Source organism: Notamacropus eugenii, chromosome 1, assembly GCF_028372415.1.
Source record: "Notamacropus eugenii isolate mMacEug1 chromosome 1, mMacEug1.pri_v2, whole genome shotgun sequence".
NCBI lineage: Eukaryota > Metazoa > Chordata > Mammalia > Diprotodontia > Macropodidae > Notamacropus > Notamacropus eugenii.
In genome coordinates this window covers 204,941,346-205,013,434 of record NC_092872.1, presented here as the reverse complement: position 1 = coordinate 205,013,434, position 72,089 = coordinate 204,941,346, and the positions used below count along the sequence as shown (strand labels likewise).

The following is a 72,089-nucleotide window of genomic DNA, read 5'->3' as shown; positions in this document are numbered from 1 at the left end:
AATACCTGCCTTGCCTACATGACATCTCTTGAAGAAAGTAGTTAACGAAGCATTATATAAATATGGCTAATTATTATTGGTCAAAGGAGAAAAAAATGGAAGAAGGGCAGGATTTAGAAGGTCCCTGCTCATTGTTGGTACTCGGGAAACCTGAACAAAGATAATAAGTTTCTTTGGAACCCGGGCTGGGGATTAGCTGGATATTTGCTAAAGTGATCAAAGAGGAGGAACAGAAATGTTGAGATCTAATTTTCAGGTAAAATTGCTATTTGCATCTTCTTGAAAACAGAATGCCTAACTAGAGGTTAGTCCAAAACATAAGCATGGTTTCCTTTGATTACAAATTGTCTGAGTTCAGTTTCATTTAAAATTTTCTTTAGGCTTAGACACCATCTGCTCCACTGTTTTCTTTTTCTTACTGTCAGAGTCACAAGCATGTAATTATCCTACTCCTACTCATTTTTTCTTGTTCTCTTTCTCTTTGGGTTTTATTTCTATGAGGGTTACTGTCTTTAGTTTGCTTTCAAACCAACAATTATGAGGAGACACCTAATGAGACCAGAGTGATGTTCTGCGCCATGCCTCCATTTGGGGTTTGGGGAAATGGAATAAACAAGGACATATGTCAAACAATGTAACCTTTACATTACTCGGGAGGAAAAGTTGCTACAAGTAGACATTCAACATCCAGGCAATTAATATCTGACTGGTAACTTAAATTTTGGACACTTTTTCTTCATTTTGTTGTCCTATATGTGAGAGTGGATAGTGTTAGGATATAAAACCATCTCATCTTGACATGCTCAACAGTCTATGAAATTCTTTCATGTTTGTCTCAAGTTTTTAGTTATAAATGTACAGGTCCATGATATTAATGAAGATGATAACTCATATTTAAAGAGCACTTTATAATTCCAAAAGTGATTTCCTCAAAATAACTCAAAAAAGATGGTAATGCAAGTAATATGCTGCCCATTTTATTTCATCACTTTTAAAAGATCTGATTTCACTCATGTGAATAATCTCTCCATTGAAGTGTATTGAAATTCATCCACAGATAAGTAGATTATTTAACAATTTTTAAGCCTTACCCCGCCAAAAAAATATCACTACCTTCTGAAAATTACTCTGCACAGTCTTAGCCAGGTCAGTTCTTAGGTGATAGTCCCTCAATGGACAGATTCTCAAGATACCAACTTGGTAGGACTTAATATAGTCTCTGACAACGCATGGTAACTGACAACTCAGGATAACTCTTGTGACAATGAAACACTGGAGGAGGAATCTCCATTTTACAGTAAAGGAAAGTGAGGCTTCAGAAGACGGTAACTTACCTAAAACCACTTATTCATTAAGTGAAACTGAAACAGCGGCTTCTGACTCCAATGCCAGTGCTGTTTCTATCCTATGGGACTTCCCCAAAACCTTAGTGCAGATACACTGAGGTTTGTAGAAAACTATCACCCTGGCCTTCATGCTAAAGAGATCCAGAGATACTATGCAGAGCTCCCCAGAAAAGTGGTATTTTTCTCTCTCATAGGAGTTACAGAAAATTATTTTGTGCTTCTCTCCCCAAGTGTCTCATATGTAATCATTGTAATTTTGAAAATTATAAATGACATGGTTGGTAATGAATATTATGAATATGTATCCTCCTGGAACTGTGTAATGTCTAGAAGTGCAGGGGAGAGGGGTTTTCACATAAAAATCTAATCTAAAGGAGTGTAGAAATTTAGGAGAATGTCATTAAACAGAGATTCTAATTCCATATCCCCTTCTTATCCTTAAATATCTTTGATTAGTGTTACCATTCCCTCAAAGTATTATGCTGTCTTTTACCTTCCTTTCACAGTCCATTGCTTAATCAATAAACCAGCATTCAGTTAGCACCCACTAAGTGTTTGGCACTGTGCTAGGCACTAAGATATGAAGACAGAAAAGAAACAGTTCTGGTCTTCAAAGAATTTCTATGTTCTCTGGGGAACCAATATGCACATATGTAAATGTAACCTTAGTTTAAAAAGCAATGACTGCACTGGCCTCTGTCTCTCAGAACACAGATAGCTACATCTCCACCTTCAGGGAGGGAGTTCAAGATTCAACAGTTTCTATATGGATTGGTCTCACCAAATTCATCAACTTCAGCACTGGGAGTTTCCTTAACTAATGGAATGCTAAGTTCAGTCCAAGTAGTGCTTCTCTAACATGAGTGCCTCCAGTTCAATGTAAATCCCAAATATAAACCACTAGCTAGGAAATTGAAATGTCAACAAAAATACAATCTTTTGAGTATCTCATGGGCATAGGTTTTATACATATAATGACGGTGACCATAAAAACAAACTATAGGACATTGAAGAGTTTAAAGAGTCTATGAGGCAGTGGTGTATAAGAGAATGAATACTGGACTAGGGGGTAGGAAACTTGGGAAAGAATCCCGACTCTGACACTTATTCTCTATCAGGCTTACACAAGTTAGTTAACCTAGTTGAACTTCAATAGTCTTCTATTTCAAGCTGGGCTAAGATATTATGTACCTCAGAGGGTGGTTATGAGAAGAGCAATTGATAGTTAAAATTTGTGTGTGTGTATGTAGTTACACTTAATATGACTATGTATTTTATAACTTCATATAGATATATTATAAAATATATCACTATATATACATATATATAAAATATATATGTATATATATATAAAACTTAGTCTCAAATCCCACAAAGAGAGGAAAGAGTGAGAGGACTATAATAATAATAATAATAATAATTCATACAATTTTGTGTGTTAATACATAAAATTATGAACTTATCTACATACAAAGAAATACACATGCAATTACATAAACTATCATTATAATATTTCTTTCATTCTTTCATCATTTTTATGGGGTTTAAGTCAAAATCTTCTTAGGATAAGTCTCTATTCTGCCAAATTCCTTTATATTGAGAGTTTACACACTATTCCAAAGATGAATAAAATAGCTACTTTTGTGGTCGAATAACAGTAGTAAGATATGAGCTTATCCTCTCTAAGCATCCTTAATACAAAGACAGGACAACAGGGATGATATATAACTCATCCTATTACCATATGATTTTTTGCACTTAATATTATTGCATTTTTACCAATGTAAAGGTAGTTTTAAACATTCATTTAAGATTTTGAGTTCCAAGTTTTTTCTCCCTCTCTCTCCTCCCTTCCCCCTTCCCAAGAACTAAGCAATCTGATATAGGCTTTATGTGTGCAATCATGTTAAACATATTTCCACATTATAAAAGAAGAATCAAAACAAAAGGGAAAAACCATGAGAAAGAAAAAAGAGGGAAAATACTGTGCTTCAATCTGCATTCAGATTCCATAGTTCTTTCTCTGGACATGGATTGCATTTTCCATCACGAATCTTTTCAGATGGTCTTGGATCATTGTATTGTGGAGAAGAGCTAAGTCTATCATGGTTGATCATCATGCAATATTGCTGTTACTCTGTATAATGTCCTCCTGGTTCTGTTCACTTCACTCAGCATCAGTTCATATAAGTCTTCCTAGGTTTTTTCTGAAATCATCCTGCTTATCATTTCTTCTAGGACAATAATATTCCATTACAATCGTATACCACAACTTGTTTACCCTTTCCTAAATTGAAGGGTATCCCTTTGATTTCCAAAACTTAGTCACCACTAAAAAGAGCTGTTATAAATATTTTTGTATAAATAGGTCTTTTTCCCCCTTTTTTTGGATGTCTTTGGGATATAGACCTAGCAGTGGTATTGCTGGATTAAAGAGTATGCAGTTTATAGCCCTTTGGGCATAGTTCTGAATTGTTCTCCAGAATGGTTGAATCACTTCACAACTTCCCCAACAATGTGTTAGTCTTCCAATTTTCCCACATCTTCTCAGTATTTATCATTTTCCCTTTCTTCTATATTAGCCAATCTGATAGTTGTGAGGTAGTACCTCAGAGTTGTTTTAATTTGCATTTCTCTAATCAATAGTGATTTAGAGCATTTTTTATATAACTATAGACATTTAATTTCTTCATCTAAAAACTGTCTGTTCATATCTTTGACCATTTATCAACTGGGAAATGACTTATATTCTTATAAATTTGACTCAGTTCTCTATATATTTAAAAATGAGGTCTTTATCAGAAACACCAGCAGTAAAAATTGTTTCCCAGCTTTGTACTTTACTTCTCATCTTAATTGTATCGATTTATTGGTGCAAAACCTTTTTAATTTAATATAATCAAAATTATTTATTTTGTATTTCATAATGTTCTCTATCTCTTGTTTGGTCAGAAAATCTTCCCTTTTCCACAAATGTGAACAGATTTCTTGCTCTCCTAATTTGCTTATAGTTTCACTTTTTACATCTAAATCATGTTCCCATTTCAATTTTATTTTGCTGTAGGGTGTGACATGTTGGTCTATGTCTAGTATCTGCCATACTATTTTCCAATTGTTCTTAGCAATTTTTATCAGTGTATCATTATACACTGATAAAAGATGGAGACTTTAGGTTTATCAAATAATAGATTGCTATAGTCACTGATTACTGTGTCTTGTGTACTTGACCTATTCCACTGATCCACCACTCTATTTCTTAGTCAGTACCAAATAGTTTTCATGATTGCCACTTAACAATATAGTTTCTGATCTTGTACAGCTAGGCCACCTGCCTTTGAATTTTTTTCATTAATTTCCTTGATATTCTCTTGACCTTTGGTTCTTCCAGATGAATTTGGTTCTTATTTTTTCTAGCTCTATAAAATAGTTTTTGGTAGTTTGATTGGTATTACATTTTCATTTTTATTATATTACCTTGACCCTACCCATGGGAAATTGGTATTTTTCCAACTATTTAGATCCGACTTTATTTGTGTGAAAAGTGTTTGGTAATTGTGTTCACATAATACCTGGAATTTACTTGGCAAATAGGCTCCCTAATATCTTATATAGTTTATAGTTATTTCAAATGGAATTTCTCTGTCTATCTCTTGTTGCTGTGCTTTTTTGGTAATATATGGAAATACCAATTATTATGTAGTTTTATTTTATATTTTGCAACTTTACCAAGGTTGTTAATTGGTTCAAGCAGGTTTTTTAGTTGATTCTCTAAGTATGCCATCATATTATATGAAAAGAATGATAGTTTTGTTTTCTTGTTGGTGAATTCCTTCTATTTTTTTCTTCTCTCATTGCTAACGCTAACATTTCTAGTATAATAATAAATAATAGTGGTGATAATAAGCATCCTTATTTCACCTCTGATCTTATTGGGAAAGCTTCTAGCTTATGTCGATTACATATAATGCTTGTTGATGGTTTTAGATAAATATTGCTTGACATTTTAAGAAAAACTCTGTTTATTCTTATCCCCTTCAGTGTTTTTAATAGGAATGGGTGCTGTATTTTATCAAAAGCTTTTTTTGCATCTTTTGAGATAACAGTATGATTTCTGTTAATTTTGTTTTTGATATGGTCAATTATGCTGATAGTTTTCCTAATATTGAACCAGCCCTGCATTCCTGGTACAAATTCCAGCTGGCCACAGTGTGTTATTCCACTGATAAACTGCTATAATCTCTTTGCTAATTTTTTGTTCAAAAATTTTTCCATCAGTATTCATTAGGGAAATTGGTCTATAACGTCCTCTGTTTTGGCACTTTCTGGATTGATATCAGCTCATATTTGTGTCATAAAAGGAACTTGATAGAACTCTTTTCTCACCTATTTTTCTAAATTGTTTATATAACATTAGAATTATTTTTTTTAATGTTTGCTAGAATTCACTTATAAATCCATCCACCCCTGGAGATTTTTTCTTAAGGAGTTCATTGATGGCTTGTTCAATATTTTTTTCCTGAAATTGTATTATTTGATTATTTTATTTCCTATTCTATTAATCTGGGCTGTTTACATTTTTGTAAATATTCATCCATTTTGCTTAGACTGTCAGATTTATTGGCATGGAATTGTGAAAAAATAGCTCCTAATCATTTCTTTAATTTCTTCTTCATTGGTGGTGAATTCACCCATTTCATTTTTGATACTGGTAATTTGGTTTTCTTTTTTTAAAAAAAATCAAATTACCAAAGGTTTATCTGGTTATTTTTTTTTTCAGAAAACCAACTCTTAGTTTTATTTATTAGTTCAGTAGTTTTCTTACTTTAAATTTTATTTATCTCTCCTTTGGTTTTCAGAATTTCTAATTTGGTGTTTAATTGGGGATTTTAAATTTATTCTTTTTCCAGCTTCTTTAGTTGCAAGCCCAATGCATTGATTTCCTCTTTATTTTATTCATGTACACATTTAGAGATATAAAATTTCCCCTAAGAACTGGTTTGACTGCATGCCATAAATTTTGATGTGTTTTCTAATTATGGCCATTCTCTTTGAAGGAATTATTGATTGTTTCTATGATTTGTCATTTGACCCACTCATTCCTTCAAATCAGATTATTTGGTTTCCAATAAATTTTTAGTCTATCTTTCCCTTGGCCCTTTATTACATGCAATTTTTATTTCATCATGATCTGAAAAGGATGTGTTTAATGTTTCTTCCTTTCTGCATTTGATTGTAGGCTTTTATTCCCTAACACATCATCAGTTTTTGAGTAGGTACCATGTACTGCTGAGAAAAAAAAAAATATTTCTTTCTGTCCCCATTCAAATTTCTCCAGGGTTCTAGCATATCTAACTTTTCTAAACTTCCATTCACCTCCTTAACTTCTTTCTTATTTATTTTGTAGTTAGATTTATCTAGTTTTGATAGGGGGAGGTTGAGGTCCCCTGCTAGTATAGTTTTGCTGTCTATTTCTTCCTGTAACTCACTTAACTTATCTAAGAATTTGAATGCTATATCACTTGGTGCATATATATGTTTAGTATTGGTATTACTTCATTGTCTATGGTACCTTTTAATGAAATGTAGTTTCCTTCTTTATCTCTTTTAATTAGATCTATTTTTTTCTTTTGCTTTGTCTGAGATCAGGATTGCTACCCATGCCTTTTTTTTTTTTACTTCAGCTGAAGCATAATAAATTCTGGCCCACTTTTGCCCTTTACTCTGTGTGTATCTCATTGCTTCAAATGTGTTCCTTGTAAGCAACATATTGTAGGATTCTGGTTTTTAATCCACTCTGCTATGTATTTCTGTTTTATAGGAGAGTTCATCCCATTTACATTCATAATTATGAGTACTGTGTATTTCCCTGCATCCTATTTTCCCCTGTTTATACTTTTCCTTCTCCTTTTACCCTGTCCCTTCTCACTAGTGTTTTACTTCTGATCATCACCTCCCCCAATATGATCTCCCTTCTATCCATGCCCCCCCTCCTTGTTTTTCTTTCCTCTTTCCCCTCCTACTTCCCTGTAAGGTAACATAAAGTTCTATACCTAACTGAATGTACATGTTATTTTCCTCTTTGAGCCAAATCTGATGTGAGTAAGGTTCATATAATGCTTACCATCTCCCTTCTTTCCCTCCGCTGTAATAGATCTTTTGTGCCTCACCATGTGATGTAATTTACCCCATTGTGCCTGCCACTTTCTTCTCTCAGTACAATCTTTTTTTATCTCTTAATTTTTTTATATCATCACATCTAAGTCAATTTATGCCCATACCCTCTTTCTATGTATATCACTTCTAAACGTCATAATAAAGATACAGTCCTTAAGAGTTACAAGTATCATCTTTTTGTGTAAGGATGTAAACAGTTTAATATTATTGAATAGCTTGTTTTGTTTTATTTTCCCTTCCTGTTTACCTTTTTATGCTTGTCTTGAGTCTTGCATTTGAAGATCAAATTTTCTGTTCAGTTCTGGTCTTTTCATTAGGAAAATTTGAAAGTCCCCTACTACATTGAATATCCATTTTTTACCCAGAAAGATCATGTTCAATTTCATTGGGCAGTTGATTCATGGTTGTAATCCAGGTCCCTTTGCCTTCTAGAATATCATATTCTATAGACCATGAATTATTATCAGTACTTAATGTACATAGGTACATCTGCACACATGCATATGCACACACATATCTAAAATGGCATAACATCTAAATAAGCTAAATGTACTACAAGGGAAATAGGTGTTTAAAACTATAATAGTGGAATAGCTCAATGTATTCCTTTCAGAATAGGAGAAATCTAACCAAGAAATAAATAAGAAAGAATGTAAGTACATGAAGAGCATTTTAGAAAATTTAGGTATGATAGAACTGTAACATATTGAATGGTAATGGAAAGGAACATACACATTCTGTTATGGATTATGCTTTTATAAAAAAAAATTGGCTATTAGGACATAAAAGCCTCATAAATACATGAAGAAAAGCAAAATTAATTATATAATTCATTGATCACAATACAATTTAAAAAAGCCATTGAGAAAAGTATTAAAAAATCAACTGGACACTGAATAAATTAATCTTAAAGAAAAAAAGTAGTTAAATACATTAAAAATTATGACAACAATGAGATAACATATAAAAAAGTGGAGTAGGCAGCCAAAGTAGTCTTTAGGAAAATTTATGTTTTTAAACATAAACATCAACAAAAAAGATTAAATCAATGAATTGGTATGGAACTAGAAAACACTCTAGAATAGTAAGAAATTAAATTCCACAATTAAAATCAAGTTAAAAATCCTGAAAATCAAGGACAATATTAATAAAATGTAAAATAAAAATCTATTCATTTAAAAATAGAAATTGAAGCTGTTTTTTAATTGATAATCCATTAGCTATTTTTTTAAAAGGGCAAAACCCTATTACTAGCAAGAAAATGAAAAAGAAAATTTCTTAACAAATGAAAAAAAGATATTATTAGAAATTATTTTGCCAAATTGTAGGCCAATTAAACCAACAACTAAAATGAAATTGATGAATATTGACAAAACACATTACATTCCCGGATTAACAAAAGAAGAAACCAAAAATTTAAATAGCATCTCATAAAAATTAAACAAGCTATAAATGAAATGCCAGAGAAAAAGCCCCAGTACTAGATGGATTTACAAGCAAATTTTATCAGTCAAAAATTAATTAATTCCAATGTTACATAAACTTTAAAAATAGGAATAAGAATCCTACCAAATTCCTTCTATAATATAAATATAGACTTGATTCTTAAGCCATATCAAGTCAAAACCTAAAGAGAATCCATAATTTCCCTATTTGACATTTCTGCAAAAAAATTAAATAAAATATTAGAAAAGAAAGTATATAAACATCTAAAAATACACTATGACCAGTTTGGATTTATACCAATAAGTAAGATTGGTTCAACATTAGAAAAACTATTAATGTAATTGACCCTTTTAATAAAAAGGACAAAATTCTTGTAACTAAATTACACACAGGGGAATAATTTTTTGACAGATATAACACTTATTTTATTAAAAAACATTAGAATGCATAGTTATAAATGGATCTTTCACTAACATGATGAGTAATATATATATATTTTTTAAAAGTTTGCACTATATGTAATCGTGATAAACTAAAGTTCTTACAATAAAATCTAAGATAAAGCAAGTTCACTATCACCACTATTATTTGCTGTTCTCCAAATGATAGCTATTATATGACAAGAAAAAGAAATTGAGGGAATAAACATAAACAAAGTAGAAACCAAATTGTCACTATTTGCAGATGATATGATATACTTAGAGAACCTTAGAGTTAACTAAAAAATAAATAAATAAACGAAATATAACTCTAGCAAAGTTGCACAAGACAAAATAAATCCATGGGAATTATCCACACATCTGCAAATTGAGATACAGTAGGAAAAAATGAAAGAGAAATCATATTTAAAATAAAAAATATTTGGGAATCTATCTACTGAGATATGTACAAAAGCTTTATGAATACTATTACAAAATTCCATTTATAATAACAAAAGTGGAGCTAAACAATTGGAAAAATATAGTCGAAACCAAAATAATTAAAATGACAATATCACCTAAATTAATTTATGTATTCAGTGCTATAGAACTAGTTGAATATTAATAAAATTCATCTGAATGGACAAAAAAATCAACAAATTCAAGGGAAATAATGGGAAAAAGTGGAGAAAAATGATTTGGAATATGATCAGATCTTAAACTATACACCAAAGCAGTAAACATTAAAATGATTTGGTACTGGTTTAAAAATAAATGATCAATGGAAGAAATTATGTACGCAACTTACCAAAGCAAATGAATCCAAATACTTCAGCTACTGGAGTAAGGACTCACTATTTGACAAAGATTCCTGGAAAAACTGAAAAGCTCCTTTGCAAAAATTAGGGACAGACCAGCATATCGTACTATACACTGAGATAAGCTTCCAATGGACACATGACCTAGGTATAGAAGATGACTTCACAGGCAAATTAGATAAGAGGAAGAAATTACCTTTGGGATCTACAGACAGGGGAAGAGTTTGTGGCCAAAAAAAAGAAGGGGGGGATTATGAGGATCACAGAAGATAAAATAAATAATTTTGATTACATGGAGTGTCACTTGCTCTGCTGTCTCTTTGTCAAGCTGATCATCATGGAAGATGGGAATGGAACAGCCGATGTAACCTAAGGACACTAGATGATATGCCTGGGAAGAACTAAGCCACCCAACTCTAAACTCCTCATGAATATATGCCCTCTTCTGCACCCTGGGCATTTTCCTCCCTGTCAACACCTGGATACCTATTGCTTTGAAAACTACAATCAATATACTTATTGTTCTATCCACCATCTTTGTCATTATGATTCCCTAGACCAAAACTCCCTTCTCTGGCCACCATTTCCTTATATAAGTTTTCTGAGCGATTAAGATTGAAGAGACTGCCTCTATTCTGTATTTGTATCCCAGGCCTTAGCACTGTGGTTGGCATACAGTAGGCACTTAAATGTTTTTTTCATTCATTAATTCGTAAAAAGGTTTTGCATACTTGTTAGCTGTAAATTTTATATCAACAGTTACATATCATGGATGTTGTTTCAGAAAACTGTTCAAAAGTGTTAAATCAAGAAGAAAAGGCAGAATTTAAAAACCATAAAACATATTCTGTGAATAGTTTTTTTGTATAACGCCCCTCAGAGAGAGACAGAGAAAGAGAAAAAAGAATGAAATACAGAGAGACGGAGGCAAGGACAAAGGCAAAGGCAGAGACAGAGAGTGAGCTTCAATATTTTCCCTGTTGTATCATTCACAATGCTAGGTTCCCATGTTAAAACTACTGCTTTTTTCCTGGAGAGCACTGTGTATAGTAATGTAAACTCATTTTCTTGGGAAGCTTCCCTCTTTTCTATTAGCAGAACATGAAGAAAGACTTGTTTGTTATGAGATAATTGAATTTGATTCCTTTCCCTTAATTCTGGCTGTTATTGGCATCTCAACCAAGGCAAGTTGACTATGACATAAACAACCTAAGAATAAACAGCCAGAAACCTTGTGTTCTAAAAGAAGCTCTTTTGCCAGCTATGGTGAACCGTGCCTTTAAGAATGATTCACTGGTTTAAGGAAAATCACATGTCTTTCTCCTAATCCTAATTTCTTCTCTCCACCATCCAATCTTTACTTAGTTAAGATTGATACACTGCCCACTTCCTACAGGACTGAGGAAACTCTTTGGTACAAAATGTAGCCTTAAAAGCAAAACAGGGCAGAGATTATCTGAAAGAAACAGAAAGAGTAGATATTACCAGGCACCTGAGAGAAGTCATTACCATTACAGGGTAATTTGTCTATGAGCTCTCTGTCAGAAGAAGCAAAAATAAAATATTTAGTGTCACCTGGGATTTATTTTATGATAGGAGAAATTTATTTTGCAAGAGAGATAATGTTTTACTTTTTTTTCTGGGACTAACCTAAAAGGTAAATTTATCTATGTAGAAGGGACAGTAAGTAGTGAGTTAACATAACAGGCAATATTTTTAACCACACTTTTCCAGGGCATAAAGTGACACTATATAAATGGAAAATTCTCAAAATAACTCTGTATAAAGGCAGAGGGCATAATGCCAAATGGTAACTTTAGGAGGCTTTGAAAATTGTTCGCATTTCTAAAGCAAGGCAGACTTCACAAAGCTCTCTCATTACAATAACCCTGTGAGTGGGGTAATGCAAGTTTCCTTATTTTGCAGGTAAGGAAAATGAGGCTGGAGAAATGAAATGACTTTTGTCCATGGTCACCCAGAGAATATGTATCAAAGCTGACACTGGATTCCAGAGTCTTTGGATTCCATGTCCAAGGCTTTCTTCTCATTTCATATGTACTCCTGTGCTACTTTTCTATCTCTTTGTATGATTCTAGAATAGAATCTGGAGGATTCATTGTTGGAATGTGGGGAGTAAAGTCGATACTCACTGCAAGTAAAGAAGAAACCATTAGGTTGAAGAGGTAAGCACCAATCATTTATCTGCATGTTGTACCAACAGTTACATGGGTGGTACCAAAATGAATCTTTGCTCACCTCTTGAAGGAATGGTTCATACTCCTCATTTGTAACTTGTGCTTTACTCTCAAGTTTGGCATCACTTTTTTCATATACATTAAACATATACTCATCAAAATGCATATACAGGGGCGGTTAGGTGGTGCAGTGGATAGAGCACCAGTGCAGGAGTCAGGAGGACCTGAGTTCAAATGTCACCTCAGACACTTGACACTCACTAGCTGTGTGACCTTGGGCAAGTCACTTGCCCAATTGCCTCATCCCGGGTTATCTCCAGTCATCCTGATGAGTATCTGGTCACTGGATTCAGATGGCTCTGGGGGAGAAGTGAGGCTGGTGACCTGCACAGCCCTCCCTCACTCAAAACAAAGTCAAGTGCAAGTCATGTCATTATTTCTCTGATAGCATGGTCTTCTTTGGCAACAAAGGACGAACACACACACACATAGATATACAATACACTTATACATATATGTATATTATATAATTTATAATATTTTGCTTGTGACATATACACTGTATTTCAATTGATATATTTTGTTTTATACCTCTTCCCCAAACACCTTCTTCACAGTTTCTCCATTATATTTAAAATATAACAGCTTATATAATATTCTGTAGTTGTAGTTCACCTCACCTATACCACCATAAAGAGAGTGTAGGTTGACATCTGCTGAGGTATCCATTGGTTGTTGAATTTGATGTGAATTATTCTGCCTTCACTTGCATTTTTGTAGTCATATGTATACTGCCATCATGGTTCTGCTCTCCTCCCTCTGATTCGGTTCATACAAATCATTGCATGTTTCTCTGAGTTCTTCATTTTCATTGTTACTTCTGGTAAGGTTCAATAATCCAGCGTGTCCCAAAAGTCTTAGTCTAGTTTTAGACTCTGCTAGCTGAAATCTGTATTAAAAATCTGGAGAGAACCTGGATTATGTAGCTTTGGGGGACTCAAGGGTCTTAAGTCTGCTTGCTAACCTACAAGAATTCATAATATAGAACTGAGAAAAGCTTGGAAAGATGCTTTTATTTCTCCAAGGGCCTATTGTCACCACTTTACATGTCAGCAGAGTTTGGGCAAAACAAGCAGACAGGTGCTGTATACTAAACACTGTACAGCCAAGGCTACATCCATGACTGACACCTTAGAAGTGAGTGGTGGAAGAGGGAGAGAGACTTTACGGAGAATGATTAGCACCTGTAATAGCTACCATTTATATAGCACATACTAGTAGCCAGGCATTGAACTAAGAGCTTTACAGTTATCATCTCATTTGATTCTCTCAGCAACACTAAAGGATAGGTGCTATAATTACTCCCATTTTACAGATGAGAAAACTGAGGTAAAAGAAGTTGTGACTTGCTTAGAGTCACACAGCTAGAAAGTATCTGAGGCCAGATATGAACTCAAGTCTTCCTGACTCTATCTGTGATGCTTTATCCACTGCTCCACAAAGCTGTCCTGTGAACATTGTGTGGTAAGCTATAACAAACACAAGAATTCAGAAAAGTCATGCAAAGATTTGCATGAACTGATGCTATGAAGGCAATGGCAAAAGCAATGTAAATGGAAAATCCCTAAAAGGAAGGTGGATTCTAAGGGAGGAACAAGCCAGGGAAAGTCTAGATCAAGGAAGAGATGACAGAGCAGAGACATGTGACTGCTAGAATAGAATATGATGAATACAGATCATCTGCCAAGATTCCAAAACTGGATAATTTTGCTTTATTACTTTCCCTTGTCAAAAAGGAGGGTTCAGTCTGGAGGGGATGGAAATGACTAAGACATAAAAACAAAAGACATACATAAAAGAGCCACACCCACACCTGTGTGTGTGTGGAGAAAGACAGGTGTATACATACAAAGATCTATCTGTACGCATTGTATATGTGTACATGCCCATATTACATATGCATACCTATACATGTATGTCATGCATGCATATATACATAAACATGCATATTTAAATAATAAGATAACAATATAATACATGTATATCATGCATTTGGACATGTATACATAATATCAGAACACAAACAATATATAATATTATGTATATACGTATTGTATATATATCATACAATCGGTTTACATAAAAATATATGGAAATTTATGTATATTTGCACACATGTGTATGTATATATGCATTACACATGATGTATATGTGTGTGCATGTGTAGGTGTATAGATATATACATGTATGTATATTAGAGAGATATGTGTATATAGACTGTGTATGTGTACATGCATATATTACATATGCATATCTATCCATGTGTGTCATTCATGCATATATGCATAAACATGCACACTTAAATAAAAGGATAACCATAATTATAAGACATGTATATTGTGCATATGCACATGTACACATATCAGTGCACATAATCTATATATGCATGTTTGCATGTCTATATGTATAAGGGTACATATATTTATGTATGTATATATGTGTGCAGGCATGTGCCATATAAATATATAATGCATGCACATCTGTTTCTACAAACATATGGATAACTGTGCATGTTTGCACACATGTGTAAGTGTATATGTGTACATGTGTGGTACATGCATGTGTGCATGTGTGTATAGATATGCATATGTATATTGGAGAGAAATGGAGATGTATACACATAAATATCAGTATACGCATTATGTGCATATGCATATATTACATATTCATACCTATCCATGTGTGTCATTCATGCATACATATGCAAATATGCACATTTAAATAATAAAATAGCCATAATTATAATACACATAGATTGTGCATATATGTACACATAATATCAGCATATTACATGATATATTTACATATACAATGCACGCAAATCTGTTTCTATGAATATATGTGAAAGGGCACATATATATGCACATGTGTATGCACACACCTGTACATGTACATGTGTATGCATGCATATGTGTATGACTATATACATGTGTATGTAGATATATACATATATGCATACTGGAGAGACAGAGACAGAGGCAGGCAGAGACAGAGAGTGAGAGAGAGTAATTTAGGTGGTAACAGTTCTCTCATCCAAGATAGGCACAGTAATGGTGGTTGGATAATAGTAACAGGTAGGTGGCCTCCGGGTTGGGTGCCATCTACCTGGCAGTCAATACATGGGAACCATTAGGGATTTCCTCTTTGCCAGCTACTGCAGCTGCTGCCCCCACTCCCTACTTCATTGTCCCATTGCTTGGACAGATGCCTTGTCTACTGTAGTCTCAGACTGCCTTGGACTGAACTTCCTTCTTGCTGACCCACAAGTCAGGCTGTCTCCATCCTTTTGTCTTTTGGGACTTTTGTACTCTATCTCCCTCTTCTATGAGTCTGAGTATTCTTTGCCTGTGGTGAGGGCATTTGGTTCCTGACCTGAGACAGCACTGTCTCATACATGATTTCATTGACGAATACTACTTGTTTATACAAATAATACTGAGACATCAACTTGGCAGAACTTTTTACTCTCAGAATCAACTAACTTTAGTGGATAGGCAGTGATAAAGACTGGAAAGATTTCACCTAAGACCTTGTCTTACTTAGAAGAATGTGGGTAAATACCCAATAACTGGAACTTTTGTTAGTCTCATACCTTTGTAAGGAATATTTACGTCTCAGGCTATCTTACAGCAACATAATTATCTTGTTATTTCAGAACTTCAAGTCAGAAGGACTTCAATTGCCATCTAGTCCAAATCATACCTAATTAAGATTCCCTCTACAACCCATGCAGGGGGTCATCCAGCCTCTGCTGAAAGACCTCTAATGAGGGAGAATCTAAGTCACCACCTTCCACTTCTGTGTAGTTCTACCTATCATGACAATTTTATTTTCTACTTTAAGAACTAACTTGACTCTTTGCAATTTCTCCCCATGGTTCCTTTTTCTTGCTTTTGAGATTAAACAGAATGAGCATAGGACCTATTACACATGATGACCCTTCAGATACTTGAAGGCTATTCTCCTTTTCCTCCTGTGTTTTCTCTTCTCCATACTAAATATCCCCAGTTCCTTCAACTTAGACAAGTTAAAAGCTTCAAGTCCCTTCACCATTCTCGTTGCCCTTCTCTGGATGCTCTCCAGTTTATATGGGTAAGTAATGGTCCCTCATCTAAAATACCTCAAAGCATTGACTCAGAGCTACCTGATCTAATGGATCCCCGACTATCTCAAGTCTTCACTCTTTTTTTTGCTGAGTTACACAGAGATTCTGCAAACATAAGACATCCTCCCATACATGCTATCAATAATCTCTCTATCTGAGATTTCTCGGCAAGAGATTGTTTTGGCTAGACTCTAGGTAACAGCGCTTTTAGTGATTAAAATCAAATTGCTTTTCTTTCCTTCCAAGCTGGATTTAACATCAGAACCATCTGTCTGTGGTATGTCTTAAAGATAGATGATTGACAGATTTCACCCTTCAGTGAATGTGAGATGAGCCACATCCTTCCCTCCAGGGCAGAGGTTTACTTACTACATGAGGCTGTTGGATTATAAAAGCCCACCTTTGTGTGGAGGTCGGTGTGCCAAAAATCTGACTGAAAAAAAAGAGTTTTGGTTCTGAATCATCCAGATGATCTATCTACCTATTCATTAGGAAAATTGCTTGACCATTAATTCCCTAGTACTGTCCAAGCTGGTTTTGGAAAGAATGAGATCTGGGTCTTTCATCTGTCAGATCAACATATATTAGATGCAAAAATTCTGGCTCTGACTAGTGAAAAGCAGAGAGGCACAATGAGTTGAGTCCTGGAGTTATAGTAGGAGGCAGTCTGCCCTGGAATCCTGCCCCGATTCTTCTTACGTGTGTGCCTTCAGACAGGACATTAATGTCATAGCACCTGGATTTCCTCATCTGGAAAATGAAGACATTGAACTGTCTTCAGGATCTCTTCCAGTTCTAAATTCTATGCTCATGTGTCATCTTCTACTGGAAACCTTGTGTAATCCTCTTACTTATTAGTGCCCTCTCTCTTCCTTAAGTGAACTTGAGTAGACTTATTTACTTGCATCGGGTACCTTGACGGAAGAGCACAAGGAGCATTGAATTTGGAACCAGGAAGACCTGAGTTAACCTTGGCAAGTCACTTTACCTCTGTCTGCCTCAGCTTCCTTATATGTAAAATGGTGAAAACAACAGCACCTTCTTTGCAGGGTGACAATCAAAAGACAACCAGAGTTGAAGTTCCCATGAGAATATAAGTTCCTTGAGGGCAGGGACTATTTCCTTTTCATCTTTTTATTTCCAATGCTATGCCTATCACCTAGGAGTTACTTAGAAGATGCTTGTTCAATTTAGTTAAATTATTTTGGCCAAATGGTTAGTTAATCACAGACCTGGAACCAGAATCGAGTTCATCAATGCAAGAACTAGGGTTCTTAGTTTGTGACATATTGTATATGGCAGTCTAGTGCTAATTCCCAAAAGCATGCATATTTTTAAAAAATAAAGTATATTAAATTTTGTTTTACATCACCTTCATTTCTGAACATGGCCTTTCTCTTTCCTTTACCCAGGAATCCATGCCTTGTAAGAAAGACTCAGAACCAGGCCTCTGTGTGACTTCTTTTCCTTCGCCCTTTCCCCAACCCCTCCAATATATACGCACGTTGAACCTTGGACTCCACTCTTAAGATAATTGCCTCTAAAGTGTGAGTTTTTGCCTTATCTTGCCCAAAGCCAAGCCTCCATGATGCTTACTGGCCATCTCTATATTATGTAGCTTGCCCTCCCTCCATGCTTTCATGTGTGTTACTTTTCCCTCAGAAGCTAAAAGGTGCAGGAGGTAGAGTATTAGGGTCAGGAGTCAGGAACACATGAGTTCAAATCCAACCTCAATATTTACCACAGCTGTGTAACCATGGGCAAGTCATTTAGCCTCAATCTGCCTCAGTTTTCCTCCACAGTAAAATGGGGATCATAGTAGCACCCACCAGACAAGATTGTTGCGAGGACTGAATGAGAAAACATTTGTAAATCACTTAGCATAGGGCCTGCCTGGTTTTGACAGGGAATGTTAATTCCCTCCCTCCTTCCTGCCTCATTAGAACTGGGATCTCCTTGGTGGCACAGACAGTTTTTCCCACTTATACTTGCATCCTCAGTACTTAGTACAATACCAGACACAGAGGAAGCACTAACATTTTTTTTAAAAAAAATCAATTCATCAAAATTAATCTAAATCTATGGAATTTGACAGTGTATAAAGTGTTCTATATCCATAGTCCACTACCTTTTCAAAGAAGACAGGCATGTGTATTACTGCATGTGACCTTTGGGGCCAAGCTTGATCATTATAATTACACATCAGCCCCAGCATTTAAAAAGAATATTTTCTTAATATGGTGACAGGCTGCATTTCTTCAGGGTTAACTTTTCCACCTCTTCTCTCCAAGACTTAGAGGGACACCCCCAGGGAGGGTTGGTGAGTCAAGAGATAAGCTTTGGGTTTGCACTTGCGTGACATTTCTACATGAGAACTGATGTAAGCCTAAGAAAAAAATAATAAATTCCTGTTTGTGAAGCATGTTATCAAGTGGGCAGCCAGGGAGGCCTGGGTGTGTTCGTGTCCAATTCTGTCAGTCACAGCCAGGCCTCCTGTAAAAAGGATAATCAAGTGTCGTGCTTCAGGCCATGAGCAGATAAAGAGGGCCATGCTTGTCTGGTTGTATTAAATCTGAGAATTTATGACTGAAACCCTGTGTCAGGGCAGAAGCTGCTTTGCTAATCCACTCGGAAACAAAGCAAGCCTTGGGAGTTTGTCATCGTAGATACAGTATGTAAAGGAACCATGTGATTTTGAAGAGCCCCAAAAGGTTTCTTGGCCCTCAAATATCTCTTACATGTATCTTCATGTGCACCTGAAATGCCCATGTTCAATCCTTCCTTTGAAGGAAATGGAGTTAGGGGAAGGGGAAGAAGATTATCTCATTTGATCCTCAAAACAGCCCTGAGAGGTGTTATGATCTGCACTTTACAGAGGAGAAAACTGAGGCAGAGTGACTAGACAAAGGTCACACAACTAACTAGTGTCTGAGGCTGGATTTAAACTCAGGTCATCTTGACTCCAAGCCCAGCACTGTATCTATTGTACCATCTAGCTGTGTCTAATACTCATTTGGGCTCTGACAATGAACACCCTCTGACTATTGAACCATAATCATTTTATTATTAAGCAACTGCTATATGCAGATCCTAAGGAAGACACAAAAATGAATAAGACATTGTCTCTAACCTTCAGGGCCCTATAGTCTAGTGGAGGGAGGTAAGCTATTTGCAGATTTACATGAGATCTTATCTTCTCTAGGATCAAATAGAAATTTCTCAGTTTGGCAAAGTTCTTCAAACATCTGGCCCTAGGTTACCTTACCAGCCGTATTACATTCTACAGTCCTGCTAGATTGAACTTCCTGGTCTTCATCCACCACCTCTTTGCTTTTGGCTGCCCTCCATGCTTGAAATGCATTCTCTCCTTAAAATCTCTATTTTTCTACAAGACTCAGCTCAAAGGCTGCCTCATATGTAAGACTTTTTCTAGATTTTCCCCGGTTGCTAATGCTTCCCTCCCACCCCATCACCTTATAGATCTGTATAGATCTTGTACATATCTGTGTATGTGTTTGTCTCCCCTGATAGGATGTTAAACCACTTAAAAGAAGGGACTAGATTATTTTTGTTTTGTATCTCCAGAAGCTAGCACAGCACATCTCACACAGTAGGCATTTAAAAAAAGATTGTTGATTAATTGGTGATAAATACATAGGGTAAAACGAAAATACTCTAAGATCAAATAAGGGTGGGATCAGGGATCAAGGTGCTTCCTGGAGGAGATGGTATTTAAGCTAATCATTGAAAGACAGGTAAGACATGAGAAGGAGAGGAGAAGGGGGACAGCATCTCCTACAAAGACCACAGTATAAATAAAGCCAAGGAGTAGCTTAGAGAAGGGCAATGAATTCAGTTTAATTGGAGCAAAGAGGAGGAAAGAGGGAGAAGTACTTTGCCGTAAGGGTGACAGCAGAATACAGAGGGCCTTGAAGGTCAGGATAAAGAGTTTGGACTTGATATGGTACAGAGAATGAGACATCATATCATCATCAAATGGCATTGAGGTGGCAGGGTGGATGGTGCTCTGGACATGGGAGTCAAGAAGAAGGATTCAAATCCAGTCTCAGACACTTACTAGCTGGGTAACCTTTGGTGATTCATTTAACTTCCTCAGCCTCAGTTTCTTCATCTATAAAATGAGAAAAATAATAGCACCTTCAGTGAAAATCAAATCAGATGATATTTGTAAAACCCTTAGCAAGTCTTAAAGCACCACGTAAACGTCAGCAATTGCTATTATCATCATCAAGTCCCCGAATCAGATGAGCAAGTCCCCTAGTCCCCTAGCAAAGTGTTCAAGAAAAGGATACTGCAGGAAATCAGTTGGAGAGCATGAGATACAAAAGCGTTGGGCAGATGTAGATAGGGTTGCCTTGAATCAGGGCTGTTGGCCAGGACAGCCTGTGTTCTATGCACACTTGGTATTTGACACGGGGCAAAGAGGTGAGAGAGTTCTCAGAGGGTGATGGGAAGCTACTAAGCACAAACTGTTCACCATTTTAGCTCCAAGTATACACCTGAAACTTTAAACAGTAAGTCACAAGAGAATGACATATTTGAATGCAAACTTTTATCTAAAAACGTTTACAACAGGTCCTCACATAGTGGTATCACATTTTTATAACAGAAAGCTTTGTTTGACAAAAATCACAATATATACTTTTTTCCTATATTCACCATTGATAAAAAATATATTACAACATTTGATATGTCATCACAAAACACAGGCCTTTGTAAACCGAGCAGGCAGCACAGTCCTTGAATTCAAAAATCTCAGTGAGATTTCAACTGAGAAAAAAAATGTTATATCAGATCTATTTAATTCAATGAAAGGAGGATTTTGAAAATAATTTTTGTCTTCAATAAATCTCTACTTTTAGGGGAAAACAACATGAATTAAGAGGGAATAAAATTAAAACAATACTAGCAAACAATATGTAATATTCAACTTGGACTGGGGTCAGACTTTCTTTTATGCTAGTTTTCCGGGTTTTTTATAATTGTATACAATTTATTATAATGGAAAGACTTGGTACTTTAAGATGTTTTTCTACACTCTTACAACTCAGACAAATCAAATATACATTTCACTTCCTAATTCATGTCCCCAAATCTTCTATTAAAAGAAAAAACCAATTCCAGATGTACAGTAGATTTACCTGTGCAACAATGAAATAACAAGGCTACTTTGACTGTCTTTTAAGAGTGCTCTTTTGTAATTACATTCTTACCATAGCCATTTCTCCAGGCTCAATGCAAGCAACACGTCAATATTTTAAAAAATTAATTTCCCTCAAACCCTGTGAAAATTCAAAGAATAGGAAGAAATTGGGTGCGCCCTTTTGGTCCATGCTTGCAAGTGTTAGAAGGCTAAGGCTAACATTCAACCAATGAGATAGATATTCCACTTGTCACTGGAAGAACTAAAGATCCCTACTGATAAAAATTCTCAGTTATGGGGACAAAATACGCTTCCTAACTTTACCTTCAAGGATTGAATGGGACATTTAGCTATTAAAACATTAACCAGCTCTCTACTGAAATGTGACAAGAAATCTAGATTCTTGTAGCAGTAATTGTGTCAGGGTAAAGAAAAGCCTACTAGGAAAATAGGGGTTTGAATTTCTTCTCTTCAAAGTCCCTAACAAAATGAAAACAATGTCTTATTCTGATATTTATGGGCAAAAAAGTCCCAGTTAGAAATAAGGGTAAAGCAAGGCACCTCTTGTATTTTTATTCCTAATCTTCCAAGGCAATCTGTGAAACTGAAATTTGTAAATTCTCCCCTGGGAAATGCTTTGGCAAGACACTGGACTCCAGTAAGGCTATTTGCTATACTCTGGATAAAGTTGTATTTACACAATGGTTACCAAAGAGGACTTTCAAGTTTTGGAGAGACTCATTCGGGAGGAAACTTTTCAAATTTCAAATATGGAGAGGGGGGTTCAGTTGTAGTTAATAACTTAAAAATAAGTCCAATGTTAAATAATCAACATGCAAAGCACTCTGAAATGGCATCTGTTTAGTATTACACACTAGACCACTTTCAGTTGGGCTGGACACAAGTTAATTAGTGGATCATCAAATAAACACTCTGATCTAGCCATGAAGATGATGACCTATTAATTATTATCGTGACTGACCTCCAGATCTACCCCCAAATTAGTTTGTCTGGTGACTCCATGAAGGCTCAATACTTAAAAAAATTTTTTGGACTCTTTCAACTCAAAGAGGGCTATAAGTTTTCTGATACAATTGTGCATCCTAGTAGTCAAAAGCACATGGACAGGACTTTGAAACTATGTGAGATAATTTGTCTTCAACAAAGAAGCAGAAATAATTCATTGACCACACACAATTACTGGGCATGCGTGATAGAGTACACAGAAAGGCCATGGATCAGCAATTCCACACATACATTCCTGAAGGTACAAATATGGTCTAGTGAATTGATATTATAAATATTATTAAAAAGGGTTTTAAATATGGTTATATGTGATACAATTGTAACACCAATAAGGTTAGATTCATAATATTCAAGCTTTAAATCTTAAATACATATTTACATGACACACTTGATTAATGACTGAAAGAAGGAAGGGCTTATAGGTTTACTTAAGCGGGATGACCAATTTTTGAAAAGCAAGAAGGAAAAAGTTGTTCTTGTCATATGAATTTTCATTTGTTCTATGAAGGATACCTAGGTGTGTTTATAGTGGTCCTCTAAATAAATTCAATGTGCAATAAAGATAAAGTTCATTTTCCCTTGCAGAAAAAAATATATAGATGTCAGACTTCAGAAGCAGGTACATTGGCAGTCTATGTATTACTGACCAAATGCTTCTCAATTTATTTTTCCTTTTTCTGTGGCTAAGGTCCATTCATGCCTCCTCCCCTCCAACATGCATGTAGTATATATAGGGAGAGAGAGAGAAAGAAGCTTGACTATGTTCTAATATTCTACTCTCGGGGATGTTGATGTTTCATTTTCCTAGCAGTTACACAGGGTACCATTTTTGTTTCTTTAGCCTTGCCCCTTACAGACCACATACCTCATCTACCTCTTTATGGTTTTGAGTAAAAAAGAACTGTCCTCAAACTAAAATAGGTATCTTGGGGAACCAAAATTTGGAACCATTGGGGAATTAGGGAATTGCAGTTCTCTGGACTATATGATGGATTTCACTCTAGAGAAGCTGTCTGCAGTAATGGACTTTATTTCCTACATATGTCCATGGACTGCGTAAATTCAAATAGATATTGGCTATTATAAATGATGAAATTAGATCTGTTACACCATCATCAAATCAGTGTTTTGGGGCATGTTCTCAAAAAACTGTGCAAGAGTCAATGAAATGGTGCATTTGGGAATTGTCAAAATAGCATGCAGAGAAGAGTGACACTGTAGGCTGCATTTTATTTTGTTTTGGGTGAAATTAACTAGAGGCATGTTCTCTAGATCATCATTTTGAGTGGGGAGCTGGCAGGAAGGCACTATACTAACATTAACTCCTTCCCCTTATCACCAGACATGAATCAGTGATTAAAAATTAGCTAGGGGTAGTAGAAGAGAGATCTTTTTATGGCATCCCAGAAATCATATCTCATAAGCTATGTTTTATTCTGGCCCCTGGGTCATTCTATTCTGGGACTAAGTAGCTGGACAAAGGTACCACAAAGTTTAGGTAAAACAACTCAATGGTCAGAACTCATTAATTTAATCTGTAGTATTGGCCCAGCAAATTTTTGATCAAATTTGTATAAGTTTTCAATCCTGTTTTCAAGACCAGAACACCTAGGTAGATTTTGTTCTGGCCCAGATGCAGGCTGACTGAATGTGGTTTGTTAGAAGTCTTATTTCATTTTATTACACAATGTAATCACATCTCTGTATCCCTTACAACCAATCTACCTACCATACTTTTACTGAACATTGAACTATCATGACTTAGGAAATCCATGCTAAGAGGCTTCATTTCTTGGCAAATCATTTTTTGATCTTTTAAGAGGAACACATTCTACCATGAAAATGAATGGTCTCTCTAAAAGTGCATTTTTAGTATTTTAATGGAGTGTTCCATTTCAACCCATCAAAAGACAATTACCATAATAGATTTTTAGATAAGGGTTAGAATATGCAGCATTCAAGAGTTCTGGAGAGAAAGGAAATTGTGCCAATATCTATTTTTTTAAATGCTACCTAAGGCACGTTGCCTCTATTTTTGAGATAATATTTGGCACCACTTAAAAGTTAGGGGTAGGGTCTGAGAATACATTGAAAAACATCCTTTCCCACTATACTCACTTGAATTTATCCAAGGGATGTCAAATAATACGTAATATAAATGTCATCATCACAATCACAGGTGATGATTTTATCCCATATGTGGGTTGCTTTCAATAAGAGAAAAGATTCAATTCATTCACTTCTATAACATATTTCAAACAAACATGCAAAAACCTATGCACAACTTTTTAAAAATGAATTGATAGAGGAAATTGAATTAGCTATGCCTTTCCCATCTTCTTTCTGAAGGAAGGGTACCATTAAAGAAAAACGAATTGTTATGAAAACAAGGAGAGAACTTTATTGCTTAGGGTGATGCCCAGCTCCAATGAAGACTGAAGAGGATAAACTATTGGTATGAGATGACTCAGATGATCTTTTTTTGTTTCACTCCATTACTGATTGTAAAAGAGAGTTAAGATTCTCAGTGAGAAGCCTTTGGGAAGTCAGTTGGGCATTTTCAAAATAAGAGTAAAATGCACCACTCACTTACCCAGTGTGGGCCCAGGTAATGAGTTGAATTTTAGTGTACCCAGATTTCACTGACATCAAGGAAAATCTTTTAAACTATTGAAGTTGCAACATAACTAACCAATCACACGGGTTTGAATAAAACCTCATCCAATAAGATTGGCAACAGAAGATAAGACACAGGTTTCCAAAACTGATTGTTTTTCCTTATTTAAAATCTGATCATCTCAATTTGCCATCTCTCAGCGTCTAATCAGTTTAAGGGCTGTACAATTCACGATATGGTACAATTCAGTTAGCAAAGCTTTGGATGGTAATACTGGGTAGGTTGTTGCAGCTTGTCATATGTATGGTATTAAATTTAATAAATTAATTTTGGTGAAATGAGGTAGATAATTCAACTGGGAATATTGAGGTTGGGGTCAAAGTTTATACACTACATTTATGTGTGTGGGCATATATGTGTGTGTTTGGAGAAATATATATATATGTGTGTGTGTGTATGTATGTATGTATGTATTTATGTATATCTATGCTGGACAGGACTTTTGTGGTATAGGGAAGTACCAATGGTGAAACTCCTACCAATGCAGATCAGCAACTACTCCTCTTAGAGCATTGCCAGGGACATTGAGAATTTAAGTGGCTTGAGCATGATCACAGAACCAACGTGGGGCACAGAAGACCCTTGAACCTTCCTCACTCTAAGCTTCTGCCCTCTGTCATACAGCTTCTCTCTCTGTATATGTATACACATACATATTATATACAAACATATATATTGGTACATATATGTGTACAAAATACAAGCAATACACATAGGTGTGCATATGCTCTCCTCCAATTAATCATCCTTTCCAATTCTCTTTAGGCTTTAAAGCCTATGTTTATATGAGTACCTAGTCCAACATACTGCAATAGAGTCTCAGACTGGGAATCAAGAGATCTGGATTTTAATCCCAGTTCTAATATTTACTCTAGTAACTAATCTATCTGATCATGAGCAGGTCACTTAATTTCTGTGAGACTCAACTTTTGCTATTTTTTAAGTGGGAATACAAATACTTAGAGTTATTATGAGGAAAATGCATAGGGAACCATGAAGTTCTACTTAACATGATGGGTTTTTTAAAATTTTAATTTATTTCAAAATTCAGGTTTTTGGGTCACCTTTTTTGTTGTTTTTAGCTGTATCACACAGACACATCCGCAACTCATTGTAAAAGAAATCCATTTAATTATGGATGTCATTTCTTCTCAGGAGGGGTGGCATTACAAGTCTCAAATCTTATTCCATGGCTCAAGAAATATAAGTGAGTTCAATCCTACCTGGGATCTAATATTATGATGCTATGTACAAAGCCCAAGTATAAAAGACTGGAGATGACAATTATTCTATACATCTTCCTTAAGTGTGATGGAAAACACTTTGATGAATTTGGCTTACGCTAATCAAATTCACTAATTGATTTCCACTTTTCTTGTGAAGACAAGAACCACTTGAGCCTGAAAGACTGGGGATGGGGTGAAAGGTTTGCTTCCCTGGAGCGTTTCAATTGTGGTCCAGGGAGTCTTTAGCAAAAGGATCTGGCAAACAGTTCAATACATCTTATAATCCATGTTTCAAAATTAGAGACAATTGTTTAGAGTTAAGATGGAAAAAAAAGTGATACCAGTTCTCTCCCATCAGCCACTTTTAAAGTACCAAGTGAGATGTGAAACTGGGTAGGAGGAGGATGACATGTTTCTTGAAAACTCAAGATCACTGTTAAGTGGAAGGAATATTAGTAAGGTCCCCCAATTTTACTCAACTTAAATTAGAGTCAAATTGGCTACCGTAAGAAAGTCAGAAGAACACAGTTTTAGGATCAGCTCATTCAAATGGGACTAAATTAAGGTGTCATCTATCAACTTGAGTTACTGTTATGCTAAGGTGCTGTGTACCCAAACCAGCCCAAAATGGTTGTTTACACATATGGAATGAGGGAGTTGGGGATGAAACCAAACTTAGTCTGGCAGATGATTATTTGAAAAATAAGGTTCACAACTAATCATATGACACAATTCAAAATTTTTCCCAAACTAGTATATATGAGTATAGATGGAACCTAAGTGTCAAGCATTATTTATGCTGACCGTAGCATCTACAAATAAGTAGGGATGACTGTAGACCTAAATCCATGATGCATTCTGAATCAAGCTCTTATTCCTATCATCTCCATTTCTGCATGTCTGATCTATCCTATTGAGAATCAACTAGAATTATTATTTTTAAGAGTACAACACTGAGTGCAATCCCCACCAGTTAGCGAATGAACTGAGGAGATAAAGTCCAGTCAGGAAGATACATGACCACCATCTTTCAGGGCCTGTATTCTGTGGACACTTGGGAGGACTTTACACTTTGATCCAACTGCTCTGCTGCTTCCAGGAGGTCCGGAAGCTAAATCATACCCTCAGGAAGGACGGAAAGCCTTCCCAGTGTCACGCTTTGCCATGGCTTTCACAAGCAGCACTGAGACAACAGTCCACTCAGGAAAGCAGACAAGCCACAAGTTGATGGATATGGTACTTCGCATGGTGGTGAGCTGATGATGGGTTTTTGTTCAGTATCTAGGAGGTCTTCCCTTCTGGCCCCCATCCATGCTTCCACTTTCTACTCTGATGACTGGGGCATCTTCCTTCAATCTGTGATTTGCAAAATGTTCTGACTGTGAGAGTCCGCTGTGAGGCCTGAGGAATTGATGGAACCTCTTTTGAGAATCCTGTTCAGTATGTCCCGCCAGCACTTCTTGTACTGATGCCTTAGTAAAGAGTACACGAAGGGATCTGATGCCGCTTTGCTGTAAGCCAAACACTTGGACAAGACTCCCCAGTGATAACTGATGGGGCCAACGTAGGATAATTCTACCAGCCTATAAAAAATGAAGGCAGTAATTATTTTTAAAAGAAGTATTTATTTAGTTTGGCTTTTACATCAGTGGTTTCTAGAAATTTCTCCTTTCCCTTTTCCCAACATTCCCCAGATTGAGACCTTCCTTATAATAACAGAAGCAATCAAGGCAAACTACCCAGTCCAGTAGTGAGCTAATCTGACAGCATGTGCAACAATCTGCATCCTGTTCTACTAGGGAACTGTCAGGAGGAGGGAGGTGTATCTCATTATCTATTTTTTAAGATCATTATTAGCTTTCCAATGACTTAGACTGAGGCTTCCTTTTAGAAATATTTTTAATTTGTGCTGCTGCAATTAATGTAAACAGGGTTATTTTGAATCCATATCAGTTCATACAGATCTTTCCATGTTTCTCTGAATCTCCTCCATCTGTGTCCTTTGTTACTGGACAATTTTAAAGATTTATCACATTAAAATAGCAGCTTGTTTTCCTCTTAGTCATACCCCAACTGGTGGGAACCAACTTTATTTCTAGTTTGCTTCTAGAGTGTGGCTTTGAACACTAGAGAGGGAATTCTTACTGAGAGATCAACATGGAAAAGACCCTCTTCACAGAGAATCTATAGATACAGACTCTAGCTTCTCCCATGCTAACTGACTTGGTAGCCTTGAGGGTCATAGGAACAGGGTGACCTCTCTCAACTTCAGATTTGTCTGCTAAACAAAAGTGGAATGTTGGGGCACTAAATCCGGACTCTGGCCTTGGTTTTCCTTTAATTTAGTAATGTGGAATTGGCCAAGTTGCTAATTGTCTCTGATATTTTTTTAAAGTTTTTTGTTTTTTTTTAAAGATAGATCAAAGAAAGGTAATCTCCATTCTAGTCCTGGTTCTGTCTCCTAACTACATCACCTTGGCCAAGTCCTGTGGCAAGTAGGTGGTACAATGGATTATTATTTGTTATAAATATGTAATGAATGACCATATGTATACATACATATGTATATGTACATATTTACACATGGATGTAGACATATATTTACATAAGTACTATAGACATATATATAAAAATACATATGTATGTGTGTGTATAATTTTTAATTCCAGGCCTGGAGTTAGGAATACCTGAATTTAAATCCTGTCTAAGACACTTACTAGTTGGTGACTCTCAGCAAATCACTCACCCTGTTTGCCTCAGTTTCCTCAACTGTGGAATGAGGACAAGAAGAGCACCTACTTCCCAAGGTTGTTGTGAGAATCAAACGGGATAACAACTGTAAAGCCGTAGCCCAGGGCTTGGCATGTATTAAGTGGGCCTCAGTTTCCTCATTTATAAAATGAAAAAGCCAGACCATTGCAACGGCCTGCTGGTAGGTCTGCCTGTCTCAAGCCTCTCCTCACCCAAATGTATTCTCCATTTAGCCACTAAAGTGATTTTCATAAAACACAGGTTTGCCCATGTTACCTCTCCCACTCAGTAACACCAGGGGCTCCCTATTGCTTCCAGGATCAAATGTAAAATGCTTTGTATGACATTCAAAGCTCTTCATAGCCTAACCCTCTCCTAACTTTCCAATTTTCTTATACCTTACTCCCCAACAGGTACTTTTTTGGTCTAGTGACACAGGCCTCTTGACTGTTCTTCAGACAAGACCCTTCATCTCTCAACTCCAGACACTTTCTCTGCCTTGCCTCATGCCTGGGACACTCTCCCTCCTCCTATCTGCCTACTGAGTTTCCTTTAATTCCCAACCCAAATCCCTTCTTTTCTTGGAAGGCTTCAATCCCTCTCAGTTCTGGTGCCTTCCTTCAGTTAATTACTTCCTATGTATCCTCTATGTAGCCTGCTTTGCACATATGTTTGCATGCTGATTCCCCTATCAGACTCTTTGAGGGCAAGGACTATCTTTTGCCTCTTGTATCCACTGTGCTTAGCACAATACCTGGCACACAGTAAGTTCTTAATCTGATTGACCATATACTCTTTAAAGTCTCTTCTAGTTCTACTGTGTATAAGTCTAAGACAGTACAGTGTATACTTACTTAAAGGCTCTCTGGGTCTCTCTCTTTGCTGTATATAGTAATGGCATTGCTGTGATGCTCAAATGAGGAAAAAAGAACATATCAAAATGCCCTGCAGAGCCCCAAACGTGAGTCAACAAATACTGATGTGACAATTTTGTTTAAGCCCAAACAAGTGCCAGCACTTGGGGTGTAAGAGGCAGGGAGGACAAGGGAGGAAAACTGAAGATCAAGGATTTGAGAGGAAATGATTCTTTGGGGCTTCCCCCCTCTGAAGTCTGTAAAGAGAACCAGATATAAGTTCTGCCATACAGTGGACTTCATATATTTCCTAGGGCACTATTAACATACTATCATACATTTATCATCTCTATCGTATTGTACTAAGTGCATGGAACAGTGTTTTATAAGCACCATGGGATCAAATTTAGTAAAGACTGTCTTCCAGTGTTTAAATGGTCCCCTTTTGGGAGATGGCAATGGGCATTCCCAAAGTGAGGCATTTATTTTCTTCTCCCAAGCAGTATCCCTCCTGTGGGCTGTATTTAGACACAGATGGCGTGATTTGCCTGGATGATATGAAGACCACATACAGCCAGAATTGTGGGGGCAGCAATGGGACCATACCCACATAGCTAATTTTGGCTAATTGTGTCTATGGGAAATACAAGTGGGAAACAGTGTGGAGTTGTTTATATTAATTGATTTTGTTGTTTGTAAGTTGCTTCCTCTCCAGTGGATTTTTATCAACTTTTTTTCCTTAAGATGACCTGGTGAGCAGTTTAGCCCATCCACAAAGAAAAGATGAAAAGACTTGAAATTCCCCAATCATTCCAACTGATTTCCAATTATTCTCACTTGCTGCCTCTATTTTTAGGTCATATTTTTCAGAAGAAGTAGAGAGAAATTCATCCTAAGATGAGAGGAAATTCTTTGGATGTCGGTGTTCAGGATTCCTTGTGACATCCCTTCTTGGCACCTAGGAATGTGCGTTCCCTGCTACAGAAGATTTAACTAGCAAGTCAAGTCAGGGGTGCCTGCATTTTCCAAAAGTTTATTTTGGGGGGTGAGGTATTTACGAGAAAATGAAAATAACTAATTTAGAACTCAAAATCATCTAAAATAATCCATACAGAATAAGCCATTGCTTAAATCTAGAAAACTGTTGCCATGCAATGCCTGGATACATTTCTACAATGTCTAGTACTACAGAGATCTCTAAATAATACCAGTTTGACATTTATACAGTAGTACTTAAGGTTTGCAAAGAGCTCTGATGCATGATTTCAATTCAATCTTGACAACAACCCTATAACAGAGATACTAGAGTTCTCATTGTCTCCATCTTTATAGATGAAAAAACAGCAGTTATTTAGAGTGATCCAGTTATAGCAAGTGCCAGAGGCAGAATCTGAACCTAGCTAAGTCTTTCAGACCCAAAGCCCATCACTCTTCTCCATTTTGCAGCAACAATTGGATGGTCAAACTTCTTTCCTTTAGCAGAGGAATTATCACAAGGCACAGAGCATCATATGAGGACAGATGATACCCAAATCCCTATTTGATGCTGTGTATAAATTTCTTCAGATAGAAGCACCGATGGTGACAAAAACACAGATAATGTGTCAGAATGAACTTACTAGATTCCAGGTAACTGCATTTCTTCCTTTCTGTCTTTCCTTTCCTATCCAAGTCATCACTGTCACAACATATTCAGAGTACAATGATCACCATCTATATTTAATTAAAAGTATATCCTTTATCACATGATGGAAATATTGGGGAAAATCAAATTCAGCTGTGGGGCTGGAAGGAAATGGTGTGCATGTGTACATGCACAGATATATGTATATGTATGTTTATGACATACATATGACATAATTAGATGGTCTAGGGTACCTAAATATATGTGTTCATATATATATACGTATATATATATATATATATATACATAGACACATATACATATAATGTATGTGTCTATATATAAACACATATATACATACATAAATATATACACATATATATATATTGCTTAACCAGAATCACTGAATTAGAACTCCAAGAGCTAGAGAGAACCTCATGACTATCTCTACTACTTTAATCCATACCTTAGAGAGAAACCTCTCCATCATATACTCAGCAAGTAGCTAGCTTTGCTTGAAGGCTACCAATCAGGGGAGCTTACTACTTTCCAAAGCAGCCCGTTATCCTTTTTGTTCTCTTGTGTTAGAAATGTTTTTCTAACATCAAGCCTAAATGTGCAAGCTCCTTTGCTAAGCTCCTTAAATAAAGGCCCTGTGTCTTCTGTGTCTTTAACATTCCTCTTGGGTTCTAACATGGCACAAGGAATAAATAAGTCCTTACTAAAAAATGGAGAGATGATTCCAAAGAATAAATATATGTTTTGTTTTGTTTTGTTGTTTTCTCAGAACTTAAAGTGCAGTAACCATGACCTCTTCAGAGAGAGGTCACAAAGAAAATGACCTCTTATGAGACCACTTTCCTTTCTTCTTTGGAGTTTTGCCCATAGGTTTTTCTGACATCATCGTCCTCTTCTTTGGGTTTTGATTTTCTTTGTCATTTCTATGGTTAGATTCCTTTGTTTTTTTCTGCTCATCTTTTTTGGCCTTTTCTCCTTTCTTTTAAATTTGACCTCTGTTCCTGGATTGGAAGGGACACTGTCTCAGGCTTCTTGGGCCAGGTTCTGCAGGCCCAGACTATTTACCTGGTGCTGCTGCACTGATGTTGCTTTGAGGTCCATGAGGGAGAAAGGAGGGGAGTTCATTGCCGGTGTTGTGCTAAGGGGATTGGAGGGGGTGACCGGCACTGCTGGAGGCCTTAGAGGCCTGGCAGCTTAAGTGGTACTAAGCTGGGGTCCTAGTAATGATGTCTGGTATGTGCTGAGGAGAGTGGGGTGTTTCCGTGTTTCCTCGGGGACACATTGAAGCACATGATGGTCTGGCCACTAGAGGTTATTTGTTTGGCTGAGGCTACCCTAAAGCACAGGGAAGTTCTTAGACCTGAAGTTTGCCCATTTCCCTATCTATGTTGAGTCATGGCGGGGGGGGGGGGGGGGGGGCTGGGGGTCTTGGTGTTGGCATTTGCCTGCTCCACCACACTGGTGCTCAGGATCTCCTGCTGCTTTGCTGAGGTGGGGCTTGCAGCTGACTCACTGGGATGCTTCCTGTTCTGGACTGCATTCCCCTTTTACCCAAGTGAAACAACCTTGGCAGATCTGCCAGGTTTCTTGAGCTCCAAGATTGCTTCACACCATCTTTTTGCTAGTTCTGCTATTCCAGAATTTGTTTTAGGGCACTATTTTATGGTTGTTTGGAGGTGAATATAACAGAATTAACAGAGATTTACTGCTTACTCTGCCATCTTGGTTCCTGGAAGAAAATGACCTCCTATGACTAAAATGTAAATTTTATCATAATTAAGCTCTAGGACTTGCCTATTTTAGCCAGCCAGTCAATAAGCATAAATTAGGTGCCTGTTGTATACCAGACACTGCAATAGGCATTGGTGATACAGAAAGAAGGAAAAGACAGGCTGTGTCCTCAAGTAGCTCTCAATGTAATGAGAAAGACAAGCAAATAAGTATGTCCCAACAAGCTAGATTGAGGATATATAGGAAATAAGTAAGAAAGGGAAGGCTCTACAATTAAGAAGGGTAGGGAAAGGCTTCCTATAGAAGATGGGATTTTAGCTGGGACTTGAAGGAAGCCTAGGAAGTCATTATACAGAAATGAAGAAGGAAGACATGGGGGACAGCCAGAATAAATATCTGGAAGTGAAAGGCAATGTGCCTTGTTTGTGGCACAGCTGAGAGGCAAGTGTTACTGGACTGAGGGGTATATGTGAGGCAGTAAGGTGTAAGAAGGCTGGAAAGGCAGGAGGAGGCTAGGTTATAAAGGGCTTGACACCAAACAGATGATTTGGTATTTGATTTTGAAGGCAAGAAGGACCCACTAGAATTTACTAAGGTGGTGACATGGTCAGACCTTTTAAGAAAATCACTTTAGAAGCTTAAATAAAGGACTGATTGGAGAGGAGAGAGAGTTAAAGCAGGCAGACCTACTAGCAGACTATTGAAATAGTACAGTCATGAGTTGAGGATCTGTGCCAGAACCATGTGTCAGAGGAGAGAAGGGAGAATATTTGAGGGAGACTGTAAAGGTGAAATTGACAGACTTTGGTGATAGTTTGGAGATGGGAGGGGGCAGTGAGAGATAGAGAGGAGTCAAGAATAACACCTAAGTCACAAGCCCACATGAATACTAGGATGGGGTTGCCCTCTACAGAAATAAAGTAGCGTGAAGTTGTGGGGAGTTAGGGGAATTAGGAGAAATTAGAACTGGGGAAAATATATTGAATTAGATTTTAGATATGTTGAGTTTAAGATGTCTATTGGGTACCGAGTTTGAGATATCTGAAAGGCAGTTGGAGATCTGAGTCTGGAAGTTAGCAAAGATTTTAGAGCAGGACAGATAGATCTGAGTATCATCAGCATAAAATTGGTAATTAAATCCATGTGTGCTGATGAGATCAAAAAATAAAGTAGTAAAGAGGAAGCAGAGAAGAGCACCCGGGAGAGACCTCTGAGGAACAACTGCAGTTGGAGGATGTGATTTAGAAGAGATCCAGCAAAGAAGATGAGGAATGGTCAGACATTTAATAGGAAAGCCAGGAGATAGTGGTGTCCTGAAAGTCTAGAGAATACAGAATTATCAAGAAGGGGAGAATGGTCAGCAGTGTCAAAGGCTGCAAGAGGTCAGTTGAGAAAAGATCTTTTCCTCAGGACAAGAGTGGGGAAGACTAATAGCCTGGAGGGTTTTGTTATGTAGGTACCCTGAAGGAGAAATTGTAGGAAGGAAAAGTTGGCTCAGCAAAAGGAAGGTCTCCGACTACTCCAGTTTTCCCACAATGGACAAGATGCCTCAGCAGTGAGAGTTCTTTCTTACTGGAAGCATTTAAGAAAAAACTCAATGATCAGTTGAAAAAGGGTTTGATTTATCAAGGAAGGCACTGACTGGATGGTATCTTAGGTCTCTTCCCATTCTGAGATCCTATTATTAAAAATGGACTAAAAAATACAGGGGAAGTTAATACAACATTAGGTTACCAGTCAGTCAGTGTAAGGTTACTATGGTGGTGAAGGTTCTTGAAGTCATGTTAAAGGAGGATTTGCTAAAACAAATGGGAATATTTCATCTAAAGAAGACTTGAGGGGAAAGCTATCTTTGAATATACCTGCTTAGAATATCATGGCTCTCCCTGGTCCTGTGAAAAGATCGACTCTTTTAAAATCAAGGACACTGGGCTCACATCTTAACTTGTCCACTTACACTTACTGTCTGTGTGAACTTAGGCAAGTCATTTAAAAACCAGGTCTCTGGTTTTTCATCTGTAAGATGAGATATTTTAACTATCTAGAAGTGCCCTTCTATCTCACATTATAATAATAAGGGCTATCAGAAGGATTAGGTTGGATCCAGTTGGCCCAAGGGTGGAAGCTGGAGCATTAGTTGAGGTTGTAGAGCAACAGATTTAGGATGAAGTAAAGGAAAACTTGGCTAAAATTAGAGCTGACTAGAAGTGGAAGGGGCTGATTGCAGAGGAAACAGGAGGCTTTCAAGCAAAGGCTGGATGACCACTTGTTGGGAACTCTTTTTCAGGCAGGGTTGGGAATAGATGGCCTACAAGTTCCTCTTTAGCTCTGAGATAATGAAATTTAGTGAAACTGTGATCATATTGCCACATCCTGGCATTTGAGCATCTGCAAAGTGGTGTGGGGGAGTTGCTAGAACAGTGGACTTTTAAGTCAAGGAGACCTGGGCTTGAATCCACATTTAGATACTGTGTGATGTTGGGCAAATTATTCACTTTTTCTGAGTGTCAGTTTCCTCATTTGTAAAATGTGGGAGCAGAGGAGACTGGAGTTGGACTCTGTCATTTCTAAGATCCTTTCTATCCCTCAATGTATGATTCTGTGAACCTGAGCAAAGCCCTAAATCACCATGCAGGAAACAGCAAGGTTCCCAATCTGTGTGCTGCCAAATTCATTGCCCTTTACAATCATCCTGCTCATCATACACTCCAAGAATCCACACAGCTACATTTATTTGGAGAAGCAATTATGTGACTGGCATTTTTCAGAGTTGCCTGGGGAAAGGAGGTACAGTGATAGGCAGCAGTGTCGGTACATGTCATTGATGGACAGGCTTCACTGTCATGGTCATTACCAAGATTATGCTGAATGTTGACTGATGTCTGCCGAATGAAGCTAGACCAGCTGGTGGCAGGTGCCCAGTCCTTTTCTTTGTTCACAGAAGGACAATCGTTAATGAAAAGGGCACCAAATGACAAAAGTGTACTTCTAGATGACCTAACTGGAAGAAATCACTGTCACTTGGAGGGAAACAACCGTGTAAATTGTGATGGCAGAAACTTCTGGAAAATAAAAGATAATCTAGCCTAATGAAATTGACTGAAGGTTTTCATTTCAGCAATCTACCACAGTGGGGATAGCTGAAAAAACTAGAAAAAGTATGATCCTACAGTTTAAAAATGAGCATCTCTCAGTGCTCCATAAGCAATGGGTATTTATAAGAGTAAAGAGGGGAAAGTTTGTTTTCCATCCTCTGCACAAAATAGTGCCATGAAAGACCTGTATAAGGTAATGGTGTAGAGCTGTCTGTCTTGAGTTGACATGCCAATCAATCAATTAACACTTATTAAACATCTACTGTGGTAGAGCATTCATCTGTAGTGATTGATAAGGCAACAGCAATGAAATAACAACATCCTTCAAAGGAAATAACAGAAAACATGACTTTGTTACTAGTCCAAGAGTGTTTGAAGACACTATTCCATCATTAAATAAAACTGGGGAAAACCCTCTCCTTGTGATTTACCCATCCAAACACAGGCAAAGAATGAAAACACTGCTGCTTGTCCCATTTATCTGTCATTTCCTTTAGTATATGCTGCATCAATCATCCCTTCTTTTTAACTTCTATCCTTAATATCCCTCATTCCACTGGCCTTCCCACATACCTTCCAATATTCTCAGGTTTCTCCTATCTTGCAGGTGAAGGGGCAGAGGAGAGGGGTAACCTTGACTCAACTTGTTCTAATGATCTCTCCTGTTCTTTTGTCTACTTGCTAAATCTTTCAAATGTTTACGTAAGCATTACCTTCCCCTCCTCCCATACCCCTTTACCTCCTGAAATATGGCTTCTACTTTTTATCTATTAGAACTGTTTTTATATAGTTAATCTCCTTGTCATTAGAATGATTTTTCAATGATTCTATTAAATGGCCACCACCTGCTCACACTCCTCCATTTCCCTCACTGAGTACTTTGATAGCCATTTTTCAAAAGAGACAAAATATGTTGTGCAGCAATCACCACCAAATGTATAGAAGGTGGCCTGCAGACACACTTTCCTTGATCCCAAATACCCAAGACCTTTGTATTCTTTAATTCAGGGATACAGATCCAGGCAGGGAATAAGGGCATAGAGGTTTTTTTGTATACTGACAGACTCCAATGAACACATTCAATGGAGGTCTGTTTTCCTAGGCTTGCCTTGAAATAGCCTTCTCTTTGGACTCCTGGTTTTCAATTTCTTTCTTCTACAAATTATCTTCCACACAGTTGCCAAAATAATAGTTTAAAAAAATCTTCCTAGCTGTTCTTTCTTATTCCTTATCCTCCTGAAATACTCTGTAGCATCTGACATGGCTGGCCATTGCTCTTATTCCCCTGGTTTCTTTGACAAGCATACTCCTGACTCTCCAACTGTGTTTTCTAATTCTTCTCTGTCCTTAAATGTCAGTATTCCCCAAGGTCTTGTCCTTGACCCTCTTCTTTTTACTCACTTGTTTCTTTCTTGGTCATCCTATCCACTGTCATAGATTCAGATATCACTTCTATGGAAATGATTCCCAAATACTCATCTGTACCCCTGTGAGATCTAGATTTCCTTTTCCAACTACCTAATGGGCAGACCCATCTACATGTCTCACTGATACTTTAAATTCAGCCAAAGCAATTCACTCTTAAAACCCGTTCCTTCCATTATATTTTTAAAGCCATTACAATCCAGCCAATCACCTAGACTGGAAACTTAAGTAAATGTCATTTCCTCCCTTTTCATCTCTTTCCATCTTATGTAACTGAATCCTCTCAATTCTCCCTTCAAATTGTTTCTCACACGTTACTTTCCTTCTCTTCTCACTGCCACCATTCAAAACTGGAACCTCATTCCCTCTGACTTGGTCTGTTGAAACTGCCTCCTGAGCAGTCTACTTTTCTCATGTCTTTCCACCCTTCCATTTATCCTAAACAATATTATCAGAGTCACTTTCTCTTTTAGAAGATGACATTATATAATCCATTAAACATCCATTAATTTCTCTGCAATTAGAAACTGACAATGAGAGAGAATTATTCATGTCAGAAATATTCCTAGAATTGCTTCACAATACGTCTAGGTGTCAGGAGTAATTGTTATTGAAATTCACTTGGTCCACCATGTTTGGAAGAAAAGAGTTCCTCATGGAAAAGGGGAAGAACTTAGAAGCACTAATGAATTTGTCCTGTTTCCTGTAACCCTTAGGATGGAAAGACAATGGTGATATACTATAAAGAAGACCAGGATCAAAGGCTGGTTCTGCTGCTCATTAGCTGTGTTGCACTTGGCAAGTGATTTATACTCTGTAGGCTGATTGGATAGGGGAGGCAACACTGAGAAAGGGAGGAAATTTAGATAACTTGGGTTAAAAGATGGTAATATCACTGAAAGAGAAAGGCACTATGCTAGTGGAGAAGTTAAATTCAAAATCTTTCAGAAATTTATTTAATGCCGATGTTGGCATGCTTTTGACTATCCATTGATGAGCAGTGTTTCAGAGCACTGCACTGGAAGTGATAAATTAAAAAGAATGTTTCCATAAAGAATTCAGAGAAGCATGAGAAGACTTAGAAGAACTGATGCAAAATGAAGTGAACAAAATCAGTAAAACTGTGGTAAGTGTAAGTAAAAAGAATAATAATGAAAAGGACCAAAATTAAATGCCATGTAAACGTCACGACCAATTCTGTCCCTGAAACACACTTCCCTCCCTTCTTCTCATTAGCAGGAGACTATGGCTAGGGAACATTATATAGCCTGTCAGGTTCTAGTGATATACTGGTTAGTTTTTGGTCAACTGCTTCCCCCTATTCCTTTTTTTATTTTTTGTTACAAGAAATGGATCTCTGGGAAGGGGAGGATTATATTTGGGAAAGAATGAAAGAAATGCAAAAGCAAATACAATAAACTTTTTAAAAACTCAAAAAAAATCTAAGTTCCCCATAGTCACATTCTCCCATGACTTGTTCTATCATATTGCATGTTGCATAGGACAAAGTGAGACATGGATTCCACGTGAGACAATCTTGGCACCTTCCAAAAATAGTTAGAGAATTTATTTTGTATTTGTGAAGAAAGGAAAGATCTAAGCTGACATTTCTGATTTTCATGAAGCATTAGAATGGGAAAAGAAGACATTTTATTAATAGAATATTAATATTTCAGGGCCAGCTGTATATTAAATTCTTCTACCATCTACATAATTCCATTTCTTTGAAAAGACACAATAAAAATGCTGTCAGATCATCAAATGCCTTAATGCATCAAAGCTCTACTCAGATGATTTTGGGGGAGAACCTTAATTATTTGCAAATATGTATAGTTAGAGAGATAACACACCCTAACAAATCCATTTTAGACAGAGAATGTCTAATTAGAGGTTTGAGATAAGAATTAGTTAGGAACTAAAATCCAACTATCAAAAGGGAAAGGAAGCCTGGTGTTGGCAATGTAGTGCATATATGAAGATGGTTCTCAGGGCAGAGAAAACTCTTTATTTATTGTTTATAGAAGGAATCAAAGGTTTTAAACTTTTTGTGTTTGCTTAAAAGTGAGGTTAGGGATGTCCAATAGTCTTAAACTTAATATATCCAAAACTTAACTTATTATCTTTCTCTCTTCAATTCTCTCTATTTCTTATTTTTCCTACTACTGTGGAGGTATGATTCTACCATTCATGATTAGAACATTTGTGTTAAGAGTCTAGCACAGCACCTGGAACACAGTAGGCATTTAATAAACACTTATTCTTCCCCCCTATCCTCCCAGTCACCCAGGCTTGAAACATGTCACCTCCAACTGCTCATCCCCATCATCCTGCCCTTCTCCAATCTACTGCCCAAGACTATCAAGTTTACATTCTCATCTCTCTTATTGTCTTCTTTCTCTCCTCTGACTCTGCCATCACCCTTGTCCAGGCCCTTATGTCATGCCTAGACTTTTGTCAAGCCTGCTGTTTGGTCTCCTTGCCTCATGTCTCTCCCCACTTCAGTCTGGCCTCCATTCCTGCTGATATAAGTCTAACATCTCACAGAAAATCTACTTTCCCATGTATGTACAGTGCACTAAAATTATTTAAAAACCTGTGGATCATCTGGACATATCTCTGTTTTCCAACAGTGATATATTATCATAGGGCTTAAAGCAGGGGTGGGAACCTGTGGCCTCATGGCCAGAGGTGGCCTTTGAAAGGTCCTTGGGTGTGACCTTTTAAATGAGTTCAAGTTTTATAGAACAAATACTTTTATTAACGGGATTTATTGTGTGAAGTTTAGTTTCCATCAAAGGTCTGCACTTGAGGACCTAGAGGGCCATATGTGGCCTCATGGCCACAAGTTCCCCACCCTGGCTTAAAGTGATCTTAGAAATCTTCTGGTCCAACCTTCTCTCTTATAGATGAAGGAACTAAAACCTGGAGATGGTAAATTAAGTCACTTACCAAGATCATGGAAGTACTTATGAGCAGCATCAGAATTTCAGTCCAATTCCTCATGGTACAAATCTAGGATTCTTTCAATTATACTATACTGACTCTTTTTAGATTAACAGGACTAGCTGAGGCAGTGGTTTCTGATGCTATGAGTTGAGGCCAAAGTATGATTCCCTTTTGACTATACAAACTTGCTAGAGTCTCAAAGTTTACTATTAGTTATTCCACTGAATTAGGCAATGACCTCAGGTTAGAAAGGCCATGGTGACTAGGAGGTAAGGGCAAATTGTCTGGGCTCATATTGGCATATATTATTACCCATCAGCAGGACTAGTTAAGGCAGAAAACAAGACCTTAAGAGATTTGGGCATAAAACCACTATATTTAAAGAGGATTTCCATAATTCAGGCCTTCTCAAGGTTCCTCTCAGTCCTCTTCTTACCCTTTCAAACATGATCATCATCATAATTCCTTTCCCCAAAGTAAACTCTTTATCCTATTTTGCTTTCATTAAGATTCAACAGCACAGAAGGTTCTCTGGTGAGGAAACTTATCTATTAATGTATATAGGAAACTTCTCTGCAATCAATAGTCTTACAGAATTGACTGAGGCATTGAAAGGTTCAGTGGTTTGCCCAGAGTCACACAGAGCTGGTAGATGTTAGACATGGAAGCTGAAACAAGGTTGTCCTGACTCTATCCATTACTCCCTACTTCTCTGCTTTATTATGTCGGAGGATTGGTGTAAGTCTTTGTGGGAATAGATGAAATGCATGCACACATGCACACACAACCTGAGCGGTTTAGGATACATAAAATGCATGAGTCCCATGCAGGTTGAATTACCTTGTAATTACATATGGTGCAAAGCAAAGCAGAAACGTCCCAATGAAGGTGCTGATTTTCTTGGTGGCCCGTTGCCTCCGTCTTTTCTGTTCTTCCAGGCAGCGTTCTCTCACGCTGCAAAACATTGTAAAGAAACAGAACTGTGAATTGTGCCCCATACCAGGGTTTCCAAATATCTGTTAGGATGAATCAACAACAAAGCATCATAGATTTAAAGTTAAAAGGCTAGTCCAACTCCCTACTTTTATAGATGAAGAAACTGAGGCCCAAAAAGTTTGAGTGACATGTCCAAGATGATAAGAGGCAAAGGTTATCTAACTTCAAATCTAATGTTCTATTCATTATACTCCATTTATCTTGTTAGCCTCAGAGGTCCCAGGTCTCTAAGACACCCCTTTTCATTTTTACCTCACTGTGAACATGTGTACTATTCCTCAATATGAAACTCTTAGAGACCTTAGAGACCTCTGCTGCCCTGTGGATTCAGGTAACACTCAAAAGTGCTTCTAATAGAGAGGTGAAAGGTCTATTCAAAGTCACACAAGTCACCTATGTGACAATGCCAAGGACAGAATTAGAATCTCAATACCTAAACCACAGTCTCTTCCTTGATTTCATCATGTCCAAAGACAAGTCTTTTTATTATCTGACTCTGTGTCTTTACTCACACCCTTCTAATGCCCAAAATGCCACCTCCCTCATCTCTGCCATCCTCCAAATGCTATCACCTCTAGAAAACCTTCATTCTTCTGATAGAATCTTGTCTTTCTCATAACAGTTTGTTTCTCTTTTTAGGAGGCGAAATGATGCAATTTTGTTTCTATCTTTTTGCTGCCAAGGATAGTGATCTTTGTAATGGAAATAACAGCAAAAACAATTAATAGGGAGTTGAAACACAAGATAAGTAAGGAGACAAAAGTAAGAGAACAATAAGCTGTCCTGAATGCACTTTGGTCACCTCATTTGAGGAACTGCATCCCAGGTTATAGAAACAACTGGTGTGGGTTATTCCTGACTCTTAATCCAGTGATTCATGGTGAATGGGAAGCATGTGAAAGGACTAGAAAAGGGCAAATGCCCTGATTTTCAGAATTTAGAAAAAATGGGGTCTCTGAGCTGCAAGGCAATTGGTTTGATCTGGTTCCTGGAAAAGTTCTAGAATATACGATCAAAGGCATAATTTTTGTCCACATAGAAAGGAAAGCTATGAACACAAATGGCTTCATTAGTAACCCATCATAAAGAGACAAGTGTAGTACAGTGGAAGGATCATTACATTTAAGAGTAAAGAGGACCTGATTTCAAATCCTATCTCTGCCACTTTCTATCTATGGAATACTGGAAAAGTTATTTAACCTCTCCAGGGGATCTCAGTTTTCTCATATAAACAAGGAAGGAGTTGGATTAGATGACATCTAAAATCCATCCCAGCTCTAAATCTATGATCTCCTCTTATGACAGGATTATTAGATTGGCAAATCAGAGGAATACAGAGACTTGTTTGCCTAGATGTCAAAAATGCATTTGGCAAAATCTCTTTGGTGTTCTCTTGTGTGCCAAATAAAGAAATGTTGGCTAGATAATAGGATAGTTGGGTAGATGTGGAAGTATTTCAATTACAGAACCCATAATATAGGAATGGTTCCATGTCAACTTTGAAGGAGCTCTCTAAATGGAGTCTCTCAAGTATTTTACCTGTTCTGGTCAACAATATTATCAAGGACTCAAGGTAGAAGGGTATGATTGACAAATGTGCAGATGACATAATCTGAGAGGGACACCTAGCACATAGAATGCACTGAGTCAAGATCCAAAAATTACTTGATACTCTGCAAGAATGGAACAAATCTAATGAGAAGGAATTAAGTGGATATGAAAGCAAGTCCTACACAATTTCATAAGAATTCACTTCACAGACACAGGTTGTCCCAAAGCCAGTCTTCAGCTATTAAATCTTTTTTTTTTCTGTTTAAATTCTTATTTTTTAAAATTTTGGTTTTTCTCCTTTTTTTTCTTTTGTTATTCTTTCTCCTCATTTTCCCCCTGTGCCCACCCCAAGATAGCATGCATGCTGATTCCCACTTCCCTCAATCTGCCCTCACCTATGTCACACCGCTCCCTTCCCTTATCCCCATCCCATTTTTTTGTTGGGCAAGATAAGATTTCAATACCCCACTGCTTGTGTATCTTATTTCCCAGTTGCATGTAAAACAATTTTTAACATTTGTTTTAAAACTTTGAGTTCCCCCAATTGATAAATGGTCAAAGGATATGAACAGGCAATTTTCAGAGGAAGAAATTAAAGCTATCTATAATCATATGAAAAAATGCTCTAAATCACTATTGGTTAGAGAAATGCAAATCAAAACAACTCTGAGGTACCACATCACATCTATAAGATTGGCAAACATGACAGAACAAGAAAATGATAAATGCTGGAGAGGATGTGGGAGAGTTGGAACACTAATTCATTGTTGGTGGAGCTGCGAGCGCATCCAACCATTCTGGAGAGCAATTTGGAACTATGCCCAAAGGGCTACAAAAATGTGCATACCCTTTGACCCAGCAATATCGCTACTAGGACTATATCCCCAAGCAATCATAAAAATGGGAAAGGGTCCCACATGTACAAAAATACTTATAGCAGCACTCTATGTAGTTGCCAAAAACTGGAAGTCAAGGGGATGTCCATCAATTGGGGAATGGCTGAATAAATTATGGTATATGAATGTAATGGAGTACTATTGTGCCATAAGAAATGATGAACAAGAAGACTTCAGAGAGGCCTGGAACTTTATGCACAGCAACGACCACAGTGTGTGAGAGTTTTTTCTGGTAGACTTAGATTTTTGTAATAACACAAGAACTTCTTACAAAAAAAAAAAAATCCCAATGGTGGATCTCAAGGCAAAATGCCTTCCACACTCAGAGAGAGAAATATGGAAGTCACTCACATAATGTAGCAGATCATGTTTGTGTATGTGTATGTGTTTGTGTATCATGTTCTGATTTGTTATACGATTTCTTTCATTTATCTTAGTCTGACTACATAGCATGACTATAGTGAAAATATACTCAATAGGAAAGTATATGTAGAATCTATACAGAATTGTATGCAGTCATGGGGAGGGAGGGGGGTAGTGGGGGGTAGGTGGGGGGGATAAAATCTCAACTGTATGGCAGTGATTGTTAAACATTAAAAAATAAAAAAAAATAAAAAAAAACTTTGAGTTCCAATTACTCTCCCTTCTTCCCTCCCCACCCATACCCACTGAGAAAGCAAGCAACTCAATATAGGTTATTCATGTGGAGTTATGCAAAACATTACCATGACAGTCATACTGTGAAAGATTAAGTATATTGCCCTCCATCCTATCCTGCCACCCATTTATTCTATTCTCTTTTGACCCTATCCCTCCTCCCATTTGCCCTCCCTTCTATCATCCCGGTAATCTGTGTTTATCCCCATCCCTCCTACTTTCCTGCAGTAGGATATACACCAAAATGAGAGTGCATGTTATTCCCTCCTTAACCCAAATCTAATGAAAGTAAGCTTCACTCTTTCCCTCTCACTTCTCCCTGCTCCCCCTCCATTTAAAAAGCTTTTTCTTGCCACTTTTATGTGAGAGATAATTGTATTTCTCCCTTTCTCCTCCCAATATATTCCTCTCTCACCCTTTATTGTTTTTAGATATCATCCCTACCTATTCAACTCATCCTGTGCCCTCTGTCTATATGTACATAATCTCTTCAACTATGCTAATACTGAGAAAAACCTCAGGATTAACAAATATGATCTTTCCATTTAGAAATGTAAACAGTTCAACTTTAGTAAATCTCTTATGATTTCTCTTTCCTGTTTACCTTTTCATGCTTCTCTTGATTATTGAGTTTGAAAGTCAGATTTTCTATTCAGTTCTGGTCATTTCAACAAGAATACTCAAAAGTCCTCTTATTTCATTGAATGACCATTTTTCCCCTGAAGTATTATACTCAGTTTTGCTGGGTAGGTGATTCTTGGTTTTAATCCTAGCTCCTTTGTCCTCTGGAATATCATATTCCAAGCCTTGAAATCCCTTAATGTAGAAGTTGCTAGATCTTGCGTTATCCTGATTGTATTTCCATAATACTCAAACTGTTTCTTTCTTGCTGCTTGCAATATTTTTTCCTTGACCTGGGAGCTCTGGAATTTGACTGCAATATTCCTAGGAGTTTTCCTTTTGGGATCTCTTTCAGGAGGTGGTCAGTGGATTCTTTCAGTATGTATTTTACCCTCTAGTTTTAGGATATCAGGGCAGTTTTCCTTAACAGTTTCTTGAAAGATGATGTCTTTCTTTGATCATGGCTTTCAGGTAGTCCAATAATTTCAAATTGTCTCTCCTGGATCTATTTTCCAGGTCAGTTGTTTTTCCAAAGAGAATTTCTCATTGGCTACTGTTTTTTTTTCATTCCTTTGGTATTGTTTTATAATTTCTTGATTTTTTTATACAGTCATTAGCTTCTATTTGCTCCATTCTAATCATTAAGAAATTATTTTCTTCAATGAGCTTTTGGACCTCCTTTTCCATCTGGCCAATTCTAGTTTTTAGGGCATTCTTCTCCTCATTGGCTTTTTGGATCTCTTTTGTCATTTGAGTTAGTCTGTATTTTACAGTGTTATTTTCTTTAGCATTTTTGGGGTCTCCTTTAGCATGCATGTTTTTCATGATTTTGTTGCATCACTCTCATTTCTCTTCTCAATTTTTTCTCTGCTTCTTTTTACTTGATTTTCAAAATCCTTTTTGAGTTCTTCCATGGCCTGAGCCCAATTCATATTTGTCTTGGAGGGGTTTGGGGTAAAAGCCTTGACTTTATTGTCTTCTGTTTATATACTTAGGTCTTCCTTGTCACCAAAGTAAGATTGTATAGTCTGATTCTTTTTCTGGTTTTTGCTCATTTCCCAGTTATTTACTTGACTTTTGAGCTCTTTGTAGTTCTTTGCTTCCAGCAAGGGTGGGATGTGTACTGTCAACTACTTGATCTCCCCACAAATTATGGGCCTAGAGCTCCAGAAACAGTAGCTGCTGCTGCTATGGGCTCCTCCTCTGGGGGCAGGCTCTTCCATCCCCTCCACCACCCTGGAGCTGGGATCTGATCACTCTACTCTCTCACACTGGTCCCACAGGTTTTTTCCACTGACCTTTCAATTTGTCCTCAGCATTTTGGGGTCATGAAGTTGAGAAACAGCCACAAGTGCCAAAGATTCAGTTCCCCCAAGACCTGCTCAGATCTCATCTGTGCCAGCATGACCCACACTGGACTGTGCTCTGCTCCCAGAGCAGCACCATAAACACTTCCCGGCAACCTTCCAGGCTATCTTGGGCTGTCTTGGAATGATGCTTCACTGCATCGTTCTGTGGGTTCTGCAGCTCCAGAATTTGTTTAGAGTCATTTTTTTACAGGTATTAGGCTGGGTTTGGGGGGAGAGGACTAGCAAATCTGTGCTGTTACTCAGACATCTTGGCTCCACCTCTCAGTTACTAAATCTTAACAGATTTGTTGTATAAGCTGAGGAAGGCACACCCAAACAGCAAAGCTTTGAAAAAAAATTGTGCAAGTTTATTTCTGTGTCCAATCCATCACAGCTGCCTAATGCCCAGTGCAGATCTGATTATATCATGCCTCTGCTCAAAAAGCTTCAGTGATCTCTATTGCCTCCAGGACAAAGCACAAAGTCCTCAGCATGACATAGAAAGTGCCCCCACGGTTGTGGTCTTACCTAACTCATCAGACTTATTTTTCCCTGCCCATGCTCTCTGGACATACATACACACACACACACATACACACACACGTATATATGTATGTATATATAATATGTATATAATGTGTATGTATATGTACACATACACATATTTATCTAACTGAATGTAAGAACTTCAGGATATGGGCCATTTTGTTATTTTTGTCATATACTCCACTTAAAACAGTGTCTTGTTCTTACTAGATGTTTAATAAATGTTTTTTGAACTGAGCTGAGTCAACAATGAGTCAATGGTGAGACACAAGCCAAAAAAAGCAAATGTGATCTTAAATGTCATAAGAGATATGGAATGTTCACCACACTGGAGGTGACGGACCTACTGTACTCTGCCCTTGTTATATCCTGTGTCAGGCAACAACCATTTAGTAAATCTTTTGTAGGTGCCAGACATTGTGTTAAGTGCTGGGGGTATAGAAAAAATCACAAATTATTCCTGTCCTCAGGGACATCATAATCAAACTAAGGGAACCAAACATGAAGATAATAACGTATATATATGATATATACAGAGTAGTTGGAAGCCAATCACTAAGGGCAGCTAGGTGGCCCCATGGATAGAATGCTGTTCCTGGAGTGAGGACGAATCATCCTCCTGAGTTCAAATCTGGCTTTAGACAATAGCTATGTGACTGTGGGCAAGTCACTTAATCTTGTTTTCCTTAGTTCCTCATCTGTAAAACAAGTTAGAAAAGGAAATGGCAAAGCACTCCAGTGCCAAGAGAACCTCAAACGGGGTCACAAAGAGTCACACACAACTGAAACAACTCCACAACAGCAATCTCAAAAGGGAAGGCACTAGCAGAAGAATTATCAAGGATCAACAGAAAGAAATAAGGCCATTTAGTGATGAGAAGGGAAGAATTGGGGGCAAGGAAAAGAAAAGCTGTCTGAAAGCTTTTGATGATGTGTCGCAAGGAAGAGAGATGATAATTGTTCTGCTTCACCCCCCAGAGAAGAACTTGGAGAAATGGGTGTAAGTTGTTTAAGAGACAGACTGAAGTTCAAAGTAAGGATAAACATTCTAGCAATTAGACCAATCCAAAAAAGGGGTGTAGGCTCCATCAGGTGGTAATGATCTCCCCTTACTTCAGGTCTTCAAGCTGGAGGAACACTTGTTGGGTTCTATGATTCCTTTTAGAAGGAATTCTTGGTCCCGGATTAGATTTAAGAGCCTCTTTCAATTTTAAGACCCAGTGATATCAATGGGTGTCATGGTTATTGGTATATTTATTTTATTTCCCATACTAGATTATAAGCTTTTCAAGGGCAGTACCTAACAATAATGAAAACAAGATGGGAGCAGAAGGGAACAAATATTTATATACCACCTACTATGTGCACTGTGCTAAGGGCTTTTGTTTAACAAATATTATCTCATTTAATTTTCATAAAATTCTTGAGAGGTAGCAGCTGTTATTATCTCCATTTTATTGTTGAAGAAACTGAGATGAACAGAGCTGGAGCAACTTGCCCAGTGTCATACTGATATTAGGTGTCTAAAGCCAAATATGAACTCAGGTCTTTCTGACTCCAGACTCAGTGCTCTATCTACCTGCCACCAGCTGCCTGTGCCTGTAAAGGGCACTTTACAATTAAAAAAACTAGTTCTACACATATAATAATATATGCTCCTGACAACATCCTAGGCATTTGTTATTATTGTGTTCAACTTAAGGAAGAGACATTACAGAGACAACAGACATGAAGTACCCAGACCTGACTTAAAGTATCAGCTGTCACCCACTAGCTTCTCTGTAAAATGATGAGGTCAGGATAAGTAATCTGTAGGGTCCTTCTGCCAGTCTATTATTCTGTGACTATTTTAAGAAACTGTTGAGAAAGAATATAAAGAGACCATTCTAAGGTCACACAGCTATGTATGACATGACAGTCAGGACTTGCACACAGGTCTTCTAGCAGGCACAGTAGAGAGATGACCCTTGGGTTAAGAAGATCTGCATTCAAATCTAGCCTCCGACCCTTACTGGCTATATGGCTGTAGTGCTTAGCTTGTCTACCTCCATTTCCTTAAGTATAAAATGAGGGTAATGACAGCACTTACCTTGCAGGGTTGTTGTGAGGATCAAATGAGATAAAATCGGTAAAGTTCTTAGCACAGTACCTGACACATAGTGGGAGGTTATAAAATACTTGTTTCCTTCAAAATTCTAATCTCTGTCTCTTTCACCTCCCTGCTGGCAAGTGCTGTGCACATAGTAGGTGCTACACAAAATTTTATTATTGTCCTAGAAGAAAGAGCCTTTGGAACAAGAGATCTTAGCCTCCTCTTTTCTGTCATAGACCACTTAGAAGGCTGGATAAAGCCTATGGATTTCTCCTAGTAATGTTTCCAAATGCATAAAATAAAACACAGGATTACAAAGGAAGCCAGTTATATTGAAATAAAGGTGCATATTCTCCCAACCAAGCTCAAGGACTCCATTTAAGTACCCCTGCTTTAGAAAATCATATACACTGATATCTTAAGTGCAGGATAATGGTAACAACTTTTCCAAACCATTTCTTGCAGTGACTGAAAAGTACATATTGCATTTGCCCATTAGCATAAAGAGGCAGAAAAAAGTAGCCCCAGAAAGATAAAACACAATCATAATATTTAACTTGCCATGAATATCCAAAAAGCAAATATGTGCACATTTTGTCTGCCTCCATTAAAAAAAGGAAACAAACAAATTTCATAACTGCAGAAGGAATCCACAGGAGGAAAGATGGTCAAGCCTCCACAGGCTATGGAGCCATGCCTTTCGCAGTTAGAAACATTGCTGGACATGGAGACTCTGAAGGGATGTAGCAGTAAAAATAGCCCTGACCGTGTGAATGGGGCAAGAAGCCATAAAAAATTAATTAGCAAGGTTTAATTCTGAAGTGACACTTGTAGAATTAACGTGCAAAGAGTCTTTCTTTCCTTCCATAGCAGTAGTCATTTTCAGGCTTAATGGAAATTATCCTTAATCATATTTCCTAATGTAGATGGAGAATTTAATTTCAGTTTCTAATGATGACTGCTCAAATTCTATCTGATAATTTCCCCCTATTTTTTATTTGGTCTCTACCATATGCCATATTTCATTAAAATTGTATTTTTTTCATGTCCCACTGGTCATCAAATGAATTGCAACAGCTAAACTGCCAGGGAAATTGCTTACTGCTTGAGGAAAATACATCTAATGGAATGTACAAATTAAAAAAAAAATGTTCAATGCAGAGAAGTGTAGTATGTTATTATATAATTATAACCTATCAGGGCTGGAAAGGGCCTCAGAGACCTAATCCAGTGCCTTCATTTTTACAGGTGAGTAAACTGAGACCCAGAGAGTTGAAGTCATTTACCTAAAGTTACGCATCTGGTTAATGACAAAGTTGGTGTAAAAATGCAGGTCTCCTGACTTCTGGATGAATGTCCTTTTTACCATCCTGGGAAATCTCCCTTAATGAATAAGTCAAATTACAAATGAGAAATGAGACGTGGAGAAGACATGAAATCTAGGGTCTAGGTGGTACGACAAGAGCCACTATCTGTGATCTGCTTTGTTGAGGGACCACACTATTTATGTGTGCTTGGTTTTAATCATTGGCTATGGGGAAAGTCCTCCACTGGGAGTTAAAGAATCACTAGATTTTGGAACCTGAAAGATTGCTGGTTCTAGGTCAGCTTCCTTACTTGACAGGAGACAAGACTGAGGGCTTGAGCAGTGAAGTCATTTCCTCACAGTCAGGGGTAGAATTTTAATCCAAGTCTTCTGATTCCAAAGCCAGGGTACGTTCTTGCACTCCTCTGGAGCTCCTCATAAAACCTCTTCATTCTGGATAATCACTTCAGCCCTCTCACTCAGAACTCATACCTCAGTGGACTCAGAAGTATTTTCTGCTCCCTGGGCCCTCTCAGAGCACCCCATTAAAGGAGGGTTCAAAGACAACAATCTCTTTACTCCTAATGAGGCTACACTCCTCTGGCCTCCATCATGCTGTGGAGGTATCTCCCTCTTTTTCTGCATCCATTTTGTCTTCTCCATTAGAATATAAGATCCTTGAGGGCAAGGACCATCTTTCTACTTGTCTTTATATTCTCAGCGCTTTAGCACAATGACTGGCATATAGTAATCTGTTAATAAAAATGTTTGTTGACTGACTGACTTAACTTCTACAACACTGCACTGGGGATTTGTTTTGCCAAAAAACTCCTGTGTGAAATGAAGGGGCTAGAAATATCTAAGTCTGAATCAGGCCTTTGATACTTATTGGCTATTCAGCCATTATCAAATTACTTAACCTCTCTGAGTCTCAGTTTCCTCATTTGTAAAATGGAGAGTACCTACCTAATGCTACAGACTGTATGGCATTAAGGGTAGAGAGCTACCCTCGGGGTCAGGAAAACCTGGGCTCAAGTCTAGCCCCAGACAAATAATGGGCTTCTTGTTTTGTTTTGGTTTTTGACCCAGGCCTGCCACTTCAAGGTCTTGGTGTCCCAAGTTACTCTCTAAGGCTGTAAACTGCCAAGAAAGTACCTAGAGGGAGTTTCCTCAGAGGGTAGTTAGGTCTAATCTCTTCCCACTTACTGCAAGGGGATATTTCAGATGGAAATAAGACATTCCGCAAAAATAGCTTTGCAAACTTCAGAGCTTTATATAAATGCCAGTTGGTGGTGTTGTCAATCTCTAGAGGTCTCAGTTTCTTTATCTTTCAAATGAGGACTTTTTTAACTGACCTTTACATAGCACTGTAGAGATGGCAAAGCACTTTTCATTCCTTATCTCATTGGAGCTTCAAAAGAGAATCTGTCTTCTAGCCTTAGCCCTGGTACTCACTGGTGCATCCGCAAAATAAGGGATTTGGAATCAAACTCTGTCTTCTCCAAACTTTCTTGTTTCTGTTGAGGGCATTGCCAGTTACCCAGATTCAAAATATGGACCATTAGAGCATCTTCTTCTTGAGGACAGGGACTGTTTTTGCCTTTCTTTGCGTCCTTGTTGCTTAGCACAGTGCCTGGAAAGTACTAAATGCTCAATAAATACTTGTTGATTTACTGGTTGATAGTAATGACTATGTTCTACTGTTCCTGCTCCACCATCTCCTTGTGTCCAATCAGTTTCTGGGTCATACTGATTCTTCCTCTATGCCACCTCTCACAAGGATCTGCTTCCTTCCACTCAGGTAGCCACCAGCCTGATTCAATGACCCTCCTCAGCTCTGGCCTAGACTATCAAAATGACCTCTTAATCCATCTCCCAGCATCCTGTCTCCTCCCTCTCTGATCTATCCTCTCCACAAATGCCAAACTGATATTCCAAAAACGCAGATATCACTGTATCACTCCCTCACTCGGATCCCCAGGGGTTCCCTATTGCCAGTAAGAGATAATGTGAACTTCTCACAGTTTGGCCTTCAAGGTTTTCCCACACCTTTCCAGCATTATTTCATGGTCTTCCTCTTTACACTGCCTAAATGCAATGAAAAGGCACAGTGGATACAGAACTGGGCCTGGAGTCAGAAAGATCTGAGTTCAAGTCTGGCCTCGGACACTTACTAGTTGTGTGACCCTGGGCACACTGTTAGCCTGTTAACCTCTGTTTGCCTCCATTATTTCAACTATAAAATGGTGATAATAATAATAATAACTACTCCACAGGGATGTTGTGAGGATCAAATGAGATACTATCTGTAAGGGACTTAGGACAGTGCATAAGAAAGCTTGTCCCCCCTCCCTTTCTTCCCCTCTTTACACAGTGATCTAGTCAAACTGGTCATCGAGCTGCTCTCCATGGAAAATATTCCATCTCCTGCCTCTGACAGGTGGTTTCCTCCTTGTCCACCTCCCCAACCCCAAGCTGGGACACATTCAGTCTCCTTTTCTGCCTCACAGAGTTCATAGTTTCAGCTAAGGATTCTATGAGAGAATACAGCTCAGGTGAGCTGTCTTTCCTAATTCCACTAGCCGTTGGCACTTTTTCCCCCTGAGAGTATCAGGGACAATGGCATATTCCTTTTTATGTGTTAAATTACATACAACTCATTTCACCAGGGGCAATATAAGCTCCGTGTGCTCAGGGGCTGTCACCAGTACAGCTACGGTGCTTAATAAATGCCTGCTTGAATTCATACACATCTAGCACCCTCTCCCCTACATTTGGGGTGTCACACTCACGACTATTCCCAAGTGCAGCCAGATTAAAATGTAGTTGGGAAATGTTTAACAAAATAAAAATACAATAAAACATAGCTAATGTTAATTGGTAGTTTTCTAACTCAATAAGCAGCCCATAGGATCTGTTTCTGTTTCAGAGCTACACCACTGCAGAGAACTCCACTGCCTACCCAAAAATCTGCCCTGCCTACCTCAAAGCACTGTTGTGATTCAGGAAGCACCAAAATGCTTCGTAAGACCCAAAGTCTCCTATAAATGTGAAATACCAGAGATATTATTGTTGGAGAAAACTCAAGATTTCCTGATCTCTGAGCCAATCAGGTGGAATTAAATGCTCCATGGACAGCATGACTCGTTTGTTCGTACTTCTCCAAGAAAGCTGACAAGCAAACCTATCCAGAGCAGTAAAGGGAGGTTGGCGTACTGGCAGGAGGCCTGTGGGAGAAGGTGACTACCTACGAGTAGATTTCATCCCTGAGTCACTACATTAGCCTTCTCTGAAGGCACGTGGAGGTGGAGGAGATTTCATGAATTGGTGCTTGTAGAGTCTTCTGAGATTTTCCAAAAATAAACATAAGAGCATAATGACTCTGCAATGAATGAGACTGTGCCATTGTAAGCAAAGAGATTTTACCCACGAGGTTGCAAAAGGCAAAAAGGGAACTGGGTTCACTTCATTTGACTTTGCAATGCTTTTTTGCTGTTGTTACAAGGAGATGGAATCATTGAGGACAGGAGCTGAATCTGAGTCTTCTTTACCTTCTCAGCATATAGTGTGGTGCCCTGAACTTAAAGTAGGGTTAGGAATCTGTTGAATCAATCATGTATTTACTAAACCTGAAAGTGTTTGGGAAAAGGTCCAAAGTAGGGAGAGGATAATTTTTCAAAATTAAAGTGACAATGGGCAAAGTAGATGAGAGTGAGGAAAGAAACTTTTATAAAACTAATTTTGTGCAAAAAAGGAAGGAAAGAAAGAAAGAAAGGAAGGAAGGAAGGAAGGAAGGAAGGAAGGAAGGAAGGAAGGAAGGAAGGAAGGAAGGAAGGAAGGAAGGAAGGAAGGAAGGAAGGAAGAAAGAGAAAGAAAGAAAGAAAGAAAGAAAGAAAGAAAGAAAGAAAGAAAGAAAGAAAGAAAGAAAAGAAAGAAAGAAAGAGAAAGAAAGGAAGAAAACAAATATGGTGCCTTAGACAAAGCAGCTACTTTCAGTGGAAGGCCAGCTATTATCAATCTCCACTTAAAAGAGCCTCCTTGTGCTAGGGCTATAGATAGCAAGGTGAAGTGGGAGTTGACAAAGGCCTTTGTACTTTTAATAACTTGTACTTTTCCCTAAAGACTTACTTCCAGCTTAAACTCATTATTTAAACTCAGTAAGCTTTTCAATTTGCCTACCCCCCCCCCACACACACACACATTATTTTATATCTTTAACCAATCCTACAACCAAAGACTTAAGGAGGGACCTCAGATATCATCGGGCCCAAAACAACTATTTTACAAATTAGAAAAGTAAGACCCAACCAAAGGAATTGATTTGCCTAAGTAGTCAGAGCCTGAGAGCAGGATAATGGAGATTGTAGCTCAACTCCTTCACTCCCATTGCAGCAATACTCACTTCCTGGAGATCTGTAATTCAATCCCTGACTCCACGCATGTGGGCTCTTCCTCCAACAACATAGTTTGTACCTTCTCCATGTCCTTCAGATCCCCAGCAAAGGACAGAGAAAGATAAGAGATGGGCCAGCAATATGACTAAGCTTTGACTTAAAGGCACCAGGTTGGAAGAATTTCCCAGAAGTGATTCTAGAAGCAACACAATCTCCCTTCCCCCCATTTTTAACAGCCTCTTATCAGTCCCATAGCAATAAAACCTCTTTGTATGCCTAAAGTTCCTGTTACCTTTCTTTTTCCCAAAGACCTTTGAATGCTTTAACAGTTGTGAAAAAGTAAAACATCCTGAGAAAGACCAGTGAGCATCTTGTAGTAGCAAAAGGACTGAATTGGGAATCAAGAGACCTGGGTTTGAATAATGACTACTGTATTGACTAGCTGTGTGACTTGAGTAAGACATTTCAACTGTCCAGATCTGTTTCCTCATCTATAAAATAGGGGAACTGCACTAACTTCTAAGACATCTTCCAACTCTAAAAATCTATTGAATGATAAGTTAATACCAAAGTTAGGGCTAGAGCTCAAGTTTCCTGACACTCAGATCTGGGCTTTTTCTAGTGGGATCTTAGAAGGTATGATGTCTTCAGAAGTCCTGAAGAGCCGTCCATTCCTATTATGTCACTTTTAAAGTATCTACCCGAAATGCTCAGGAGAAACTGAGGCATAAGAGGACAAATGGCTTAAAACTCTTTCTATGGTATTTTTAAAAGATAATTTAAGACCAAGTGTTCTTCCAAAGTAGGCAAGTATGTGTGCACCTTGAGTTGTTTTTTCAGCCCCTGAAACCCGACACCCAATTTCACCTAGATGAGATGAGACATGAAATATATACCACTGTCAGGTTTAAGGAGAATAATCCTGAGGTGTGAAATAGAAATTCCCCAGTCAGACTGTATCTACTCAGGCAGAGTAAAGGGAAGGATACCTTGATTATCTGAAAATGCTGTTGTTAAAGACAGGCACCACTAGAGAATTCAGACCCTAGATTCTTCTATTTCCTTTTCCAGACATAGTAAAACTTCTATCACAGTTCTTTTTCTTTCTCTGTGCTTTCATGATAAAGTGATAAAATATAAAACACCAATCTGATAGCAGGGATATATTCAAAGATGAACTCTCCAGGGCACATCAAAGGGTCATTACAAATTCAGTCTAATTGCCTACACCACTCCCATATCATAAAAATATACAGGGAGAAACAATGGTCATAATGGCACCCTAAGGATCAGAGAGATCCTTAATATCCTTTTGAATCATCAAAAAAATCACTCAGGCATAGCTAGTGTTATTTTAATATCAAATGTCTTAATTTATTTGATTTCCATGAAAACAGATCATGCACACATATACAGGGTATCCCAAAAGTCTTAGTGAAGTTTAAAGCTCTAATAACTGAAAGACTTCAAGGACACCCTGTGTGTGTATGCACATATGCACAGATGGATAGATAGAGCTCTGTGTATGTATGTGTGCATATATAAACATTTGTTGTTCAGCCATTCAGTCATGTCTAACTACATTGTCCATGGGTTTTCTTGGCAAAGATAGTGCAGTGGCTTGCTATTTCCTTCTCCAGTGGATTAATGCAAAACAGTTTAAGTGATTTGCCCAGGGTCACATAACTAGTAACTGTCTGAGGCCAAATTTGAATTCAGGTCTTCCAAAATACAGATCCAGCACTCTATGCGCTGAGTCACCTAACTGCCTCCTATATACAAACAAATTTATATATATACATATGTATATACACTCACCCTAACCCTCATTCCCCAAGCATTGGTGGAAAGTGGGAATATGATATTAATTCTTCACCTTTCTATTCCCTTTCACCATACTGCAGTAGAAAAGCTAATCTTTTGGTCTTCCCTAGGTCCAGCTCTTGTTGGCATATGGCAACATCCTGATTGTAAATGGGATCTGATGTGTCATTAGGTAAAAAAGTGAATCTCCTCTCTAGTTCTAGATCAGTTATCCTCTGGTTTCATAGTATTGTGTACTCTTAGACAATTATTATAAAATTTCTAGTTTCCATGATTTCATTGGTGTAGGGACCGTCTCCTCTAGAGTATATGGCCCCTCTGTGCCTTAATAGAGGGTCTTCATGAGTTGCTGTGACTGAAAAAAAAAAACAACCTCTTACCTAATGACTAATCTCCTGATAATGAGTCCCTCTGAACTTAGATAGAATTGCTTATCTTGCACAGCAGAAAAGAGTTAGTGGGCTTAAGTTCAAAACAGCTCTTCACCTTCCTAAATATCTAACTGTGGACAAGTCACTTAGACATTCTTAGCTTCAGCTTTGTTTTCTACAAAATGAGGCATCTGTACAAGACATCCCCTAAGTTCCTTTCTAGCTTTCATCCCTTTCTATCTCTATGATCCTAAAATCTGTCCAAATGAGTTTAGCAGGACCTTCCAGAAAGTGCACAATGCTGCCATAATCTGTAAGCCTCTGTGGCCCTTCCATGACATAAGGTGGCATCAGGACAGGATTTTAGTGAATCTTCATGCATCTCTAGTTTACCCTACATTATTCATAGTTGTGTACATGTCTTATCATTCCTATTAAATTGTAAACTCTTTAAAAGCAGAATAGTATTTTGCCTTTCTGGTTCACTATTTCTTTATCTGTAAATAAGGCAGTTGGAATAAATGATTTCTGATGTTTGTTTTAGCTTTAAATCTCTGGATCTTAAAGACCCTATCATCTTTACCTTTTTACCTCCTCCAATGCCTGGCATCATGTCATATGCATGGTAAATGCTTAATAAATGTTTGCCAAATTAATGAAGTAATGAAAATTCTAATGGACAAAAACCAAATAAGTGATAAATACTAGAAATTCTCTCATCCCATTATTAGTGTGGTAACTATAGAAACCATCTTTTAGAGAATGAAAACTCACGTCAGAGTTACTTGAGTCTGTTCTTTTAATTTTAAATTTAAGGTGACAGAATTCCATGATCGTATGGTGATGAGAAGAGGAGAAAAAGACACTGATTACTACCTCAATTATAATGTATAAAAAGTCTTAAAATAAGTATATAGGTATACATAGATAGAATGTCCTGTAAGTCTTGGTGTGGTTTGTAAAGCTTTCCAAAAGAGAAAACAAGTTACACTGAGACTTTTAGGATGTCCTGTACATAAACACATAGCTAAAGCTATGCATGGACAGTCTCAAAGGTAAGTCTGAGAACTTCTGTCATAAGGGGCATCATCAAAGAAATGTATAACTGAAAAAGGAACTAGACTGCTCCTGGAATACTATACGGATGCCTAAGAACTACGCTAATAGCCACAAAACATAAAAAAGACCTAGGACTGACTTCTAACATGTTGGGTGATTCCTCTACGGAGAATTCATGAAAGTAAAATTTTTAAAAAGAATCACTCAAAGGGAGAAGGCTTGGACTGGATGCCATCTTCACTCCCTGCCTGGGTGCATACTTTGGACGTTAGCATAACCCCTATGTCAGGTCCTTCCCTTTCCCATCTTTGCTTGATTGTCTTCCCCCATTAAATTGCAAGGTCCTTGAGGGCAAGGGCTACTTTTTCACATTTGTATCCCCAGTGCTTAACTCAGTGTCTGGCCCATAGTAGGCAGTTAGTAAACATTTATTGACTGACTGACTGCCTTTGTGGAAAATAAAACCATGTTGATGATGAAGCCATCGATTCTTTTAGGAATTAAAATATGTATTGCTAGATGTCAGAGAATGACTGTTGAGGTAAACTCCAATCACAGGACATTCAAAGAATCATCTGTTTTGATAATGTTTCACATGTGGCTAATGAATCATCAAGTATTTTATTAAGTGCCTACTATATGCCAGGCATCATGCTACTGCTGGGCATACAAAGAAGAAAGAAAAGTCCTTTTCTTCAAACTTGAAATCTATTGGGGAAGACAATAAGTGCATATAAACATAGGTATACAAAATATGTATGAAATAAATATAAAGATAGGGCATCAGGAAATATTTCATGTATAAAGATGAGATAAGTTGATCTTTGAAGGAAATCTGTAAGAGATGGTGAGTAAAGGGGGTGTACCAGGCTTGTGGGACAGCTCCTGCACAATGACATGGGGAAAGAAGATAGAGGGTTATACGTAAGGAACAGCAAGAATGATAATTTGGTTAGACCACAGAACGAATGAAATAGAACAAAGGAAAGGGAATAACTGTGCAATAAGGTTCAAAAAGTGAGTTGCAGCCAGGTTGGGAAGGGCCATCATTGCCAAAGAATGGAGTCTGAAATTCAGCCTAGATGTTTTAAGAAAGCTCCCGAGCTTATTAAGTAGAGGAATGAGCTGGTGAGACTAGTGCACAGGGGAAAGCTTTGTAGAGGTATAGTGGAGTAGGGAGGTAAGAGACCAATTAGGAGGCTCTTACAGTAGTCTATGTAAAAGTCAAAGTAGTCCTGGACTAAGGTAGCCTTGAGAATAGGAAAGAGGACAGATACAAGAAATATTACAGAAGTAAAACCAATAAGACTTTATAACTTACTGGTTACAACAGGGTACAGGAGAGTGAGGAGTCAAGTATGACTATAATGCAGGGAACATGCTGCTGGTGACATGGAGGTAATAATTAGCATTCTTAATATTTTAGTAATGCTAATTTTAAAATTTTGTCTGTCCCACATTCTTTGAAGGGAATAAAAATTCATCTTTTTCTGATCATGATTAAGGCTCCAAGGCAGGCTATATTTGTCCTCTATATTTCTCTAGCACCAAACTGGTGTTTCCATTATAGCTACCCAGTTTCATAGGTGTTTAATGATGATGTACATCTTTAATTTAAACTATCTTTAGTTTAAAAACCGAAACTCTTAGTGCTAGAATCCCATTAGTTACTGAGGGTATCTTCTCAGACAAAACTCTGCTGATAGAACTATGACTAGTTGAGAGTCAATTTGTCTTTACCTTTATCATCCTTTCTCCCTTTAAGTAAACACCCTATGTGGAGGAGCTACCCAGATTTGGAGCCAGACAATTCAATATCATATAAAATTATCTGAATCTCAAGGAGACTTTGCCTGAGACAATAATAATTAGGCAATTTTCATGAATAGGTTTAAGACAAAACTGGGGGTGCCTTATGTTGAGGCTGATGAAATAAAATTTGTATGAACACATGCAATTTAAACTAGGCCATCTCATTTCCTGTTTGATGATTGTTTTTACATTTTCATAAAATGAGACATGTAGGTGGTATAACATACAGAGCATTGGACTTAGGAGTCAGGAAGACCTAAGACTGAATCCTTCCCCAGACACTCACTAGTTGCTTTAACCTGAATAAATTACTTAATATCTCTCACAATCAGTTTCCTCATCTCTCAAATGGGGATACTAATACCATCTACCCTGCTGGGTTGAAATGATAAAGTGATTTAATATATGTAGAATGCTTTACAAACCTTGAAATACTGTATCTATACTAGTTATTATTACTATTAAATGGTAATGACAATAGATTCAGTTACTCTGACACACATTTACATTATGGCCTATCTAAGACAAAGAAAAATTGCTATCAAAAGTACATTTATTTTAAAAAGAGGAATTTCCTAAATGAACAAACTTATAACAATTATTTGGACAACAAAGTTTGACTATTAGGATTTTAATGGTGCCTTGAAAATGGTAATTTACTAAAAGTCTCTTACAAAGGTGAAAGCATTGGTGAGCATGATACTCTCTCTCTCTCTGTTCCTCTCTCCTTCTCCCACCAGTATGTCCTCTGCTAGAACAGAATGGAAATATGATTAGTGGGACCTCAAACAAAGACTTGAAACATAACCTGCTTTGATTTCTCCCTCTCACTAAAGGAACTTCCCCTCCTTCAGAGGTTTGTGCTCAAGCCACTGTGAAACATGAAATGGTAAGGATCTTGCTGGTGGAATTCAGAGGACTTCTTTTCCTTTTTCCTCTTGCCCCACTTTCAATTGCTTGATTGATGGGACTAGCACCTTTAAAACACAAATGTAAGATTATAGCTCTAAAGTCTGAAGGAATCTCAGAGGCCATATAGTCCAGCTCCTCATTTTACAATAGAGGAACATGAGGTTGAGGACTGTGTCCAAGGTTACACAAGCAATAAAAGTCAGAGGTAATATTTGAACCCAAATCTTCTCATGTTTTCCTCATTTATTAAATGGTCAGATTGGACTAGCCACCTAGGTGGCTAGAACTGAAGTCAGGAAGACCCTGAGCTCCAAACTAGTTCAAAGCATTTACTGGAAGAGTAACCTTGAGCAAATAACTTAATCTTTGTCTGCGTCCATTTCCTCATTTGTAAAATGGGGAAAACAGCATTTACACCCCCCAAGAGGCAATGTGAGGATAAAATTAAATAATGTTTAAAAAGAGCTTTGCAAATATTAAAGTGCCAGCCATTATTGCTGTTGTTGCCTAAAGTAACTTCTAGTTCAAGATATATCATCTTTATTTTTCTATTATTCCAAAATCTGTGTTTTTTCAACAATGCCACATTAATTCAATCTAAAAAAAAAAATTAATAGTACCCACTATGTGTATGACAGTATACTAAGTGTTAACTATTACAATCTTGGCATATCTCTTCAAAATTATGGATACTTGCACACACATAAAAAAACAGAAAGAATTCAGCAACCCTATAGCTATTGTTTTTGAAGAAATATTGTTTCAAAATACATCAAAACCTAGATACATTAATTTGTATTTGTATAAATCTCTGAGTCAAGTTTTAGTTCCCTCATCTGTAGAATGGAGAAAAGAACACTTGAGGCACCTCACCAGGTATTTCTGAGGAAACCCTGTAAACATATGTAAACATCAGATAAGTTATTACTGTTGTTATCATTATTAATGTCCACAGTAAGGCAGTAACTTCCCCCAAACTTGTTAGGCTCTTCTTGCTATTTCTGTGGTGCAGGTTATTCCTCTCTTAGCCTAAGCAGGCAGTGAAATTTCCAGAGGACTCCTGTTTGGTGAAAAAACTGACTGGTCTGGACCCCCAACGAGGAAACACCATCATGTTCAAATCATAGGATTTGGATCAAAGGTCATTAGAGGTCATCTAATTTAACACTCGTGATTTACATATGAATTAAAGTAGTCCACCAAAGATGAAGTGACCAGTCCAGAATTACATGAGGTGAATGTAGAACAGCAGGGATTCAAACCCAGATTTCCTGACTACAAATGCAGGGTTCTTTCTCTAAGACCACATTTTCATCTTTCCTACTTTGAAATTTAAATGCAGCTCTCTTATTAACGAGCAGTAATAGCTAATAAATAGAAACTATTCCAACTTGAGCATCTATTTTAGTTGATCCTAGCAGGAAACTTGACCCTGATTTATGAAATTTGATAACTCTTTACTATTTCAGGAAGTAGCTCCAGGCTCCTTGAGTATAAGAGACATGCTAATTTGCATATATCACTACCCCACAGCCAAACTCTCAAGGATTGTCAGCACCACCTGTTCTCACAGGAAGTGACACCATCAGTACCATCAGCTTTAACTGTGTGGGCTACTCCTGTTAGAGCTCACAAACATTGCCTACGTCAGTATTCACACAGTTACGCAGCCAGCACCCACTTAACTTGGGTCCTAGATGACAAAAATCAAAGATGCTCTCTCTATGGATTCATTAAGGTACTGAAATAACCCATTTGGTGAGGCATTTAATTTATCACTTTTCAGTCTCCTTTCTTGTTACAAGAAAATCTACTGTGAACCAGGAATACCTTAATCAACATTCTCCCCAAGATGTTACATTGGGTATAAAAGTGAATTTAATCATTAGTGTGAGCTGTTGTCTTTTATACTTTATCTCAAGAAACAGTGTAATAATTCAGGTCACAACATCACAAAACTGAAACAAACCCTGTAGCCTCAGAATCACCATCTTTCCTCTGGGAATACCATAAGACAAAAGGATGCATATAGTTAGGAAGCCAGATTACAAATGTCACCATCATGCATTTAGGAAAGGTGTTAAGATATTGATTCAGAACTCTTCCAGAGCCTACTAGAGACTTTCAGAGAAACGGGAATAAGGTGAAACCTCTCTTCTCATGTTGAAGAGAGTGGGGAGATAAGGGCAGAGAGTCAGTAAGAGAGATATGAATATCCTCTAGCAACCCTCTCTGCCTTTGCCTGTATCTCCATAGCTCTGTTTTGGTGGAAACAGTAGAGATCCACTCTCAAACTTTCCCTTCTGTCTTTCTGCAGCCCTCTTCCCCAGACCTACCCATTCCCCTTACCTGGGGTGTATGTCCACGAGCAATACCAGGGTCTGCATGGTGATCACATCAATGCGCTTACAGTGGAATCGGGCCACCTTGAGCACCTTAAGGTACGTGAAACACAGCACGACAAAGGAGAGGAGGAAGCTGAGGGCGTGGAAAACCCCAGTGAAAACACTAAAAGGGACCCGCTCATCATGCCTCTTACTGTACAGGGTGCAGGAGGCATAGAGGTGATGGAAGCCCAGCCAAGAGAGGGAGAGAGCAGCAATGGGAAAGGAGATGGAGTGCAGCCACGTGTAGCCCACTATGAGGGCAGCGTCCTTGTAGCGCATTTTGGAGTGGTAGCTCAGAGGGAAGACCACAGCGACCCAGCGGTCTATGCTGAGGGCAGCCATGCTCAGCATGGAGTTAGTGGTCAAGAAGGTTTCTAGGAAGCCCACGATGTGACAGAGTCTGTCTCCTCCTGGCTGCTGTTTATTAAGCATCCCCGCCAAGGTCAAGGGCATATTGACCACGGTCATCAACAAGTTGCAGCAGGTCAAGTTAAGAATGAAGAGCCCCGGCACTTGCTTACGGATGTCAGGGCTGTAGAGGAAGCAGATCAGCACCACCACGTTGGACAGCAGCGAGACAGCAATCATTCCCACCAGCAGGCAAGCCAAGCTCACGTCCCAAGAGTTCATGGTGTGGCCCTTCAGAGGAGGGACCTGTGGGCAAAACGCACACCTTCCAGACGTCCGAGGAGCATAGTGCGAGGAGAGCTCATCTCCTCACCCCCAGCAGCACTTCTGCCTGGCTTCCCTTTCCTCTTCTAGTAGTCGCTGTCTTGGCCAGAACCATCTTCTCCCGTCTCTTTTCTCCCCTTCTCGCACTGAGCAGCAATTTTGGACACTCCCTCTGCTCTTCTCTCCACCTCAAAAGCCGTTCACAGAAGTTGCCCGGAGCTATGGGGTTAGTTTCCCTTCCACTAGGCAAGGGGAACCAGGGACAGGGCAATCCTGCCTGTGAGCATGACTGTACAGTGCAACCCTGGACCGGGTGGGTCCAGAGAATGCAGGTGTTCTGGGAAGAAGCTTTCCTGAGATCCCTTATCAGCCGGTGCGCAAGTCTCCTCACTCTTCTTCTACTCCCCTCCCTCCTTTCTTCCCCTCCCCTCCTCTCATCTCATTCTCTCTCTCTCTCTCTCTCTCTCTCTCTCTCTCTCTCTCTCTCTCTCTCTCTCTCTCTCTCTCTCTCTCTCTCTCTCTCTGTCTCTCTGTCTCTCTCTCTCTCTGTCTCTCTCTCTCTCTCTCTCTCTCTCTCTCTCTCTCCTCTCTCTCTCTCTCTCTCTTTCTCTCCCCCCCCCCCCTTGTTTCTATGCTTTTTTTCTTATCTGGCTGAAGATAACTGATCAGGCAAGTCATCCCCCCTCCCCAAACACACAGACATTAGCAGCTCAGTGCAGACTGATTGGCTGCCTTCTCCCTCCACCTCCCTCCAGCCTCCCCACCTAGTACCAAAGAAAACTCTCAGTGAGGAGGGTGTCCTCAAAAGCAATGGAAAGGGCTGAATGAAATGATTTAGCAGTCTCATGAGCCCTCTAGGATGGGCTGTATCAGTTCCCACTCACCCCAGCCATCAGACTTTCCCCAAAGCTGTTGCACACTCGCTGACAATTTCTGCCAAGGCTTCCTTCTCTTGCTGAGCAGATTTGGGGAGAGCAAAACCTCAGGTCCCTTAATGGATGACTTGCTTAGAGAGGGCAAAATTCCAGAGACTCCTTATCTTCACTGGCGAAAAAAAAAAAATTCTGGCCATTCATCCTCTAGGGAGCAACACTCAGGTTACCTACCACTCAGAAGGGCTCAAATAATCCTGCTTTTTTGGAAATATAGGTCAAAAGGAGAGGAGTTGTGCATATATGTGTGTTGGGGGTGGGGCTATGCAATTCTACATGTGTAAAATGCTTTTAATCTGAAAACTTAATTATTGCCTTGGCTCTGGGCAAGAACACGATTCTAAAACATATCTCCCTGGGAGGGCTATTGTGAAATGCCCCACCTCCACCCCTCAACCCCCACCACAGCACACACAAGCTAGGGTTAATGAGCAAATTGATCTGATTATTTTCTGTTCAGCATCAAACGCAGATTTCTTGTTCATATGGTTATGGAGCTCATTTCTGTCTATTGTATGAAAGCTCTGTGGATTATATAATGTGCCCTGTGCTCTTCAACAGACATCTCTCCACAGAAACAAAAGGATATGAATGTGTGGTATCACAGGGCTTCAGATCAACATAGGTGCCCCTAGTGAAGATTGTAGCAGAAACAAATTGGCATCAGTGGTCTTAGCCTCCTATGGGGATGACTACCTTACTTTGGAATGTTCTCAAAAGAGACAGCAACAGGGAAAGATTGAGTCAGTTACTAGAAGCATTTGCTTGTCCATGCAAGAAAAGTCCCTATAGCAGAATGGACTTATTCCTTTATGTCTAGAAAAATAAACCTTCCACACAAGGAGACCATGGCCCTTATTGGCTTCATGTAGTCTAATAAAAGCCTTTTCAAAGACTGGGATTATTATACTGGATCACATATCACTGGCCTCAACTAATGTCTGAAGCATCATCACTGAGCTGGAAGGGACCTTAGGTGTCATCTAGGCCAATTCCCTTCATTTCATACAAGGAAGCTATGGCTTCAGGTTTAGTGACTCTCCGAAGAGCAAAGGTAACTGCAGAGCTAGGTGAGATCCAAACCCAGGCTCTCTGACTCCACATTGAACTCTCTCTCCCACATCACGGCCTTTGCCTTTGATGAAATCAAATTCTAAATGGTAAAATCTTGGATTTTTATGATCAAAATCAAGTTAATACTTAGAATCACAGTCTTCTTGCTTCTTTTCTACCCCACCTGATAATCTCCCTCTCTATATGGGGTGGTCATGGTCAGGTTAGGTTTTCATTCCCTCCAGTGTCTGCTGAGACCCACTAATGTGCATCATTTCTTCCTTCTCTGAGTACCCAGAGCACTCTTAACTGCAGCACGCATTTAGCACATGTAACTCTGTATTGTTAGTTGTCTGTAATAATAATGATGATAATAAAGATAATATTGGCTTACATTTAGTACTTTAAAGTTTCCATAGTACTTGATCTCATTTGAGCCTCACTTTTGAGAGAAAGGGGCTACAGGTATTACTTCTAATTTAAAACTTAGGAAACTGAGCTGAGATTTCAGATTCATCACTCTCTCTTACCACCCATATACAGTCGATTGTCAAGTACTTTCATTTCTCCCGTTTTGTGTGTATTTTGCATTTATTTTCTTGTGTATATGTTGTCCCTCTACATGAAGAGAATGGCCAGAATTGTTTCATTTTTTCTTTGTATACTCAGTATCTAGCATACAGCAGATGTTCAAAAATTGCTGGTTGAAATGTATTGAAGGACTTGCCATTGATCATAGAGCTACTGTCAAAACTCAGAGCTCTGTCTCCAAGCCCAGAATTCTATCCACAAGGCCATCTGGGAAGAGCTGAGGCCAAAACATTCATCACCCTGCAGCCAACCTGGGGATGAGGTTCTCAAAACTGAATTAGCTAGGTCGATTTTTGGATGAAATCATGGGGACTGTATGTAAAAGTTTTTCCAGTTTTCTAGTACCTACCAAAGACTGTATCTCACTAGCACATAACACTGGGTCACCTCCATGATGCAAAAGTGCAACATCAGAGTAGGACCTTTTAAGAATCATCCAGGCTGCAGAAAAGATGGAGAATGAATTCACAATTCATGGATAAGACCTGGTAAAACATATAGAAGTTTCTTTTTAATACTTGTCATTGGACAAGATTTCCTTAAACCTCCTGTAAACCATGTCAGAGGGATATGAACTCTTTTTCAAAGCCTACCTTAAGATCTGGTAGCAGCATTTAAAACTCATGCATAGCAGGATTAGGTCCCCTGTAGGCATAAGCTAAGTATATATACAGTGGAGATGGAAGTACAGCATTGCATTACCCTATTCTCTAGATACCCCTGGCCCAGTAATACTCTTTGGAACTCTGGATGTGCTGTGTCTGTTGGTTAAGTGAACTAAATGTCATTTAGCTATAGTGAAACTCTGGGTTCACTGGATGGAGGTTGACAGCTGTTACTTTTCTTTCTCTAGGATCCATAGATCAGTGCTGAAGCTATCCCAAGTATATCTGGGTTCTCAGATACTTCTACATATTTCTGCATTATAGGTTTAAACTTAGGGATCTAGCTGACAGTGAATTCTGTAAACATTCAATAAGTGTTTGGTGACTGAATAATACCCCACTTCTCTCTCTGCCCCCTACTTTCAAAACAATGGTGATTTTAATTTAAAGAGACATTGTTTATAGACAAAGGAACTCAATTTAACAGAATCAGAGATATAGGGCTACAAGAAAAATTAGAGGGCATCTAATGTAACACCCTAATTCTACAGTTGAAAAAAACAGACTATGGGCCATTAATAATAATAACTAGCATTTATAAAGTTCTTTAAAGTTTGCAAAGCACTTTACACATTTTATTTCATTTTGTCCTCATAATAATACTTTGGGTAGGTGCTATGAGTCTCTTCATTTTACAGATGAGGATACTGAGGCTGGTAAAGTTTGAATGACTTGTCCAGGGTCACATAGCTAGTAAATAGCTGAGGAAGGATTTGAACTCATGTCATTCTGCCTCCAATTCTTGTAGACTTCTATTCCTCTAAATTTCACCAACATTCTTACTCTTGTACCCCTCACTATATTTTGAATGGAATTCTGAGGGAGGGGAATTTCCTTTGGAAAAAAGGGAAGCATCAACGCAGGGTGTGATGACCATCACTTTTCCATGCTATATCCAGCAGTAGACTACATGGGGGTGATTACAATGTTTTCACATTCACCAGAGATTTTTAGTAAAATACCATTTTCACAGCACCATTAGAACGCAAGGGACCAAAACCTGGTTGTAAACTTTGTTGTTTTGGAAAAGCTCCTTGGAGAACAAGCAGACTTTTCATCGAATGTAATGATGATGGTGACGATGATAACTAGCATTTGTATATTGCTTTAAAGTTGACAAAGTGCTTGACATCTTACCAAATAAAATAAAAGATGCTATTGTTATCTCCATTTTAGAGATGAGGAAAGTGAGGATGAGAGAAGTTAACTGACTTGCCCTGAATCGTGCAACTATTAAGCCTCTGAGTCAGGACTCAGTCTCAGGTCTTCCTGACTCCAAGTCCAGCGCTCTTTCCACCACTTCACACAGTTTTTCTTGTTGTTCTTCCTTCTTTCTCAGAGAGGACCAATGACATCTGCACAGCACTCAGTGACTTGTTCACAGTCACACAGGTAGTGAACACCAAAGATAAGATTTGAACTCAGGTCCTCCAGTTTCCTGGCCATTGTCCTGTCCAGGGTACCATCTATATTACTTTTTCACAGTGCTCCTTGTGATAGATAATATCTTCACTTTTAGAACTGAGGAAACTGATTTGGAAATGGTTACATAGGAACATAGATTAAGAGTTTGATGGGATGTTGGAAGCCATATCGACCAACTTCTTCATTCTATAGACTGAGACTCATGGAGGTGAAGAAGTGTACCCACTCTCACACAGCTACTAAATGTAGGAGAAGGCAGCTAGATGGTGCAGTGAATAGAGCACCAGTGTAGGAGTTGGGAGAACCTGAGTTCAAATCTCACCTCAGACCCGACACTCACTAGCTGTGTGACCTTGGGCAAGTCACTTAACCCCAAATGTCTCATCCAGGGTCATCTCTGGTCATCCTGATGAATATCTGGTCCCTGGATTCAGATGGCTCTGGAGGAGAAGTGAGGCTGGTGACCTGCACAGCCCTCGCTGACTCAAAACAAAGTCAAGTGCAAGTCATGCCATTATTTCTCTGATGGCATGGTCTTCTTTGGCAACAAAGGATGAACACACACACAAGTGTAGGAGGTAGGATTAGAACGCAGGTTTCTTGACTCTATAATCTGGCAGTGGTCCCACTCCGCCATTCTATTCCCCAAATAGTGATGTCAAGCAGAAAGCACCATATTCACTGTAATCACAATAATCACTGTATGACCTACTCAATGAAAGCCATTTATCGGGCTTTCAATCATCATTTCTATGTATTACTATGTCCAGAGGATTTTTAGCTTTTAGAGTAAATTTATAAATGTTAGCCTTAATTATGATGAAATCAAGTTGATTTAAATTCCCAATGAACCAGAGATTTTTATGCATACAATTCCTATAAAAATGATGCAAGCGATAAGAAAACAAGTTCACATCAGCCTTTTATTTAAAGACAAACAAATAAGCCAGTACTCCAGGGGTTTGTTGTGAGGTTGGGAGCTACATTTTTTTCCTTGTCTTTTTCAGAGCAGCATGGCAGAGACTACATTTAGATTCAGAAAACCTTGGTTTGAACCAGGATTTTGTCATTTCCTATCTTTCTGGTCCTGTGGGAGTTATTTAAATTTTCTGGGCCTCAGTTTCCTCATTTATAAAATAAGGGAAATGGTCTGGATGATCTCTAAATTTCTTTCCAGGCTATACATCTGATCTTCCAGATTTTTTTTCTGATGCCACAAAAGTCTTTGCACTCTTGAAGTTCATTACTCCTGGAATTCTCATATTAGAAGTACCTTCCACCCTGAGGCCTCTTCCTCTGATTTACTGTTTCCTCCCAGAACCTTCATTTTAAGGAGGATGCTCAGGTCAGCAATGTATTTAGTCCAGTCCAGGTGACATGCTTGGTTTTCTGGACTTTTTCTGCCATGTCCTAATAGAGAGTACCCCTAATCTCTGACAGTTTCTTTTTGTGTGTTCTCTTTCTCCATTAGAATATAAGCTGCTGAAAGGCAGGACCTCTTTCTGCTTGTATTTTTCTCCTAAGAGCGTATTACTTGGCACAGAGCGAGTGTTTAATAAATGTTCATTGACTTGACTCTTTGGTCTCTTTTATCTCCGAATCTATAGTCTTATGACCCTCACATTTAACATCAGCAACATTGGCATCCAAGTCTTGGCAATTGTTGCTGTTTCTGAAACTCAACCTCTCTCATGCCTTCATTCCCTTCTCTCTGTTCATATAGTCAAACCCCTAATGGCCCTAGTAATCTCTCATCTAAAACAGTTTCCTACTTGTTCACCCTGTCTCAAGTTTTCTTTCTCTCCAATCAATCCTTGACAAAAATGCCAGTGACATTCCTATAGCACAGTATATAGTGGCAGAGACTGAACCTAACCCAGGTTCTCAACTCATTCTCAGTTTATCTTTGTCAGGAAGAAAGAAGGGTCATAATATAATCTTTCTTGGTCGCATTATGATTATTTGATGCTGTGTTTTTGTTTGGAGGAGCTAGAAAAATCAGACTGCTTGACAAGTAAGTTCACTGTGTTTAGAAAAGGTATTGGTAAAGAGAGATAAAAATGAACAAATGGCATAACCCCTGCCCTCACGAAAGGCAAATGGTGGTTAACAGTACAGTCAAATGCTTAAGACATGTATACATGTACTTTTATATCAAGCAGACAAAAGCAAATGTCCAAGAGAGCTATGAACGAAGTGTCTATGCAAGACCTGATCAAGGAAAATATTTCCAACCAGGGGAAAAATGAGCTTGCAATATTTTCATATGGTCTGCTAAGCAACTGACTGTAGGTAAATGGTAGAGTTGCTTACAAGACAGGAGGAAAACATAATGCACACAAGGTCAGGGAATGTTGTTTCTTTCCTATGACCTTTTTTCTAAGTTCAAGTATTACATTATTCCAGGGGTATCACAGGAAGACAGGTGTATTAACACACTTGGAGTTTGTTGTGGAGAGTAAGGCATCATGTGAGTAATTCAACTGTTTCTATGTAGAAAAAAATACATTTCTTTCAGCACTAAAAATAATTTGTCACATTCAGGGAAGAAACACACCTGGAGGCTTGATTGTTACACACAAGGGAAGGAGGAGTTGTGATACTGCCTTTTTATCATGATCACAGGCAAGTTCCTGATAATGGCAAAGGCTTATGATGTACAGAGGAAGGTTAGAAAGAAAGATATTATCCAAGTCATTCCTTCCTCTTAGCCAGGCATGCTATCTGCTGACTTGAACCATCTCTCATTATTATTTACTTCTCAGGAGAGGGGATTCAACTGAAGCTCCGTGCGCCCTCCATCTATCAACAATGTACGGCTAACAGCTGTCCTGCCCCTCCCATTATCTTCTCCCTCATACACACCAGTGTAGATGAT

At 38.1% G+C, this 72,089-nt stretch overlaps 1 protein-coding gene across 1 annotated transcript; it reads right to left on the bottom strand.

Moving 5' to 3' along the window:
- Positions 1-28,007: 28,007 nt before the first annotated feature.
- Positions 28,008-64,503, bottom strand: GPR26 (G protein-coupled receptor 26). The gene is made up of 3 exons (XM_072639105.1): positions 63,836-64,503; positions 41,941-42,054; positions 28,008-28,239 (listed from the first exon to the last, which is right to left on the bottom strand). Exons 1-3 carry the CDS (start codon positions 64,501-64,503, stop codon positions 28,008-28,010), a joined length of 1,014 nt encoding a protein of 337 aa, XP_072495206.1.
- Positions 64,504-72,089: the final 7,586 nt, after the last annotated feature.

Excerpts from the sequence above, each read along its gene's own strand:
- GPR26 (XM_072639105.1), bottom strand. The coding sequence starts at position 64,503 with ATGAACTCTTGGGACGTGAGCTTGGCTTGCCTGCTGGTGGGAATGATT. Across the intron at positions 42,055-63,835 it reads CTCGTGGACATACACCCCAG|CGTGAGAGAACGCTGCCTGG; the intron begins GTAAGGGGAATG and ends AATGTTTTGCAG. Across the intron at positions 28,240-41,940 it reads GCACCATATGTAATTACAAG|GCTGGTAGAATTATCCTACG; the intron begins GTAATTCAACCT and ends CATTTTTTATAG.